At 42.7% G+C, this 66711-nt stretch overlaps 4 protein-coding genes across 6 annotated transcripts; 2 read left to right on the top strand and 2 right to left on the bottom strand.

Moving 5' to 3' along the window:
- Window positions 1-2901: 2901 nt before the first annotated feature.
- Window positions 2902-23610, bottom strand: fam120c (family with sequence similarity 120 member C). Its single transcript, XM_079183024.1, has 17 exons — window positions 22065-23610; window positions 20087-20333; window positions 19628-19710; window positions 18402-18530; window positions 17104-17206; window positions 16917-16981; window positions 16301-16575; window positions 14871-15033; window positions 14687-14770; window positions 14375-14546; window positions 13400-13649; window positions 12500-12614; window positions 12119-12328; window positions 10593-10827; window positions 10209-10344; window positions 9428-9491; window positions 2902-8879 (listed from the first exon to the last, which is right to left on the bottom strand). The coding sequence occupies exons 1-17, from the start codon at window positions 22581-22583 to the stop codon at window positions 8601-8603; spliced, it is 3129 nt and encodes a 1042-aa protein (XP_079039150.1). The 5' UTR covers window positions 22584-23610; the 3' UTR covers window positions 2902-8600.
- Window positions 23611-26619: 3009 nt separating this feature from the next.
- LOC306709451 (isocitrate dehydrogenase [NAD] subunit gamma, mitochondrial-like) lies at window positions 26620-28985 on the top strand (the record flags this gene model as incomplete). The annotated part of the gene is made up of 8 exons (XM_079177607.1): window positions 26620-26701; window positions 26913-26973; window positions 27113-27245; window positions 27328-27461; window positions 27559-27661; window positions 27921-28067; window positions 28632-28787; window positions 28884-28985. The coding sequence occupies exons 1-8, from the start codon at window positions 26635-26637 to the stop codon at window positions 28983-28985; spliced, it is 903 nt and encodes a 300-aa protein (XP_079033733.1). The 5' UTR covers window positions 26620-26634.
- Window positions 28986-34998: 6013 nt separating this feature from the next.
- LOC306708198 (vasopressin V2 receptor-like) lies at window positions 34999-38747 on the top strand (the record flags this gene model as incomplete). The annotated part of the gene is made up of 7 exons (XM_079175968.1): window positions 34999-35022; window positions 35731-36027; window positions 36239-36484; window positions 36976-37122; window positions 37222-37519; window positions 37648-37866; window positions 38566-38747. 7 exons carry the CDS (start codon window positions 34999-35001, stop codon window positions 38745-38747), a joined length of 1413 nt encoding a protein of 470 aa, XP_079032094.1.
- A 782-nt stretch (window positions 38748-39529) lies between these two features.
- LOC306705152 (monocarboxylate transporter 1-like) lies at window positions 39530-59557 on the bottom strand. 3 transcript variants are annotated; one of them, XM_079171852.1, is made up of 5 exons: window positions 59419-59557; window positions 51475-51774; window positions 44511-44654; window positions 43187-44005; window positions 39530-42975 (listed from the first exon to the last, which is right to left on the bottom strand). In XM_079171852.1, exons 2-5 carry the CDS (start codon window positions 51689-51691, stop codon window positions 42683-42685), a joined length of 1473 nt encoding a protein of 490 aa, XP_079027978.1. In that variant the 5' UTR covers window positions 51692-51774; window positions 59419-59557; the 3' UTR covers window positions 39530-42682. The 3 variants fall into 3 exon arrangements, with proteins under 3 accessions (XP_079027978.1, XP_079027980.1, XP_079027979.1); XM_079171854.1 differs by having other exon boundaries at window positions 43187-43975; XM_079171853.1 differs by lacking the exon at window positions 59419-59557 and adding an exon at window positions 59303-59375.
- Between the last annotated feature and the right edge of the window lie 7154 nt (window positions 59558-66711).

Raw genomic sequence — 66711 nt, 5'->3', positions numbered from 1 at the left:
AATGGAAATACTTAAGTAAAGTACATGTATCTCAGAATTGTACAGTATTGTACTAGAGTACAGTAGTTTTATTATTATACCTACCTATTACTCTACCTACCTTCCCAGGGAATACAGGTGGAGAATAAGTATACATATACACTATGTATATATTATATATGTATATATTGTCCAACCTGTTTCATCATTCAGTTAATACTCCTTCAATTAAGTCACTCAGGCTGAAAATAAATGTCCCAGAATGACGTTTAGTAAAGCACATAAACACATTTAGAGGTACAACTGATATCTCCTTTATTTTAAAGTGAATACAAAATTACAGCATTTAAAATACCTCAATCTTTCTACCATTAAATTAAGAATCTATGATGATGACAATGAAATAGATCAAAATTTCAGGCAAATCTTCACATACTCAGCAGGTGAATGAAGAAGGAAAATATATCATTTATATTCCTGATGAAGAGATTACTCTTTTGGTCGCACCAACAGTCAAAGCCCACAGATACTTAGTTTAAAGCTGCAATGATTAATCAAATGAGAGGAATGTTTCACCTATTTTGATGATTTCAGTCATTTTTAAACAAAGACACTTCTCTGGTTTCAGCATTTTATAGACTGAACTAATCAAGAAAATAATCTGCAGACTAATTGACACACACACGCAGCAGCTGGAACACAGTGCATTATGCTGCCACGCTGTGGAAGGCAGTAAGTTGTATAGTTGTATCTCCAAATTAGGGGTTGCAAATATCCCAACACCCCACAACAACACAACTTACTACCTCACCACAGCACAGCTACAGACCTGTCTGCCCTGGGACGTCGTAAAACTGGCCCATGGAGGTAATTAAATAGCAATAATGTCAAGAATTTTACAAATATCTTAATATCTCACGTTTCTCTGCCGTAGAAGGAGAATCCTAAGTAATAGAGATATTGAATTAATTATACAGGCATTGTCTTCTGATCAAACAAGGACACTATGCAGAATATAACGCACTAAATTAATCCTATGCTCATGATGTAATTTAGGAGCACTGTTGGTCACCAATGGCAACAGAGGCTTAAGTCACCGTGGCAACTGAACAAGGATATGCTGGAGATCTCCAGCGTGAGGGTTTTAGGATGCCGTGAGAAAGACAGTAGGCTGTATAGTTATCTCCAAGATCTGGTGTGATCCTAAAACTATACAAACTACTACCTCATCCCACAGCTCCCCTTTCATCCGTTGAGTCCAAACCATTGAAGATCTTTCATCCGAGTCCCCTTCCATCTGTTTAAACATGTCTGACCAGGACACGACTGAAGGAATAGGATGTGAGAGGACAGGAGAGGTGACCAATCCTCAAATGATGTAGCCTATTTCTCAAAAGGCTTCCTGTCCTTGAGGAGTGTCTCCAGGGCCAGACGACTACCTAGGGAACAAGAAAAAGACACGTTATAAAGGGGGCCAGGACGTGACGAACTGGCCTCGACACCAACGAATATTAAAACAGCAATCATAGAGCGACCGCTAACATTTTCTTAGCTTGTTTCCTACATCAGGTGAGGCTAACAGGCTAACCCGGACACCAAGTCAGCCATTTAAGCTAGTTGCCATTAGCTGCTCAGCAAATAAGCGCTTGTTGACATTACGATGATATCTACTAAATTAGTAAGAACTAAAACTTGTCGCGAGGTATTTAATGTTGGCTTTTAACTGCAGCACCAGCCTTTGAAGTGAGCTAGCCAGCCAGCTAGCCCAATAGTGTTCGACAGCTAGCTGGAATTGGCGGTTCTCGACCTCTCAGTCCTGCTGTCACATCCGTCTGTCACGCGCGTCCTCACGGGCGCGCGGATCCGAAGTGGTTCCTCTGTAGCAGTAACGGCTGGTGATGTTCCACTCGAGGCAGCGGTTACTCGTACACTAAGTGTCGACCTTTCCTAGCAGAAGTATAACAGCGAGATGTTTCGATGCCTCGCTTCACCACGCCAAAAATAATCACGTGACCACCCCCCAACCGAGGCCTCGCTACGTCACGCTCGTGTCAGTGGCGAACCTAGACTGTAGGGGGGCCGTGTGCAACTAACTAGCAACCTGAGGACTAAAGCTGGTATATTGAGAAGTGGGTGTTAGCGATGGGAGGATGAGTAGGAAGCTGGATGGTGACCTTTTAAAGAATGCACTTCTGACTAAGTGTTTCATCATGGACGCTGATTTAATTGAACTATACAAATATACTACCAACGGTTTGGCCAAACTTCAGTGATTCCGGCCGACATTTTCTCTTCATCATGGTCACATGGTACTTTTCCCCAACTCTTGCTCGTCGTCTGTTTGGGAGCAGGTTACCCATGGCTTCACCTCAAGCCTTCATGTGAGCCCAGGGAATTCTGCGTATCACCCACCAGCCATCTTTCCAAGTGGAGCGAGATCTTTCAGTGGTTCTTGCCGGCATGCCTAAATATCGCGAGATTTACGGTATTTAAAGGCGCAGGGGAGCGCACAGAACGAGACTTCAAGTGCAAACTGCCCCAAAGACCCACAACGAGCCACACAGACCATACCTCAAGTATACTTGGTGATATTTTTAATGCAGGACTGGACTTAAATTAGGTAATAGCTGAAACATGAAAAGATAAACATGGTCACAGAATATACATTGCTGTAAATTAACGATTGCTGATAACATACTTACATACTTTTACTTGTATTTTCAGTGTGGTACCTTTACTTATGTAAAGGATCTGAATATATCTGCCTCCGCTTGTATTAAAATCACAATTTGGTATTCAGCTCTTAATTTAAAGTAATTGTGGCATGTCTTATTTTATAATCTTAGTGATCATACTGGTGTCTAATCTTTCTAAATCAAAGCCAAAGTATATAAAGAAAATCAAGACACCGGACACAAGAAATACTTTTTTTACTAAAAGAATAAATTTTATTTCAGCACTGTAAGTCATTTCCCAACCAGTACAAACATGACTGCCATCTTTGTCTCTTTCTGAACCATTCCTCCCCTCCCTCTGTGAGATCAGACCACCAACAGCCAGACAAATTAAAAAAAGCTTTCTTTTCTTCCTCTTGTCTTTCCACAAACTGTCCGGTGCTTCCATAATGCTAACAATGATGACAAATTATACCAACCATAATTATAAATGCAATAATGATGATGATAATATTTCTATAACAATAGTATTATGGATCAATTTGAACCCTTTTTGCTGCACAGGTAGTTTCGGGTGGCCCTGGGTACTGAAGTACATGCATCGGTACACTCGTGGCTGAGGGCACAGTTGACCAACATGACAATCGCCCATACTGATCAACTTGAGCCCCTTACTGGGACTCAGCCAATGGAGGGTTGGGAGGGGGTGGGATTATACTGGAGTTTGGGGGGCTGTTGAGGGGGTGGGTGGCAGTGTAGAGAGAGACTTGACAGAACAGGGACTTTTACTCTAACTGGACAAAATGCTGTGAGAATCCTGCAAATATATCAGAACAGGTACAACACAACGGATGACTCCTTTCCACATTCTGTATGACAGACAATAATACTGTTTGACTTCCACAATACAACATAGTACATTTCTATTCTGGGACTTTTGGTTCTCTTTAACATTGTCGAGCTCTTCAGAGGCGCTCCCATTTGATAGGAAGTGAGGCAGGATGCGTCCATCATAACTCGCATCATTTAATCATCAGTCACAGAGAAGGTGAATCTTCCTCAAGACACTTCAGCTGAGATTCAGACAAGAAACTGGAAATACATTTTTTTTTTATGGATCATAAAAGAAAGCTCAAAGCGATGGGTTGTAATCTGTTGAGTGTTTTAAGGCAGCAACGATTATTTTCCCAATTAAACTCCTAGTATGGTCTAGAAAATGTCACATTTCCATAAGCCATGTTTTTGATTTCGTCGGTTTGCTTTTGGTCAATCGACTAATTGGTTAATTGATGAATCGTTTCAGATCTTAAAGAAAAGCTGGAAATTAAGTTAAGTTCTAATCTATTTGTAGACTAGTCGTTTCATCCTCATACAGGTGAATTATTTCTTGCTTGCACTATGACATCCATCAGGACACCAAGTAATCTCAGATTTGTGTTTTGAGGAGAATTCATCCACTTTCAGCAGCCTCCATGCCCACATATGAAGAAGCTTAGTACAGCAATGAGGTGCTCTGTCGATTCTGAGTCTGGAGCGTTGGAAGGCAAGTTTGAGAGAGCACAACAATTACATGTAAACGAAACAAAAACGCAAAAGAGGGCGCCAAAACTCCAGCGGGACAGAAAGCATATTTGTCGAGTGTTGTTCCTTCCTGTGTATTAGTGTCGATCTGAGCGTGTGCAGTACTTCACACAGCATGAATTCAGTCAATGAAAGAAGATGCGACGGAGTGTGAGCAGGAGCTGGGGAATTTACCAACAATGCCTTAACACTTGGTCACATGTCCAAATCGGCCTACTCGCTCACTCGCAGTCAACACAAACACACTTCCTTCCTTCTTTCCCTGTCTGTCTGTCTCCCCACTTAAAAACACAGCTACCTCACTTTGACTTTGTCAGATAAATCACACGTGCTGCAATGTCATTTTTTATATATATATGTGTGTGTATATATATATATATATATATATATATATATATAAAATCATACTCATCAGAAAACTTGTTACTTTGGGGGCAAACCGTCGATGTCGGAGTGGGGGAGGGGGTTTTATCGGGGGGGTAGACGGGGGATTCTAGGTGTACTTTGGTTCTCAGGTGTTTACAAGAGACATTTTGCTGCTTTGTGCAAGGGCGCAGAGTTCAGCTTCGATTGATAATGAGTCGACCATGAAATTGTTATCAGGGATATTATGAAAATCATAACAGTGCAGACGACAATTTTCATTTCGAAAAAATGGGCAATATTTACTTACGTACATAATAAACGGTGGTCTAAAGATGCCATATAAAATACAGGTAAGGAAAATCGCAATCATTACAGTTCAAATCTCTAGGTTGGCTAAGCGTATTTCAGTACTAACTGAAGCAATGGTAGAAGGATTAGATTAGAAGATGTAATAACATTAAAAATAGTAAGAAAAACACATTTGCACAATTGAATAAAACCGTTTTGATTTTTTTTTCTGATTTTTTTTTCCAGACTCTGGCTAGATACATACAGAAACTGATTATCAACGTTAATATAACCTTTACTGTTAGTTGGGTTGATTAAGGGGCGGGGCAGCCCAAAGAGAAAAAGAGAAAAACGGCCAATAGAAACGTTCCTAAAAGGGCTAAAAGGAGAGGCAGAGAGGGAGGCGATAAGAGTGAAAGAGGAGAACTGAAATACAGGAAGTGACGGGGGGGGGGGGGGGGGTTTAACCTGTGTGTAAAATATACGTGTATGTGACTGATTTTAATGGGAATCAGTGGGCGTGGTGTGAGTGTGTGTGTATGTACTCTATGAGGAAGATTAGAGGGCTGAGAGAAGAAGTGAATGAACATTTGGGGGGAGGAAGGGCAGAGAAAAAGTGTCATAGCAGGGGGGTAGGATAACAAGCATAAAAATCACTGATCAAATATCTATCAAACTAAAACAGACAAGGACGAGAGAGGGACACTACATCATGTATTGTGTTGACTTTTTTTTTTTTCCATACTAGCTACTGTGTAACTCAGGGTTTAACATCTATGTATCCATGTGTGTTAATGTCTTGTGCGAGTGCTGTGTGTAGATGGTTGTTGCTGTGCCTACCTGGCAACATGTATTTTAAATCCATGCAAACTTGAAAATGTGGGATTTGTCTTGTTTTTTGGGGGGGGATCAGTAGAATGTGTTACCAAAAATGATCTCTGATGAACCGACGACCACTCCACTGGGAACTGAAACTGCACAAAATCACTTCAGCACAAAAGCAGAGAGAATGCTGGTGGTAACAAATGCAACTGAATACCTGTTTGTGTGTGTGTGTGTGTGTGTGTGCGTGTGTTTGTTTGTCGTGTGCGTTTGTAAATGTTATCTGGCGAGCAAATCGAGAGAGGGCATCGTATACCAGATCACACTCTGGCTCGCCACAGAAAAGACATCTTCTAACAATGTACTGTTGCGATACACATATTTGTACTAATGTCAAAAGTTGAAAGCAGTTAAGTATATGACTCCTAGTAATTCTAGACTTAGTATTTCGGCCAGTGGAGCTATATTCTCTAGCCTAGTCTTCGTGTCTGTGTATTACGGTCCTGTGTTAAGCCCGGCACTGTTACCTAGTCTTAACCTACAAACACCTACAGCATTGTATGCTTAATCCCTACCAAGAACGGCTATAAAGTCAGTCCAGACCTCTGGTTTCATTTGGTGTAAGAGACGGCGGCGCGGCCCTGTGATGATGAGCGTAGGCCTACGCTCAAGGCTGGGTCAACTGTCATGGTTGAGTTCAGAATTGAGGGGATGTCTGACGCGACTACACCAACACTTACATATATATACATATATATGTATAGATATATAAAGTCAGGGTTTCTTCCTTCAAAACGGCATTTCATAAGAGCGGTTCTTTTTGCCATGTCAATTTTTTGTTGCACACGATCGAGCACAAGTCATCAACATAGTAAGAAAATAAGGTGCTTCTTTGTTGACTTGCCTTTGTTTCTGTTTAACACGGTGAGCTCATTTCAACTTCTCTCAGTAAGTTTATAGAGATTACAATGTTCGTGGCCAGCATCTCTCGGGCAGTATCTGTCGGTCTACTGCTTTTACATCTGCAGTTGTGCTACCGGCTATTGGTAAAGTTGTATTTCCGTAGTCAGGTGAAACCTACTATTGGGGGACACGTCTCATTCTCTACAAACATAAGTGCTCTAATAAAACAATTCATTATCTTAGAAGTCTCAGATTGTGTGCGGCACACTTAAGTCCGCCGTGAGGCCTCCCTCTCTCCCGTCATGTGACATGTGATCCGACCTGTAAAGCCTCCGCCCTCGTTCGGCGGAGGTACTTCAGGGCAGGGAAGTGCTTCCTGCTGGTCTAAAGTGACACACCAGAGCTCTGCGGGGCAACAGCTCGTGGTGTTGGGCTATCATCATGACAACCGTTACTCAACCACCACCAGAGGGTGGGGTGGAGGGGATCTTTGAGGCGTAGTCGCCAAATCCCCTTTTATATCACCGGCTGCCTCAATCGGCTAGCCTTTTTTTAAAATACACTTTGGAAATAACTTTAGAAATCTGAAAGGATTCCCAGGAATCCTTGATCAGGGGTCCTTTCAGCTTCATTGCAAAAGGTCATGAATGAACGCGTGAGGCCAGTCTGAGGGAAACTCTGCCTGGCAGCAGTTACCCAAACCCTCACGCATTCATTTCCATCTTTTTCTGGGAAGTATCACTATTTTCTTTTTTTGGCCTTAACTCCAGAAGGTGCTTAAAGAGTTTTTTCGTTTTCATTTATTTATCACCTGGTAGAAGACTGTCCAGTGTGGTTTATCATCATTTAAAACAAAGTGCTTCTTTGTCCGAAACCACTCCGTTCACATTCTGACGTCTCTCAAATAGATCTCTACCTTTTAAATGTAGTTCTACATGTCATAATGATTTACGTAGGCTCTGACTGTCAATTCATCTGTATATAGGGGCTTGTTCAAATTCATTATATTTAAATACAACATTAAGTGCTTCTGTTGGGGTAATACAATCAAAGCGTTGGGAGAAAGGGACAAAGGGGGGGGATGGGAAGATAATATAAGAATGCACTTTCTTTTGGAGGAGCGGGGTTATATCTTATATAGGGTTTAAGGTGCATAAAGTCATGGGGTCTCTTAGCAGAGCTAAGCACTAGGCTATGCTACATGGGTCAAAATAAGATAGCACGCTAATACCATGTCGGTGCAGAAGTGCTCCTGTGATAAATAACCAATCAATCAATCAATAAAGGGGTATGTTGCTAGTAAATATACTAACATTGTGTGTTTAGCAGTGAGGGGGGGGGGGGGGGGGGGGGGGGGGTCACTGCACAGAAGAATGGTACATCACTTTGTTAAAATCTTACTCACATTATCCAGAGTCAAACTCCGAACATCTCTCTGTATCCATGTAAGACAAACCTCACACGCGACGGCAAAAAACCGCATTAACACACATCTACCAACCATGGCAACCAGGCCGACAATGGAAACCACGTCTGTCACCGTAGCCGCACGCTTAACATCTGTGTGCAGAGATTCAAACAATGGGACCATTAAAAACACAAAATAAGACATTTTACCTTGACAGATACCCATACTTAAGATGGGGGGGCGGGGGGCTCGTTTAAGTGGCGGGTCGTAATGTGTGTGGGGGGGGTGGGGAGCTTATTTTACTCTGAGTGCGGGAGGGAGGCTTTTAGGATTTTCGAGGATTGGGGAGCTTACAGACTCATGGAGAAAACCTGTCTTCATAAAACAATGTAAAACCACATGAGAAAACTAAGAAGGAAGTAACGGCTAACTGCTTCTTCACAGGGAGCAGGGGGCGGAGCTTCACCTCCTGCTCCCTGTGATCACGTGCACAGCTAGCAGGCAGGGCTACAAAAACAGGGAAAGGCAGTCAAACACAGAGGACTCTCTCAGAGCAGTGCATCCCGTGAAGGATCCCGTTACTCCTCCTTCTGTAGCGCTCCGTCTGACGGGCAGTCGTCAAGGCAACAGGGGGCCTCCACCTTCACCCCCTCTGATTGGTTGTCTCTGCTGGCTAAGGCACACGGGATTGGCTGGACCAGGGGGGCCAGATCATCCAAGGGCTGGCCGATGGCGGAGGCCGCTGAGCTGCCGTTCAGCTGCTGGGTGGCAACCTCTGGCGTGGAGGCCGCCTCCTCCTCCTCCTCCTCCTCCTCCGAGGGCTTTGGGGGACTGCTGGATGGGGGGGGTGGCGACGTCTGGAGGACGACAGTCAGACAGAATTTTAACAGAACAGCAGGAGGCAAGAATTTACAACAATACCAGTTTATGCCTTTCCTTATTTCTATCTGCGTAACATGATAAGTGTTGAATTATGGGAAGTACACGTCAAGATATATGTGTCGGGGTCTGCTGCTCCTCCCCTCCGAGTTTGAATTGAGGCCAACGTGAACCTGAAGCACATGGACGGGCATGACCTCGACCCCTTGTGCATCTGTTTTAGCCTTTCCCTGGACATCTGTGTGGACTGACTCTTACCTCCTCATCACTATTGACACATGGACATGTTCACAAACAGATTTGTTGCTGTATTAGTAGAGCACCCCTTGATGCTTTGCAATCTTATAACCAATGTATACGAGACGATAAACCCTTAGACCTAAGTAATAAAACAAGACACAAAAAAATAACACCTGAAGGCAAGATGGCAAGTGGGAACGTGATAGACAAAGGAAATTATAGCTGTGATCACTATTCATGTAGGAACATTTTCAAGATTTAAGAGCTTTGTATAACGGTTGGCTACCTGTGTTCTGTTGGTAGGTGGCTTTTTCACCGTCCTTAGTTTAGCTGGAATCTCTTTACCCCTCCTGTGAAGAAGAAACAGAAAGACGTTCAGATCAGATATCAGTACTCTGCTCCAGGGCTCGATCCCACCGGCGGTTCAGACAGACTTCACACAGAATTGGTAGCAAAGTAAGTCCATGCGGTCAGTTCACTTCTATTCAACTCTGGAGAACTTTGTAAAAAGCAAATTCACGCTCTGAAACAAACTGCTTCCAGTAATTGTAAACACAGTAATAAACTAATTTAGGCAGCAAAACTAACTGTAGTTTATAAACTTGACAGAGGAGTAAATGTGCACAGTGTCTCTGGACTGAAGCTCTGCTCGGCTCACATTTTAGTGAATGTAATTAATATTGTATTTATTTTATATTTATGTAATATTTCAATCATCCACAACCCATCCGCTGTTCATCATGATAATTTGTATGACCCTAAACACCCGATGCTGCAGATATAACTGCAATCCGCATCTCATGCGCACTCACTATCTTGGGTTTTATCTTTACAAAAGGACGGAGTTTGGCCGCATTATGGAGTTAATAACTTGATTATTAGCTTTGCAAGAGGAAGGTGAAGTATTTTGGCTGACCAACACAAACTTCAAGCAACTCTGAACGGTTAAAGGAAATAACTTGGTCCAGAGACCAAGACCAGAGCCTGTACACAGTTGTGGATAACAATGGCTTTCCAGGGTACCAACTTAGCACCACGCTCAAGCATGAATACACACTCTTACTCACCCTCTCCCTGCTCCCACTGACACCACCTGCATGTTGAACCCTCCTCTTCCACGGATTGGTTTGTTCCCAGCCCACTGACCAACCACCATGCCAGCTATCTCCAGTTTCCCTCCCTGAGGGGGGATGGACTGCAGGCCTAAACAACAAAAAAAACAAAGTGACTATACTGAGCCTCCATTTCCTTTATGCATTGTACATCAACAGCATACGTTTTGTTGAGAGTTCATACTGATTCATTTGAGTAAACTTGGTTTTCCAGCTTTTCCAGTGTGAACACAATACATATTCAAAAGCTGTAGGAACTGGAGTGTAGTATGAAATTAGGACAAAGTAAGAATGTCTACATTGATTAAAAGTATGTAGAGAAACAAACCATCTCTGTACCTGGGAAGGCTCTGGGTCTGTGCTGGACCGAGTGATGCGGATGATGCAGGTGATGATGATGAGGCATGCCCATGGGGCGAGGTGGGTAGAGGGGAGGCATGGGGTAGAAAGGGGGCACCATAGTAGGGGGAAGGAAGGCAGGAGGTGGGAGAGGAGGGGGAGGAGGAGGGCGGGACAGGTTGATACCCTCGAGGATTGCCTGACGCATCTTCTCCACCTTGGACACCAGCTCTTCCTGCAGAGCAGAGAGACAACTGTGACCGAGCCTTTGAGCTACAGAGTGATTGGTGTGAATCCATCTCACAGCCTGGGAACATCTGAGCGGGGGTACTGAATGGCAGAATTGTCCTGAGCCACATCATGGCCGATCAAACGCCACTCCTTTCTTTACTCGACTCTCCTGCGATTTATCCACCTCAGCATATTTGCAGAGTTGTTAATTTTAATTCATTTCAACTTTATAGTTTGAATCATTTGGAAAAAGTTGGGCTGAATTTATAAGGCTATAGATGTTTCAGTGTGTGATATTGTGTCTTATCTGAATGCAAGCGTCTGACTATCGGACATCGGACGCTCTCGGTCCACACTGAATCTGTTAAATATTCACTTCTATTACGTCATGTAAACAAACCACATACCTATCAGCTGTGTGCTCAAGATCAGACTGGAGATAAAACCACTTAAAAGTGGGTGATACTTCCTATCTTCCTACGTTCGTACTTTTTTAGAAAACACAAGTTTTATACTGTGATATTTACTAGAAATTACGTACAATATAGCCAATAGCAAGTAGGTTGTTATTAGTGATGGACATTTACCTTAATAAGGCTACTCCAACCAGCTGCCTCCTTATTTAGGCTTTTGTAGTAAAATGGAGGTTGGGACCCCTCAAATAAATCTGAGGGGCTTGCCATAAATCTGCATATTTTCTCAAAGTTTTGCTTCGATGCGAGTTTTGGGATTATTTTGAGTATCAAACATTCATTCAAATCAGACAATCTGGGAAGTTTAGAGATCAAAACGGAAAAAAACGTTTGTCTCCTTCAACAAAGGGACGCAAAGGAATTTGATGGAGTCACATGGCAAAAAAGTTGAGAACAACTGATATTTTCGATTTCACGAATCAGCCGTTCCTCGTCCACTGCGGCACTTTCAAAGCGAGAGATAGGAATGAACACAAACTAACAAAAGTTCAGCTCAAAGCAGCGTGCAGCCAGTTAAGACATTCCAATACAAAATAGTGCCATCAATCACAATATGTCGCTGACACTTGCTTGCATTGCATTCAGTTAGGACACGGTTTAAGTTACATAATTAGACAGGTAAGTATAGGTTTTGAATTGAATTGGGAACTGGCAGATACCCAAAATAAAAGGACCCAGATCGGGGCCAAATTAACTTGATTTGGACATTACTGCCCTCAAAACAGGGAAGGCACAGAGATATTTTATTAACTAAATTTCATTAACTTCTAACTTCGTTAAAAAGACACACATCCATCACACAGGATAACATACTGTACACACCTGACCCTCGCACATGTCTAGCAGGGCGGACCGGTCGCGAGCGGCCCGGGACAGTTTGCTCTGAAACAGTTTGCCGTCGAAGAAGCCCCAGGGGCAGCAGTGTTCCCACGGCAGCGGCTGACCGCACACATCGTTGACGAACAGCGCCGTGTCCACGCCGGCCATGAAAAGAGACGCCAGCTGCACGCCACGGGAATCCACCTTCTCCACCTAACGGCAAATATACAAAATGAAATAGTCTTTAGGGGTGCAGGAAGATTCGTATCTTTCAGCAGCTGTGCTCGCACCGGGTTTGAGGATGCATTAGTCTGTGCAATAATTGTGTGCAGAAACCCAAACACTGATTGTCCAACAATGAGGAAGTGAGGAGTGGGGTCTCACCTTGAGCTCCTGTAGCTGGTCGGGTTCATAGAGTTGGCTGGAAACAGCCTGAGCCAGAAAGGCATCTAGCTCATGTCTCTGGAGGATCCTTCCTCCAGGCCACTGCATCATATACCTGAAAGAGAAGGAACGCAACACTAACTTTAGAGCAGGAGCACAGAGCTACAGTGTACCCGTCTACAGTTGTATTGATAGGATTAACACTCTGTATGCACCTGTATAACCTTACATGGCTTTCATTTAGAATTGTGCCCGATGACATAACATAACAGTCCATATTCCAATGATAAGACTGATCAGCGCAATATTAAATATGTCCACATCACTCATGACAAGCAAGCAGAACAGTTTAGTTTACGATCTCTGCAGTGAAGATGCACAATGTACTCTTAGAAGCGTAGTATGTATGAAGTATTGCTTAGTTTGCATCTAAATCACACAGAGGTCGCGTTGAGTTCTGTGACTACCGGTCACTTTTATTTAACTGATATCACACTCATATTGTCATTTACTGTCAATCCACTAATGGGGAACGTTCACATGTTGCGTCAAAAAACGTGTGGAAAACGCCAGCCGTGTAACTTTAGGTTTCTTTTCCACCAAGTGGAAGATCATAAATTCCCAATATATACAACTTTTAATTAAAAATGGGCCGTTAGTCAATAGTTAGTTATAGATAGTTCAAATTGCTGCCGACAGATTAATCGACTAATAACTTCAGCTGTAGTGCACAATGAAAAAAAACTGAGCACAAATGTTCAAATAGAAGTATAAAAAGCCAGTGTTTTATTCTTACGAATGTGTTCCTGCAAAGCTCATACTGTATTAAGGACAACACACACACACACATGCAGTTTAGGTAACTGAACTAAACAGCAGCGGCGTAGAGCACCATCCTACCTGAGCACACAGCACATGAGCAGCAGATGCTGTGGGACCTGTGCTGGGTTGAGGAGGGCTGGGCAGTCAGAGCGTAGGCAGGCCAGGAAAGCCCTGGTTCTCCTGGAGCGGTCCTCACTGGCGCGACCCAACCACAGCCGCCGCAGGTTGGGGCAGGTCCACTCCCGGAAACACAGGGCCGGGACCAGCTCCGGAGTCAGGGCCGACTTGGCTTTACCGCTGCTCCATTCTTTGACTATTACTGGAGGAACTGTAACGTCGAGGCGAGAGAAGCGTGTTAAAAATGTACCGGGTTTAGTTTAAAAGAACTGATGCAACCACTGTAATGATGCAATCAATTACATACAGTGATACAGGTGTTTCAGTGCCAGGCTGTGGAGCAGACTGATATATTAGCGTTGTGGTATTATTCTAATCACGTCGCTTAAAACTCCTCCAAAGCTGCTAACGGGGAGAGAGCAGGAAAGGGTTCAGTGTGTCTCTCTGATATTGGCCATCGATGTCCTGAAGTCAGGATTTAATTCCCATGGAAAAGAACTGACCTTTCTGTCAGCAGATATTTTCGACTGCTTTGGTTTTTTGGTCAGACATTGTACGATTCTTGGAAGTGCGCCTTACCACAACGTTGCATGCAACAACTGCAGCGAATAATGAGCTGCCTTTAAAAGATAAACAACCATAAACAATCTAACCTCTTTTTATCCCCCATTTTATGAAGCCAAAAATTGGAGTTTCTCAAATGGCCCCTTGAGGCTGGTTAACGTCTTCGCTAAACTGCATCAAGAATAGTGCTTTTCCTGACTGGCCACAGAAAGTGAAAAAGTATCGTTTAGTGTCGCTTTGTAGCCTAACTTAAGAGAGAACTTACGTATAGCGACCAGCTGCAGACTGCTCAACTCAACAATATACAGAAAAAAAACCCAACCACAATCTGTCCTCCTTGTTACTCTCCTCTATCTACTCTTAAGGGCCTACCTTCCAGGGGAGCCCTCTTGCGGAGAGCGAGCCTCTCCAGGCGGCGGTGAGTTTCAGCCAGACTGAAGAGGACGCCGTAGGCATACTGTCTGCCAGCACGGAACAGCAGAGAGGCAGGAGGCAGCTCAGCGTTACACTCATCCTCTATACACACTGGCATCTTCATCTCTCCCTGCGGGGTGCAGCGGATGAAGGGAGGAGGAAGGACAGAGCGATTACAGGGTGGCTCTGACGACATTGGTACATTAACTCTATCTCTATTTGATGATGACGTAGGGACCTTGTAAAAGATAAGTGAGGAAAGCAGTTTACCTTGGTCAAAATGTGGTAAATCTGGGGGTACATTAGTCCTCTTCGGTGTCTGTGCTCAGCTACTCGAAGAACCTCAGCACTGACCTGATATCAGGGGGAAAAAACAGGAAACATGGTGACTTTTTAACACAAACATTTGGTTTGCAAATGTGTTTTTTTTTTTCAATCTCTCATGGACACCCACCTGAGGCAGAGGGGGTGTGGTTATGTCCATGTGACTGCGTGTCGCCATAGACAGCAGTGACGGAATGTGTGATCCGCTCCCGTTGCCTTGTAAACCGTCTCCAGAGGCCGAGCCCACCCTTCCAGCAGGATCCTCCCACCGAGAGGGCTTGTCCGTCAAATGGCTGACAGAAAGGGTTTATGAGTGTTTCATCAAAGTGGCCTGGCATTCAATCGTGTGTGTGTGTTTATACAATATCACCGTTTCTGCTGAGGAAGCATTTCCTCAAAAACATTTTGAGGTGATTAAACACGTTTGTGTTCGATGTTCACTTTGTTTCAATATTTGCTATTGCAGCAAAAGGAAATTGGCAGCAGCATAAGGCTCTCTGAAATGGAACACGCTAGTCCAAGTCGTCCATTTTCAGACTTTTAAACCTTATTTCTGGAAGACTGAAAACATGTGAAAACTTAAAAATCATGAGACGCCCTGCTCCTTTCAGTAGCTGTAATAAGAGTGCTTTCACAGCTGTAGTTTGGTTCATTTCATTTAATCCAAGGGGGGACATTTTTTATATTGTTGCACTTCAAGAGGAGTTAACATTAAGTTATACAGACTGAGTGTAACTCGTTGATTTGACAGTTTTGCCGATCGTCATTCTGCATCCTCAGGACCCACGAGAGGAAATCAAATTCCAGTGAGTGGCGGAAGTTTATGAAGCACTTTAATGCTTCCGATGTGTATATTTATGTTCTTTGGAGACACACGAATGACGAAGGGATGGTTTTTTTAACGTCAACTGAAGAAATTACTCTTAATTAGGCAACACTAAGGCTGCAACTAAAGATTATTTTCTATTCTGATTTATGTGATTATTTTTTTCAATTAATCCATGAATGGAGAAAAGAAAAATGGTCTGAAAATGGTGAAAAATGTCTGTCCTGAAGTCAAGGGTGACTTGTTTGGTCCAAAACCCCAAAATATTCAGTTTACAAAAGGACAAAATAAACCAGAATTAGTAAAATAGTTCTTTTCCGATAATTGATTAATCGACTAAATAAATTGTTCACACGAGTCGTAAACAATCCTATGCAGCATCTTATTCTATAGACGGTAGAATACTTATATGTGTGCAGCCTAATCTTTATCTGCAGCTGTGCAGAAATACAGGGTTTAAAAATGGTGAAAAAAAGGTAAAGGCCTTCTGGACTTAAATAAATAACTTGACTAATGAGCCACAAATCTTTAATTATGAGCCCGTCAGTGAGCACTTTCTCTACTTTTTTCCACACAACATGAAAGCTAAGCTCTCCTTGTGATTAGTCAAAACATGTGTTCTGTAAAATGCTTTGCTCCACCTAAAATGCCACAATCCCCCTTTTCACTTGAACACAGTTAGGGAGATAAAACCCAAACGGTGTAAACATGACTTTGCTGTCTCTGTATCTTACTTCGCGTTGCTGTCGTTGGGCTCATCTCCATCCGATGACGATGAAGGAGACGGAGAGGGAACAGACTGAGAGGTGGTGTGATGATTGGGTAATCGATTTCCCCCCTGAGTGGAATCATATGGAGCCGACCAATCGGAGAAGCCCATCTTGCCCGTCATTGAATCGTTGCAGTCTTGGGATGGTGGCGGCGGGTTCTGGAACAGAGGGGCGGAGCCAGGTCCATATGGAGCATTTTGATAGGGCGGCTTTAACCCCGGCATCTGGGGAGGAGGGAACTGTGATTGGACGGAGAGGAACAGAAAAAAGGAAAATGGATTTTAAAAAAAGAGAGAAAAGACGGAGCAAAGGGGGGGGAGATGTCGTTTACTGTCCTATTTTATTTCAGATCTAACCCGAAGCATCTAATCGAGGCTGCTGGGAGGATTTGGGACGGGAAGGGCTGCACCCTCCGTCTCTCTCTGACACTTTTTTCCCCTTAATGAGCACATGCCACAAAGGGATTTCAAAGAGGGGAAAAAAAACGTAATCCATTCTGCTACATGTAGATTCATGTAGAGACCAGACAACAAATGACACATCAAAGAGGAACAAAGGATTACCAGGCTGAGGAATCTACCTGATTCTTTCCAGGCTGCATAGGTCCCATGTGGCCAGGTGGTCCCCCAAATCCAAACCCAGGTACTAAGCGGAAAAAACATTGGACGCAAATGAGCATTTTCTTCTCATAAATACATCTTTAGAGAGCCAAAAATGATTACATAATGATTATTAGTTCTGTTCTCTGGACCTTTTTTACTACTCACAGATGAAAGAGGAAGGCCCCATGTTGGGCGAGCGAGGTTTGGAGGCAGCTGAGAAATACTCCACAGCTTTCTTGAATCGCTCCACTTTGTCCTCCATACGAGACTAGAAAGGAAGGAAAGAAAGCTTTATGTGGACTGCATAGTTCTTGTTAAAGGATAAGGACGGCAATATTTCCTTCTTATAGTCAACAGATCCTATGAAAACAATCTCTAAATTAACTAAATGTTAGTCCTAGCCACTGGGGACTATTTTCAGCAGCGGATGAATACACATTCAGGAGTATTTCTAGAAGGACAGTATATGTGGGATTGGGTGAAAATGAACAGCAGTGCCACTCAACATGTCACTCAATGCAACAGTGTGGCTCATTAATGTGTTTTTGAATGGATTTCAATGGAGCTCTATGGCGCAGAGGAAGAAGATACATCAGGCTTCGGATGCTCAGATAACACTTGTTAGTAGTTCGTAGAGTAACGCCAGACTTATCCCTTTTTGGTCCAAGTCCAACAAATCGGTCAACAGATGGCTTCTGAGACTGATAATGTTATGGAAGGACATACTGCTGTAACTCAGAGAATCAGCTGTTTACTGAACTCACTGCACATCCTGGCAGTGCGCTTCAAATGCGCACACTCCACTTCACAAAATTTTGCTTAAACATTTAACTACAGAATATCAAGTCGCTGTAGATTTGTAGTTTTGATCACATGGCTTTCTGGGGCCGAAAATAACAGGATCGAGGAGGATAAAAATAAATGTGACGACATTTGAAAGAAAAATAGTTTCTTTAAATCAATCAACCAATAAAATTACTTTTTAAAATAAAAATAGAAAACATTGTTTTGAATAAATCATAAATTCATTAACATGCATTAGCATTTTTTGATTTGACTACTCTATCAAAAGTGTTGTTTATTCATTTGCTGTTGATAGATTAATCAACTAATTGTTTCATCAAGGAGGATTTGAACCCTACTTGCTCAATCATAAACATACAGGAGACCAAAAGCGCAGCTCTGATGAACTGAAACTACATAATCCTGTAAAGCACATGGATGTATATGAAGTATAGCGCAACGCTATGGTTAACACTGATGTATGAGGAAGTGCAGATGCTGACTCAGGGACTTGTGTCAACAGTGATGACCTATTTAACCATCAGCAGCAGTCCGGAATGTACGCTCAGAACTGAAAGATGTAAATCTATTTCAATCAATTCAAATTAAGCCCAATAAAGAGGTTAGCAGAAACTAATCAGTAATGATCACACACACACACAAAGGGGCACACCGCCCACCTGTGACTGTTTGAAGACATCTCTGGCGATGGCGTCCAGGTTTCCCAGGTCTTTGATGGAGGAGACGTACTCTGAGACGGCCTTGATCACCACCTCGCAGGGCGGCAGCACCAACTGGTGAGCTCGCACCTAAGACAGGAACAGTGCAAAGGTTTTAATCCACATATACCTGGTTGGCATATGATGGTCTGTTACAGTAACGGTACAGATCGCACGTGTGCTAAATAATATGTTTTAAATTAGAAATTGAAGACAAACTCATTCAAATGTTTTGAATTTTGTTCAGTTCTGGATAGTGAGACGGATTTAGTTATTAAAATGTTCTCTAGCAGAATGTTCTCTACACATTTTAAAAATAGGAGAGATAACATTCAGAAGTCTCTTGTCTGGCTCATAGCCGAGTTAAACATTGAATTCGTCTGGTAGGTTTTGATGGAAAAGACAAATTTGCCTCAGTGGATGCAGGTCTTCTCATAATCTGTGAATTATAAACGAATAGACCAAAGCCTGAAATTGAAACACTTCTAGGAGATCAGTGCTGACAATGGTATTTGGCTTTTTAAAATGACAAGTTCTATTAAATTGCTGAATGTATGCAATACTGGTGTCAGTAGTAAGCAATAACACACAAGGATTTATGTAAATTAACTGGAGGCGAAAAATGCAACGGTAAGCAGTGTGTTGTTCAAAAATATACACCACACGCAAGTCTCTTATCACACTTGTTCCAATACCACAAAGTCATACTTTGCTCAATTTTAGTACCCGGTGACCATAACATTTTCCCTGAACCACGTATTAAATAGTCTAAATAACATTACAAAATAGTGCAAAGTTTAGACTTATGTTTGCAGACGAAGTTTAATAAAATAATATGATGTTCTGAGGACAAAAATATCAATATCTTTTTTATTCTGGTGTGAAATTGTTGGGACATTATTTCTCCTGATAAATGAACTACATTGTATTCCAATAACTTAATCATTCATTCAAAACATTTCTGTCAATTTCATGATTTTAGGATGCACATTTCACACTAAAAGCCTTCTATTGATGTAAAAGCATTATGTCCCTAAATCACTGAAAAGATTTCACATGTTGAGGTAAATCAGAGCTCATGTCACTATTTTACTAAATATACAGTACCGCATGATTCTTGGAGCCAATATTCTCACAGCTTAAGCTGAGGTTTGCAGAGGTCTTTGGACTTGATAATAATACGATACCTTGAGAGAAGCTAGTGGGTGTTCTGGTCCCAGCAGACTCCAGTGGAAGGCAGCCAGGTCCTCATCAGGCAGAATATGATTTCCTGGGAGACAGAAACTCTTTCAAATGTTTGCTGCGTAAATGAACATGGATAACAGCCAAAGATGGGCACCAAAAAAACAGCTTACAAGTAGGTGTGTGTATTTTAGCAAGAGAAATGTGGGATACGCGGTTGATTTGGTGTATTTGTGTGTGTGTGTGTGTGTGTGTGTGTGTGTGTGTGTGTGTGTGTGTGTGTGTGTGTGTGTGTGTGTGTGTGTGTGTGTGTGTGTGTGTGTGTGTGTGTGTGTGTGTGTGTGTGTGTGTGTGTGTGTGTGTGTGTGTGTGTGTGTGTGTGTGTGTGTGTGTGTGTGTGTGTGTGTGTGTGTGTGTGTGTGTGTGTGTGTGTGTGTGTGTGTGTGTGTGTGTACGCTCCTTACCCAGCAGAGCAGCGAAGCAGGGCAGGTGCTGTGTCTTCAGCCCGAGCTGCCTGGCGGCCTCAGACAGCAGGTACTGGTGTGTGGTCAGGTTCTTGCCGTTCCAGCTCAGTTTGAGCGCATGCGATGAGAAGTAGGCGGGTACATTGCACAGGGCAAACTCAGAATCCTGAGCAATCAGGCCGGCGAAGCCAAAGTCCCTGTAGAGAGACAGCACTTCCTGGTGGTGGTCCTCCAAAGTCTGTACAACCTGTGGGTGCAGAGGGGACAAACTCAGTCTGCTTGGTCATAGGAAAACTAACTCTAAATGGAGTTGGGCACAGTTTATACCTTTCCAGGAGTAACCTGGTTTGACACTGCGATATACTCAGTTTATGATGAGGATAGAGGTCACAGACTGTTGAGCTGACACTGTCTACAATCACAATACTAAAGCTCCACAGCCCTCGCAAAAACACATCTGTGGAAAGTCTGTGCTGCACCAATCGGTACCAAATCTCTGGTGATGATGCAGATACCTGGACCTCAGGCGACATCATGGCTTAAGAGCACACTCATGCAGAACCGAATGGGTGGGTGAGGTGCATGGTTACGCCAGACAGAGTAAGCAGGAGAACGTCATGCCAGAATCAGTATGTTAATCTTGTTAATCAGTGTGAAAACAAAATAGTTACTCAAGTTACTCCGTCAAAAATCTATTTAATGAGCTGATAATCTAATATCTGTCTTCAAAGGAATGCAATATGGGGCAGTGATGGCACGGTTGATTATGAGGAAACTGTTTCACGACTTGTTCAAATGTATTCATATTTCTTGTGTCACTCACCAATAACACAACTAACCACCAGTGTTAACAACCAGATGTGCAATCATTCCAAATAGACAGACTAGACATTCATGCAGTACATGTAAAGCTGAGGACAAGAAAGCTGCATAGAGAGGAACAGCAGTGACTAGAGTAAACGTTTAATTCAGGCAGAGGTGAGATACTCAAAGCTGCAGAAATAGGACTGTTTCGCAGGATACAGGCAGGAAAAACAATTAAGTACACATGGGAACTGTGAGTAATGATGCTGTACTCACACAAGGTTCATCAGAATGTATTCTACTGTAATGTGGGTGGGATTTTCTACTCGATCTTCTCTTGATACACTAGGGCAGTGTTTCTTAATGCGACTATATAAGCAGATGGGAAGGTAGATCACAAGCAAGGAGACAGCTAGGTAAAGATAAAAGTAAGGAACCATGAAAGGCAATCAGGGGTTTTGCTGCGTTTATGGCAGGCCTTGAACACAACGTTATCAGTCACTTACTTTTTTTAAAACATGTTAAGCTATGCTTTGCCCTATATTAGTTGAGTAAGGAGAATATAGCACACCCACTTACTATAATTTTACACCTAAGCAAATACTATTGTGCCAATTAGGTTTAATGCGTAAAAATTATTTCCGTAATATTCTCAATCACCATCTATCTGAAATGCACAAAATAAATCATGACAAATGTACCACTGACAGGCAATGGGGACCTACAGTGTATCGCCACTCAGCAGTTCTCCAATGTATGGAAGGTTCAATGAGTTCATGTTATGTAACATACAGGCTAGCGAGACTAGGTCATGTGGCACCAATGCACAGACTGGTTCAGCCAATAGCTGCTGCTTCATATATGCACTGGACACTTTGCTCCACCCAGTAGACCAAGACATATACACCCATGAGAGCAAAGCAGGCCAACTACAGGCACAGCACTCCGTTTGATATGTATGCATAATATTAAATAACACAATTACAGATCGACTCATTTCAGTGGTGAGGGCCAGTAGTTGCACTTGCTCCCCAACTGGAAGGAGTTAAAAAAGGGCGCTGGATGATGTAAGCTGCTAAATGGGCGTGCAACAAGAAAAGGGCAAGTGTTAAATGAACAGAACGCCATACGACCAAAATACTAAAAACAGCCATAAATCACACATATTGCTCACCCGCACTCGGAAGCGAAACATCGCGAGGCGGACGCAGTGGCTGAGGCAGGCCGGGGGCAGGAACCATGCCCGGGGAGGCGGGGTGGCCTTGCTGCCGACGTGGTTCACTATCAGCTGCGCCGTCTGTCGCTGGCCCTGAGCTCGCCGCGCCCACTCGGGCCAGCGCTCCTTTCCCAGTGTGCCGTTGAAAACCACGACCAGCTCCAGGCCACCCTGGTACAGGCAGGCCTGCGACAGGGCGGCCAGGTAGCCCAGCATGGCGTTCCACTCGCCCCCGCACACCCAGTCCGTCTGGTAGCCGCCGTAGAGGCGTTGCAGGCCGGAGTCAGCGTCGATTAGGATCCTGGCAGGCGGGGGCGGGGGAGGCATGGGCCCGGGGTGATGTGGGTGGTGGTGGTGTGGATGGTGGTGGTGAGGGGGTTGGCGAGCCGCGGTACGGGCAAGCTTCAGGAGGTCCACCGGGACCGCGGCCCCAGGACACCGCTTCTCTAAATACTCTTGAAAACCCTGCACTCCCATGACGGTGTTGTTTAGCCTGTGCGTCTGGCCGGGAGCGGGCTCTGAATACGTTCTGTACGCCGTGTTTGTAATGTGATGTGGGGCGAGACCGGAGCTAGCTCTGCACTTTAGGCGAGCTAACTGGTCTCCGATGTAATGACTAACTGTACTTTAGTTAACCCTGCAAAACTATCTGTCACCCAGACTAGTGAAATGAGCCACCGTGCACGTGTGTACACGTGTGACAGCAATCGTTGTTCTACTTATCCCGTGATATATATAAATGACAATTTCTCAGTTTTGTGCGTGGGTGCTCCGTTTAGTGTCCATCCCTGTGGATTTTTGGTGAGATGCCAGCAAGGCCAGTGTAGCTACCTACAGCCAGAAAAAGTTCAACACATTTCCTGCTCCCATAATTTGGCTTTAGCATTACCAGCTTCAAACAGGTAGTTGGCAGCAAATAACGGAAATGCAGCAAGGTGGTTGGATTCTAATGAAAAATGCCAATAAAATAATTATCTTGCTGATTTGTGCACATGAAACAGATGCAGTACTGCGCATTAGTTAACGTTAGCAACCCACAGGCTGGATGGCCAGTTCGCGGACATGATGTTGAACCGAGCTTGCAAAATCGTTATTTTTTAGTGTGACAGCTACAATATTTGACATTTATTCTGCACTATCTCAGGCAAATTTCCGCATATTTGTACTGGTAGCTCGTTGGCTCGCGGGTTTTCCGAATATCAATTAAAACAAACTAACAAGCTACGTCCCTGGCTGACTGGCTAGCTATACTAACATTTGCTAACTGTGTGGTTAGCCGTTAGCTGCTGGCAGGGTCCCCGGCGTGATTTGACGCGTCAACTCCCGAAGACAAGTCCGGGGCGGACACGACGCGGAATGAGATGGATGTTTGACGAAATAAAAGAAAAGTAACTAAAATAAAATAAAAATAAAAGCCCGATGGTGCCTCCCTCGCTTTCTTCCACACTCACGGCTTCATGTTGCAGGGGGGAACATTACTTCCAAGCGACATCAGCCATCTTGCGACTTCCTCGCGGCCCAGTGGAGTGGGAGGGAAGGCGGAGAGAGTGGAGGGAGGAGGCGCGACCGCAGGGTATGCTGGGAAATATAGTCTAACAAGTTTATCACGTCCAACTAGAACAGATGTGATGGGAAACCGAAAAAAACTACAACTACCAGGATGAGGATACCGACGGTTGGACGAAGATGAAAAAGCCGGAGAGTAGAATTTTTCCAAGTGGCCCACAACTGATTCAAGTACTAACGGCGTCATTTAATCCGTTACCCGTCTGATTCTGATCATATCGCTTATTGCATATCAACATGTAACGCGATATAATCCTAATATAACGATATCGAACTGCTGTTACGGTATGCCAACAGTGATGCTACCGAATACTGAATACAGCGGTGGAAATATAAGAAATGAAGACCAGCAAATGTAATAATCAAACATTAAAAAGCTATTAGAAGAGACATTACAGAGTGGTGTAACAGGTAGAATGGCGACAGTTCATGTTAAATCTTGTGTGTTTTTGTCGCCTCCCGGTGGTTCAATACAGTGCTCTCGGACGGAAAAAGTGCCACGAAAAAATATGGGGGAACAAAACCTGAAACTAAGTAGGCCATCGTGCCCTCGAGGCTATCTATTTGATCTACCATGGCGACACAGAGCTAGCTAGAATGACTTCAACTTCTCGAGCATCCTCTCGGAAAAATAGAGTTTCTTCTCTGTGTGTGTGTGTGTGCGTGTGTGCGTGTGTGTGTGTGTGTGTGAGTGAGTGAGTGAGTGAGTTAGAGAGAGAGATTAACGGTGAGCGCGCAGCACGCCCCCGTGTCCTTCATCCATCCCCGGGGGAAGAGTACCATGATGGCCCGGTCAGTGTGCTCCCTTTCCGGAACATTGAAGCTCGTGTTCAGCAACCGGTTAACCAGGGTAGGAGCAGTCTCTGAGTTCACCAGCATGTAGTTAACTGTTGAACAGACTATTTTATTTATTTATTTAAAACATTCGCAGTGGGTTAACGCTACTAGTTAGTTTGGTGAGCGACGCTAAGCTGATTAACGATTGGTTGGCTAACTGAACCAGCTCGGTTAATGTCGCTGTCCTTTCAGCACCACTCTGTCAACTTAATATCAACGGAAACTCCCTGCAGACTGAGAGAAAATGTACTTTTTGCAGCATTCCTCTTTTTCCTGCCAAGCGAGTTAAAACCGTGAATGCATACTTAATCTGCTCCCTGCAGGGTCATATATTATTCAAACACTATTACAACAAGTACGCCTTCGACCAGTGGTGGATGAAGTATTCAGGGCTTTTACCTAAGTAAAATTAGCAATACCAAAGTGTAAAATAATTTGTTACAAGTCAAAACCCTGCATTCATAATCTTATATAGTAAAAGTATTAGCATCATGATAGACGTTAAGTACAAAAAGGAAAATAGCCTATTCAATATGCAGAACGGTCTATTTCAGGACACACTGGATTATAATGAAGGATGGATTCATGTGTTCATCACTCATTTTTACAGATAGTACAGAAGGAGAAAATACTTTATATACTGCTGGATGGCTTAATTTGTGATAATAATACATAATAATTCATCAGTTGATGATACCTTGTAATAATAATCTGAATATGCAAAGTCACTTTTTTTGTCAAATAAATGTAGTGGAGTACAAAGCACAATAGCGGCTTTCAAAATGCAGTAGAGTAGAAGTATAAAGTAGCATTAAACAGCATTACTCATGTAAAGTACAAGAGCCTCAACATTGTACTGAAGTGCAGTATTTGAGTACATGTACTAACTTCACTAATAGTTACCAGTTAACAACTTCTATGAAAAGGACTGAAGAGAAAACTGACTCAAATGATATAACGACACTTTAAGATACATAGTAGGTAAAATGTTTAATTTAGACTATTACAGGAACAGATAAACAGCATATTTACAGATATACCAGCATTAACAACAACCTAAGTAAATTTGCAATGATTGCTGCCTATAAATTCCTATAATTAGATTAAACTGTATTAGATTACATTTAACTTTATTGTCATTGCACAGAGTACACGTACATCCAACCAGAAGTGCAAAAAGCAGTAAAGCGCAGAGTAATCTACGTATGTATGGTGAATAAATAAAATAAAAAAATATATATTTAGAATAAACAGTAAAGGGTAGATAAGATAGATAAGACCACAGATCTGTCATCTTCTCTGCAAATAACCACCTTTTCTCTGTATTCTCAGGTTTATGGTGCAGCTAATCAGAGACACAAGTCCACTTACACTGTGAGTTCTTCAGGATTCATTCAAAAAGGAGCTCAAGCAACACACACCTTGTTTACCTTATGACCTTCCCAACCTGATGGCCCCACCGCCTCAAGGGACTCAACATGTCTTTACTGCATGTCCACAGGAGTACCAACATTGTGCTTGTAATGCCACCAGGAAGCTGCTGGTCAGCATATGTCTTCCCCCCCTCTTTGTCCTACTAACCTTCCTGTTTTCTCTCCTCCGTTCTGAATCCCTCCTTCCTCAATCCACCCACAGCAGACCATAGTGAGTACGGCTGCTTACGACACACACACAAACACAGACGAGTAGCATATGTCTCATTAGAAGATATCAGAATTGCTAAAGGATTACATTAGTGTGTCTTTGTAGTAGCGTAGAGTCTTCTCAGTAGTTTTGTAGGGGATGCATCTACTGGGTTGTATAAGGAGGAGTTAGTATTTCTGTGTTTTGTGTTTGTGCGTGCGTTACAGCCTCCACCAGCGCGGTATGGAGGCAGGCACACTGTGACTCTGATTCCCGGTGATGGCATCGGACCAGAGCTCGCCAACCACGTGTGTGAACTATTTCGGTGAGAATTCACACGCAGGCAGGCATACAGTGTTTGAATTAAGTCAGTAACAAGACTCGTACTGTTCGGTCACCACATGACTCAGCGCCGTCATATTGAAGTGATCTCCATCTGTTCTCTGTTCTCAGGTTCTGCTGCGTGCCAGTGGACTTTGAGGTTGTCAATGTGGACTCGTCCATGGACTCGGAAGATGACATCGATAACGCCATAATGGCTATCAGACGCAATGGAGTGGCACTAAAAGGTTAGTGTTTTATATGAAACATGTCCGTACAAGGGCCTCGGAAATCTGTCAATGTTCATGTAAGTCAGAAAAAGATCATTATGACAATTTCACCATTTGTAAAGTGAAGAGTGTATTTCAAAAGAAAGTCCAGACATTCTGCTATATGGAGTTCGTTTATGTCTCTATTTAAGTTCTCATTCTTTAAATGTAACTTTGTTTGTTTATCCAGGTAACATTGAGACCAACCACAACTTGCCACCGTCCTACAAGTCCAGGAACAACCTGCTCCGGTAAGATTTTCATTAGTTTTTCATTACTTTCACCACACTTTGGCTCTTTGTGCTTGTTCTCATATTACATCTATCTGCCTCTCCATCCATCTAATCTATCCTTCTCTTTTGTTCTCCTCGCCTCATCCTCTCTCTGCAGCACCACTCTGGATCTGTATGCCAACGTGATGCACTGCCAGTCTCTACCAGGAGTGAGGACACGCCACAGAAACATCGACATCATGATCATCAGGGAGAACACAGAGGGAGAGTACAGCAGCCTGGAGCACGAGGTGTGTGTGTGTGTTCAGAATCGCTTCACAAATCATCACAAATCCGGCCTCCATGCATCTCGTTCTCTCTGTCTCTCTGCAGAGTGTACCAGGCGTTGTTGAATGTCTGAAGATCATCACCAAGACCAAATCTTTGCGCATCGCAGATTACGCGTTCAGAACTGCTCGGGCCAAAGGACGCCGACTAGTCACTGCTGTGCACAAAGCTAATATCATGTCAGTTTCTCATGGCTCTGCCTGTTTTCATTCATCTTTCTCTGGTAAACACATGATACATCTTAATGTGTGTGTGTGTGTGTGTTTGTTGGAGCAGGAAGTTGGGTGACGGCCTCTTCCTGGAGTGCTGCAAAGAGGTTGCGAGCGGTTACCCTGAAATCACCTTCGACAGCATGATTGTGGACAACACCACCATGCAGGTAGCTACGCCATGTCTACCCACAGCGCATCACATTATGCACTGATTATATCCTCACCATCATCATGTTCAGTCCCTCACATGTCTGTTGCTATATTAAAAATACAAAGAGTTTCTGCTGTCGCATGATACATTAATTGCACTTGAATCATACTTTTGAGCGCAGTCTCATGCTGGCCACCTTATTCATGGTTGAAGAACTGCTTTAGGCAAAAATGTAACAATATTCTGAGATTATGTTTGATTTCTGTGTGTGTTAGCTGGTTTCCAGGCCCCAGCAGTTCGATGTGATGGTCATGCCCAATCTGTATGGCAACATCGTGAGCAATGTGTGTGCTGGGCTCGTTGGTGGACCCGGCCTGGTGCCTGGAGCCAACTATGGAGAGGACTACGCCGTGTTTGAGACGGTGAGAGGATTCACATCAAACTCGAAATCGAAAGGCCAAGAAATAAATCACAGAGACGATACAATATTCACTCTCCTTTAAGTTCTGATCTCCACCAAACAACTCCTGAGGGAAATATCTGGCTCTTAAGCTGCGAAATGCTCCACTATGTCCACCAGCTAGTCTCTTACTGTGTCTGTCTGTGGGTGCTGGGCCGGTAGTGCACAATGGGTTTATCAGTTTTGCTGGTACTGGAAACGACTCGACAAACAGCGAGAGAGAACCAAAACAGGCATGTCGTTGCCCAGGTAAAGAAAAACTATGAGCTTAAAGACACTAAAATGAAGATGAGGGTTCTTTCACATTCTACATTTGATCCATTGTTTAACTAAAAAAATACAAATGATAAGAAAATCTATTACTCTTACTTCTACAAACCGTCTACAAACTTAAATGAGTGCAAAGTATTTTCAAAAGATGAGTATTTCAGCACTGCAGTGACATTGTAAATAATCGGATGTTAAAGCTGCCACATCCTTACTTGTTCTTCCATCTATATATGCAACATGTGCTTCCTATGTGCAGGGCACCAGGAACACCGGGAAGAGCATTGCTCAACGCAACACAGCCAACCCCACGGCCATGCTGCTGGCCTCCTGCCTGCTGCTGGACCACCTGAAGCTCCATGCCTACGCCAGCATGATCCGCAGAGCCATCATCTCCACCGTCACTGAGACTCGGGTACAATCACATCACACGCTTCAACATCTGTTACCCAAAAAAAGAATAATATTCTACTCACATTGTTGTTTTTTCGTCGTCTCCTTTGTCCTCCAGCTGCACACTGCTGACCTGGGAGGCCAGGGCTCCACCTCAGAAGTGGTCCAGTCCGTCATGAATGCTGTTCAGAGCACCGGGCCCCTGACTCTGAGCATCTAGAACAAACACACATTAATGTGTAAAGTCTCTCACACTTCAGAGTGTGTTTAATAGTGTGCCTCTCTTTAGTCTTCTATGCAATTTCATATTAACAAAAGCAAGTGTTTGGACAGTAATACTGACACGGAATGTAATGGTTTATATTAGGGCTGTGAAATGATTAAAAATTTTAATCAAATTAATCACAGGTTTCTGTGGATTAATCATGATTAATCACATATTACCGATTTTTGTCATTATTGTGGGTCTTTGCGGTGCTTTGATGCTCGAGTCCCCCGTTGCCACTCGCAAAACTTCCCCTCGTCCTCAACAATATTAATCGGTCTACAGCTTTTTGCAATCCATTTGGCAACTGTGCTAGTCAACTTGTCACAGACAGACTTAGTGAGGGAACTACGTTGTTCAGTGAGGGTGGTTTGGCGCATTCCACTTAAACTCCCCTCACCGACCAACGCATGCGTCGCGTGGAGATGGTACTTTAGGCTGGTAGTGCTACGGTGAAACGATAACGTCTTCCCGTTTACGTTTACGCCCCTTTTCCTAGAGGCGGGAATTGCCCCCTCTGTACGGCAACGCTGATGGGACATATCTTCAACACCAGAAAGGACAAACATGAGTCTGTTGTATAGTTTGTTTGGATAGCAGCTAACGTCTGACTGCATTAGAGATGTTTTGATTGAGACCTGTATGCTTTTGTTTCGATTATTGTTGTGTCACCTTCGTGATCTTAATGTTTTGGATATATCCTTCCACTGCATATTGCAGTCCCTTTTGCCTTGATCCGGAGAATATCGCGGAGATATTACTCCAAAAACTTATTTTCCAACCAAATACTGTCTACTGAAACACAGACGTCTTACTACTGAATGTATTGGGCATTCATAAAGTTACTCGAGCTAATAAAACCCACGTCCCCGTAGTTTGTTTTCTGAATTGTCTGTGCTGATACAAACATATATTAATGCGTGCAGCATTGGCTTGTCTCGACCACAGGGAGGCCACATTGTCTTGTGTAATCCCTACATTCAGTTTGTTGTGACTGAGTGAAATGTTTTAGGAGTAGTAGTTGTACTAGTTGTGCTCCAAACAAGTTCCAGAATGTGACGGCTGAATTATTGTTGAAATATTGTTAAAATATGTATCCGCCTTTAGAGTGTATTAGCTGAAAAAACACTTGAACATTACCTGTTAAGGTTAGGTTGTTTCAAGTATGATAGTAACCTGAACAGACTTCTAAGAACAAAAGTCTCCACGTAGACAACAATTTGGTCGCAGCCAAGCTATCGACTTTTTCTCTGTGATAAGTGCTTCACATGGATTCACATTCACAACAGACAGAAGCTGTTGTGTTGAGCTACACAAAGAGGACTAACCCAACACTTCCACCAGAACCAAGTTCACATTACACAACTTTCAAAGTCATCAGATTGCTGTACTGTTTACATCATATTTGTATTTAACCTCAAAAGACCATTGAGGAGGCATCCACATTTACATTGGCGTCGTGATATAAGACAATGCTAAAAATAAAAACAACAATGTATGATAGCTAAAAGTTTAAAAAAACAGGATAATAAACATGCTTTGGAGTAGATCATAAAGTAAAAGAAATAATACAATGAAGTGTAGAAATAGAATAAAAAGGATATACCCGTCATAGAGATTTGAAACCCTTTGAGACGGTAGAGAGTGAAAGTTTAAGGTCTTTTGCAGATTATTGCATAATAAGGTGAACTGTAAGAGAATTAAATTTTTTCTAGTTTAGTTCTAATTAATGGAATGTGACGCAAAAACCTATCCCGTGAAGGAGTAATGTACTTATTCAAGTTAAAAAATATATATATTAAAGTTAAAGTTATGCAATAAAAATAAAATAAAAAGGTTTTATTGCAATTATTCAAGTTGAGCAATTCAAATATAAACAGCTCACATGCAGCTTCTAGTGACACATATTTCTGCCCATACTCCCAGGTTAATGTTTAAGGTTCATTGTCCTAATTCAGGGATTTTTAACTCCACTAAAACCTTACTATGTCTTAAAATAGATGAGAATCCACATGGATTAACGCTGGCTTTGCTCAAACACTCGCTTCGAAGTCATGCCACTCTTATGTTTCTGTCTTCTCTCTCAATGTGTCAGGAATTATCTCCCTCTCTTCTGCTGTGCAACATCCACTCCCTCACCGGTGTCAGCTATCTGCTGTGCTGTAAAGGAGCAGTCTGCTCTTTCATTGGCTGGCTGCTCCAACTTTTACCCGAGTCTGGATTTTGAGTGCAAACTGTTTGGCTCGCTCCTGTTTCTACCAGCTGAGGAACATTGCTAAATTCATGTGACTCTCATTTAGTTTTCTTTACACTGACTTCCCGTTAAATTTAGAATTCAGTTCTTGATACTTGTGATCCCGTTTAGAGCCATGCGTGGTCAGATACATTAAAGAGCTACTGCAGCTCTACATCAGCAGCAGGTCTCTCAGGTCCTCGGATCAGGGTTTGTTGGATGTTCTTAGCGCCAAGATCAAGAAGAAAGGAGACTGTGCTTTTGAGGTGGTAGCTCCTAAACTGTCTCTCATTAGAATTAAGATCTGTGGACACTGTACACTTTTAAAAAGCATTTTAAGACCCATTTATTTAGAATTGTTTAGTTTCTTCCATGCTTTTAGCTTGATATCTATGAAGCACTTTGTGACATCTGCTCTTCAAAGGTTCTATATAAATAAACCTATTGTTATTATTATTATTATTATTATTATTAGTAGTTGTAGTAGTAGTAGTAGTAATAGTAATAGTATTATAATTCAAGCAAAAGTTATGAAAACTTCTTCTGGCACTGAATAAATCCAACAGGAAGAATGAAATGAATAGCAAAAAACAAAATGTAAGAGTTGAAAAAGTGGGATTACCCCACACAGAAGGCAGATAAAAAAGATAAATCATAGGAGTTTACTGTAATACAACCCAAATGAAGGTATTCTGCAATTTATATTAATCCGCTGCTGAAAAAAACAACAAATGCATTATTTACTAGATTCACTTCTTCAGGAGGAGCCAACGTGCCATCGATTCAGAGACGCACTGACACTTTGTCGGTTTTAGACTTTTCATGAGATTCATTAGACAAATAAACATTTATCCAGGACTTTTTTTTTATGTAATCTTTTTCGTGATGCTGTTCTGTGTTTCAAAATGTTCAGCAACAATGCTGGGGAAACACATCTCTACTGGAGTTAAAGCCCACCTACGGAGCTTTCTACAAACATAAGAATTCAGTTTCATAATAATATCAAAATATGAAAAGAAACAGCTTGAGCAGCCTCATGTGTGAGTGTGTGTTCGTGTTTCTGTGTGTAGGTTTAAGGTCGCTCGGCGGGCCCCTCGATAATTAGAGGCTTCTCCCAATGAGGGAGCAATTGGGGTAGGCAAACAGATTACTGTAGAAAGAGAGGTGGAATGCAGGAGACAGAGGGGGGGAGGGAAAAACCAAGGAGCAGGGGTGAGAAAAGGGCAACTCTCGTGTTGCTTCCTCCTCATTTCTCTCCATGAACCCAACATCCCATCTGTCACAACATCTGACGCCGTCTCTCCTCCCTCTCTATCTGAAAAATCACACGTATCAGTTGAATGTTTGTATGAAAGGTCTTTGATCATTCTGGGAGGCTAATAACAGAAATCTCATTTGATCTGATGGTACACGGACCTTGTGTGCACTTCTGTCCGGCACTGAATGTGGATCAAAGCAGGGCCAACAGCAACGTGGTTTATATCTAAACAATCAGCAGGAAATTACATTAATTCACCGCTGCAGCCTGGGCATCGTGTGCTTTGATCAACCCACCGCTTTCTACTCGAGGACCCCCTCCTCATTTGACTCCTGCTTTATATCCAAGAGAGGCGAGGAGCGGGAGAGATGTGTTAAAAAGAGGAGGGAGGAAGAAGGGAGGAGATGGGGAGACAGGAGTCAGCAGCGTGAGTTGGCTTGAGGTCACCCTCGGAGTAATAAGCAAGAGGGAAACACAGCATGGATGCGCTTAGTGTGTGCAACAGCAGATCAGGTTGTCCTGGATCCTACAGATGCTTCGCGGGACGCTGAGGGCGAGGACGAGATGAGTGAGTCGTCTATGTTTGCTTGTGCTTCCTCCTCTCTCTCTCTCTCTCTCTCTGTTTTCTGCTGAAATGGGAAATTAAAATTGGCACAAAAAAAGTGGCTGTTACTTTTAATGAGGCTGTAGAGGTGGCAGATGGATGTTTATTTTTGTGTTTAGAGTGAGAATGAATCTGTTAAAGTTGACAGAAGTTCATTTCTGAGAGGAATAATCTAGACAAGACCGGTGAAAATAAATACTCAGAGAGGATTGATTTGAGCTTTTTGTTTTGTGAAAAGAAAAATAAGTATTAAACAGCAGGTGTCCAGCGCTCTAATTGGATTAACATTGGCAAAAAGATGTCAACAGACTGAGGTGAAATGAGGATCAGCTTTATGGGCTGAAGTAGATTCGTTATAAGCACCTGCGTACCGTTTTGAAGTGTTAGCCCCGGCTGCATGGACAGCAAGTTTCACACCTTCTAACTGAAATATCTACACTCTAAAGGTGCCACTAAAAGATTTTATTCAAATATTTTAAAGGAAATAACTTTTTTTTACAAGATGTTTTACTACTGTATGTGTGTATAATGTGTACTAACAGTTTCCAGTCTTGTATTTTGTGGCAGAATTCACACTTGAAAGCCTGTTTTGTGTAAATAAGGAAGGATGATACTGTCAGAAGCTTTTCTTTTTGTATTCAGATCTTTTTACTGAAGTAGAAATACAAAATATATATATAAAAAAAAGAAAAGTCCTGCGTTTAAAAAGTGCATAGTAATTATCAGCACAATGAACATAGTAAAAGTACTCGCCCTGCAGTAAAATGTAAAAGAAATGTATTCAAATTTATATTCATATTTTGGACTTTTCTCCAATCTTTACCTTTCTTCTGGGACATATTGGATGATTGAACCTTTAAGCATCACACATGTTTGAAATGAATCCATGTGAAAAGTTTGGAGAGAAATGTCTCTTTGCTAACAACTCATAATCTTATTCCCTTGTCTCTCACCACATTACGTTTACATACAACTAAACTGCACTCTCAGTTACGTTTCAAGGGAAGCATATTTTCTCCTGGATTACGTCACAGTTTGAGACGGTTTGAAACACATGGTTAACGTTGTAAATTGAAACAAAACAAAAGAAATGTATTAGGTTTAGTAAAAACATAATGGTTTGGCTTAAAATGACTACTAAAAGTGAAACAAAACAAAAAACAAAGTACTCGATTCACACGGGACACAAACAACGTTGTTCTGTGTGAAAGTCCTGTGTTCTTTGATCCATTCATCATCCAACCCTCTCCCTATACGAAGACTTCCGCAGACTCATTTGAAACATATTTGTGATAAGTAAACGTAATCCACGACAAAATACATTTCCATCAAAATGTAATTCTCAATGCAGTTTCATCGTGTAGTAACGTCATTTTTAGGAGACCCGGCTGTCTTATCATGTGCAACTGCTACAGCTGTAAGATAAATCGAAAGGATTCAAAATTGCACTATTTCCCTTGTTGCATTAAATGGAAATATTAAAGTAAAAGCACCAACACATTTTACTGAAGAAAAGCGCTCGTCCCTGAGAGTTTATTTGTCTTTGCACTTGCTCTTTTTTCAGGTTTTGTAGAACGTGCAGTTTTTTTAGAAACCCCTTACTGTCAGTTAGTGTGTAACGTTGATCACTGGAGATTAGTGGAACAGCTGTGGTCTTATTAGAGCCTGCACCTCAGTCAATAGTCCTAGATGAGGGGCCCTCTCTGCATGCCTCTGTGTTATTGTGTGTGTGTTGAACTGTAACAGCGTATGAAAGCGCTACTGTAAACATGTTTCACCTCTCATTGTTTCACAATTAATGTGCTCACGCATTCTTGATCCTGCACATACATCCCTGTTAACTTCAGCTGTGTGTGTGTCGTATACAGGCAGCATGAGGTCATATAAAGTGGACGAGGTACCAGATCTGACCACAAACAAGCAGCTATACACATACAGAGCGGACTGGTTACTATAAACAAACTGTGAACCGAATAACGATCATGTCTGTTTCATAATCACCGACATCACAATACATCCTGTGATAATTTCTGGCAATATATGAAGTTTTAATTGCCATTCACTAATTGGGTGAACTACCACACAATAAATAAATAGGCAATGGTGGAAAGTAACACAGTACATTTACTCAAGTATGTACTTTAGTGCAATTTAGAAGTAATTTAAGTGTTTACATTTATTGTATATTTATACTTCTACTTCACTGCAATTCGGAGGTACATATTGCACTTTTTACTCGACTTCATTCATCCGACAGATAATAATCACTGGTTACATTGAAGATAAAGATTATATAGAAAAAAACAACAACATATGATATGCTTATAAAATGTAATACTACACCAATGTTTCCCAAACGTTTGGGCTCCTGGCCGGTTGGGGCTCCTTGTCATGTTTCTGAAGAGGTCAAATTAGAGACAAGCCTAGAAAATTAATCTAAATTTGTGTAGCAGAAATGTGTCTTTTCTTCTTCTTGTAATGAAGTATTTTCACATTGTTGCATTCGTACTTCCTCTTGGATGCATGCTTACCATCATGGCACCTGCACACTACAATCCCATTTCCTTGAGGAACAGTCCTATTACTCTCCTTTTCTGACGTGTAGCCTATCTCTCCTCCTCTCCCAGCCAACACGTCAGTCTCAACGGTAACGGACTCACACGCGTCCACCGGCCGGTCAGCGGTCTCTGTGACCCCCGCGGTTACGAATGGCACAGACTGGGAGCGCGATGCTCCTCTGGCTGTGGCCGAGGTCGTGGTGCTGACGGTCATCTTGGTGATGGCGCTGCTCGGTAACGGGCTGGTGCTGGTAGTGTTGCTGAGGCGGAGACGACACCACAACCCGCTGCACCAGTTCATGCTCAACCTCTGTGTGGCCGACCTGGTGGTGGCTCTGTTCCAGGTAGGAGAGTCGCAATATACCGGCAGTGATGTTTAAAAATGAAATACTGATATCATGTTAATAATAAACATGTGAAAATATGTTTAAAAATATCCAGCGCCTCTGAAATACTTTTTTATACACACACACACACACACACACGCACGCACACACACACACTGGGTGCATCCCCTCCCTGCATCTCACTCCCCCCCTCTTCTCCCTCTCTGAGGTGTTGCCCCAGCTGGTGTGGGACGCTAAAGGCCACTTTCCTGGCCCGGACATCCTGTGTCGCCTGGTGAAATACCTGCAGGTCCTCGGGATGTTCGGCTCCTCCTACATGATTGTAGCCATGACGGTGGACCGACATTACGCCATCTGCTGCCCCCTGCTGGCGCACCGCAGCGGGGCCACCCATCGCTGGAACCGCTTCATACTGCTGGCCTGGGGTCTGTCGCTGCTGCTTAGCCTGCCACAGGTAGGGAGACACAGGTAGGGAGACACAGGTAGGGAGACGCAGGAAGGGAGACACAGGCAGGGAGATAGACGATCTGTTAAGGCTTCACATACCGAGGGTTCGATTGTTGCTAAAGTTTAACATTGTGATTGTCCTTGAATATTAATCCAAATATAAAGCTAGGAATCTCTGTCTGTACCTGTGTGTGTGTGTGTGTGTGTGTGTGTGTGTGTGTGTGTGTGTGTGTGTGTGTGTGTGTGTGTGTGTGTGTGTGTGTGTGTGTGTGTGTGTGTGTGTGTGTGTGTGTGTGTCTGAAGACCGTTCATACGATGCTGGGGGCCTTAAGTACAAAAAAATCGTATACAAATTTTGTTTAAAATAAAATAAATAATTCTGTACCGTAGTTTCCTCATTGGTATCACATTTTCTTCTCAGTATACTTTTGTAAAAACACTTTAGATTTAGTTCCCTCAAAGTAAGATGGCGGCCCACACACCTCTTTACCCCTCCAGGTTTTCATCTTCTCCAAATCAAAAATGTCTAACGGTGTCTACGAGTGTTGGGCCAACTTTGCCGAGCCCTGGGGCCTCAAAGCATACGTGACTTGGATGACCCTGGCTGTCTTCATCCTCCCGGTCCTCATCATCACCGTCTGCCAGGTAGAGGTGGACGAACCGGACCAGGACAGAATTTATTTATACACACTGATGATGATTTTAATACAGCTCAACATCACTAAATGTCTCATTTTCCCTCAGGTGCGAATCTTCATGGAGATCCACAACAATCTGTACCTGAAGTCAGAGCGCCGCCTGTCCCCCGCCTCCCTCCCTCCATCCAGACGGGACAGCCAGAGAGGAGGAGGAGGAGGAGGAGGAGGAGGAGGAGGCAGCAGAGGGAGGTCCAGTCTCTCCCTGTATGTTTCACCACTCATGTTCAACAACCCCGGGAGTGACACCAGCTTTGACCCCGGATCCATCTATCAGCACCCGCCCATTGGTCCACACAGCATGGTGTCACATTGTGATATTCACACCTGCACTGCTGTTCCCCCAGGTGAGATCCACACAGACTGCCAACTCTTGAGTTATTCTGTTCTATTGTGGCAGATGTTTTAACCCTTTTCGGTTCACGCATCCGCATAACGCATCTTGTGTTATGCCCGTCTCCTGTTTTCCTGTCAGCTGAGCTGCAGCCCGATGTGCTGCCGGGCCCTGTAGCGCCCTCTGCTGTCTGCTGCCCCCCGCCCAAAGCCCCCCCGGCCCGTGGTGGAGAGGTATCAGCGGCCATGTCCAAGACAGTGAGGATGACGCTGGTCATAGTGCTCGTGTACTCGCTCTGCTGGGCCCCTTTCTTCAGCGTCCAGCTGTGGGCCGCCTGGGACCCCAACCCACCTCAGAATGGTAGCACTTGTCCCACCAAACATGTTACTGTATTTATGATTGCGTTGGCTAAGGTTTCATGATAGTTTGGCACTTTTCCTTTTAACACAAATGTCTGTCCTCACATACAAAGTGTCTATTGTATGCAGGGGTGGAACTGAAACATGAAAAGTAATGCAGTTTTTGTATTAGTTAGTACTTTGAAACTCGTTATGCGATGATTGATTAAACGTTCCTCTTGAATAGAAAATGTGCCGGTATTTTAAAAAGAACGATTTCATATTGAGTCGGGTTTGACGTATTTTGATAGTTAGTGTATGTATAGAAAGAGTTCAGAAAAAGTATCTCAAGTATACCTGTAGGTAAACGCTTGTTAGCAATCGTAAAAAAGTTACTAAGTCAGATTCTAAACTACGTTATTTTCATTTGCAGAGCATCTTCATACAAGACTTTCTCTTCATAATTTCAAACACTGACTTCTGCATACATTTTATACTCACAGGGGCCACCTCTCTGAATTGAGTACTTTAACTTTTGCACTTTATTTCAATTTTCCTGCTAATAATTTTGTACTTTTAAGTAGTAATCTAGTATTTTGCAGTGTGGAAATGGTACTTTTCAAAGCGTCGGACTACTTCTTCTATCACTGAATTTGATCAGGCATGTCCAAACTTCTTCATGTGTGTGTGTGTGTGTGTGTGTGTGTGTGTGTGCGTGCAGGTGTGGCGTTCACCTTGCTGATGCTACTGGCCAGTCTGAACTCCTGCACCAACCCCTGGATCTACTCCACCTTCTCCAGCAGCATCTCTCTGGAGCTCCGCTTGCTGCTGCTCTGTCGCACTCACTCACAGCGCCGGGGCTCGTTACCCAACGACTCCACCACCACACACACCTCCTACTGAACAATACACACCATCAACACAATAGGCCCGGAAGGAACTATAGTCAATGAACAGCAGCTCTCTTTCTTGTCCAGGCGAGATAGCGTGGTGTGGAGGATACAATCCACCTCCCAGCACCTCTAAAGTTCACTCATTCACAAGTTGTATCTCATGTATTACGTTATATTAATCCGCAATAAAACCTAAGTGCAGAAAGACATTTCTCCATTTGGAAGGTTGTGTACCTGACAAGCAACCAGCAGAGACTCTAGTCTAGTCTAAAAAAAATATTTGCACACGAACCCACATAAAATCACAACTTACTTGTCATTTTTAAACGCAGTTTTTTTTTATAGAAATAAAATAAACAAGCTATAATGTGTCCATTAGCGTGCTTTAGAGGTGCTACACCAGCTCCTTTTGGACAGGGCCAGCTGTTTCCAGTATACTAAACTAAGCTAACCTGCTGCTCACTGGGCAAGAAGGCAAATATGTCAAACACGGCTAATCATATTTTATTCCCCACAGTGTTGAACTATATTCCTGTAAGAACAACCAGTAGCTTAGATGCAAACCACGGCCATGTATTTTATAAAGTGTAATTATTGTAAAAGCAAGTGTTTGGGTGATTTTTACACACTTGACTGAAAGAAATAAAATCAATTTTCTTCTCGTTTTTTCGACAGAAAATAAATAAAAGAAAATGTTTAAAAAAAAAATGTTTATTCACTCTCTCAACAGTCATTAAAACAATTCATACATACACATAAAAGAAAACTGCCACAACCCCCCCCCCCCCCCGTGGAAAACATTAGCATTCACAGATTTCAATGAAATGATTTAGTTTCAGTCTTTCAAAGTGTCACCTTCATTTTCAAATACTTGGATCTGAGGCAAAATAACTAAAGGTTTACATGAATTTTGAACCAGTGTAAATCCAATTTGCCTGATGAATAACAGTATACTTTACACCCATAATGTGATGAGTCCGCTGTTACTGAAGGGAAATCAGGGTTTAGAGCAGGAAACTGAACGAACTGAGACAGCAGATCATGTCTCTACTTCTTCCCCTCAAAGACGAACCTGTCCACTAACGAGAGGAATTAGTCTCCATTGGTACCGACAGACTTCTGTCAAATGACTTTTTATAATTTACTATCAGACAACAGCTTAGAATTTGTAATTAATTGGTTTGAAAACGAATACTCACATTTGGTCAGTGAAATGACCAAACCTTTGTTCACACAGGCTAAACAGGAAGCACACAGTGTAAACGTTCATCCTTTAACACATTTATATTCCCACTTAAATGTAAAAGTTAATACAAAATAAAGTAGTGTTCCATTACAGAAACATAACAGTTGTATCTTTCATTTGAAGAAGTTACATTTCTTTCAGATTATAAAAGATAAAGCTGGTTATATTCTATATTTTTGCTATTGTCAACAGATCCTATGTTAATCCATCTCTCTTTCTGGTTTCCTCTTCCTGTCTGTGGTTCTGTAAATCCATTAAAACAGGTTACAAATAAACATATTTCCCTAAACAGCTGGGCAGTTTTAAGTAATATAGTGCATTTGTTTGGGACTATTTTCTTCAGCAAATGAATACACAGTGAGAACAAAGCAGTGAATGTGGGACTGAGTCAAAATAAACAATATTAAATACACCAGGCATTGATACACAGACAATAGTTGTGGGTAGAATCAATTAATTATTGGTTTTAGTCTATTTGTGGGATTTGTTGACAAAAAAATTCATCCCCATCCTAACCGTCTAAATCTTTAAATGAAAAGTCTGTAGTGAAACAACAACAACATCAAAGTTATAAACATCCTTCAAAATTATTACTTATTTTCAAAGTTGTAAACAAAATGTTTAGTAATAATTACAGTTCAGTGGTTAAAGTGGGGTTGTATAAGCTACTCAGCAGTCAGTGTATCATAGACACCTACAAATATCAGTATCAGTTTAAGTGTAAACTATATTGATCGATTTTATATACCGTGCTGTCAGACAGCCCTATCTGATGGGGGACTGAAGGCGTGATACCAGATAAAGATATTAGTTTGTTTGTGTTATTGTGTGAACCCAAACTGAACCTTCAACACTGAAGTCACACTAGAACACAAACTAAATGACAGATGAAGGCAGCGCTAGACCAGCAACTACTGAGGGCTGCCTGGTAAAATGACGCAAAGATGGATTCCACAGCTTCCGTTCCCGGTCAGACAGGCCTGTCTGACAGCAAGGAAATATTCTAAATATAGCGTACACTTTGCTCCCGTGCTGCTACTCCTGACATCTACACACTGCGTCCCTCATACAGCCCCACTGCAAAACAGCCAAACTATCCATTGAAACATTCTCCACCAAGCAATATTTAGAGGAATGTATAAAGAATTAAAACTCTTATACCAAATTGTGAATTATTCAAAACGTGTATTTATTTTCCCAAAAATGAAACGACGCCTATTCAGGCTTAAGAGGTCTCGTGTCTTCTGTTCCCTTCAGTCTGAACTCAACAACTTCTCTGACAAATGTTTGCAGTAAAGTCACTCGCTGATCAATGCAGCACTATTCACCGAGTGTCTGTGATTGAGCTAAAAGCATTATAGATCTGATATGACACATTCTGTTCAGTTCAGAGACAAACTGGGAGACCAGTTTGATCATTTAAAAACAGTAGAAACTGTCTGCTCTCTCTCTCTCCCTCTTTTCATTCAAACACTTCAAAATCCAATACTTGTCAAGATTGTCATTAAAAAAGTAGCTTTTTTAAGATATAACTGTAAACTACAATGTGTTATTTGCAATAATAATAATAAAAAAACACTATCAGCTACGCAACTCCTATAATCAAATATTATGAAAATTTAGGATTGCGAGTGATTTAGTCCCCCCCCCCCCGAATTTGGCACCACAGCCGGGCAGTTCAGAGCACCACATACACACCTCGTCAGCCCATCCACCTGGTTCAATAACAGCCTTTTACCCGTCCCCTCCGAACAACAGCGCGTGGTGTAATTTAATATCGTGACTGCTGGTTACACAGCAGGTAGGTCTGTGGGGCGTCACCGTGTGACCACTGTTCCTTCCAACGTGTCTTTATCAACACGACGATGCACGAGCTGCTGTGGTCGGAGGGCGTAGAACACAGAATTACACACAAAGTGCACAAATATTTATGTACAAGCAAAAGGTTAACAGTGACTCTGCACTGTGACCCGCTAGACTTTTCAAAAGATTCCTACATTAGTTCTCAACTTCCTTACTTTCCTATATCTTTGCATTGTTAAGCAGTTTTTGCTCTTTATGTATACGACTCAGCGTGAAAATGTTACGACTCCCTCCGGTGATGAACTTCCTCCCAAATTGTTCTTCATTTTTTAGCAGAAATCTACATAAAAACCCGGGAATTTTGCCCTCTGATCCAACGTGTGAACAGATTTACTGTATCTACATTAATATGAATGTGTCCTTTTAATTCATGTCCAGCCCTTGAGAAGTGAAGCAATGTAAGTATGTAGTATGTGAGGGTAAAAGTACAGCATTTTTGTACCGTTTGAGCCTCAGCTTGACTCGTCGTCGAGTGTTTCTGAGTGTGAGGGGTTCTGAACCCTTACGGCTGGCTGACCCTGAGACTAAAGTCCTTATTAGTTTACTGGATTATTATCTTACAGTCATTCTGTCTGTTGTGCGTCTATCTGGTGTTTATATATATATATATATATAAATGGTGTACTCCTGGAGGACTTGAGTTCACAAAAGGCACGTCAAAGAGGTGTCGACGAGGTGAAAAGCAAGTCTCAGTTTTTATAAAAAATAAAAGTAAGTTTCTATGGCTTCAGGGTTGTGTACACGGATCTCATCTCTCTATTAAGACGGCGTGTGGCTGCTGCAACTCTCGTGTGTGTTTCTGTGAAGTGTGTGCGTCCTTCTTGAGTCTGTTTTTTTTAGTTTTCATGCACCGGGTCCTCGTCCATCTTGGCAACTTCCTCCAGCATGACATCAGCTGGCCCCGCGTTCTCCTCCTCGTCCGATTTTGACGGAGAGGGAGGCGCCAACATGGCGATTCCCTCCTCCTTGGCCTCCTCCCTCTCTTTTTTCGCCTCGTTTTTCTTCTCCCGCGCCAGCAGGCGGTAGTTGATGCCCATCCCCACAAAGAGGATCAGACTTGCGACAATGAGGATGATGCCGGAGGAGATGTAGGTGTAGTCATAGTGCTGGTAGTAGTCATAGAAACTACCTGAAGGGGGACAGAAGAGAGAAGAGTCAGATTTAACATTCATTTTGACCATGTTTTTATCACTGACCATCACTGGCCTTTATATCCTGCATATGTGTGTAATGTATTCTTAGAAAAACTATTTTTGAGAGGAGAGAGGAGTTTACGCCGTCTAAATAAATACAACCTTCCACCCGTCCCCTTTTCCTGTCATACATGTTGGATGTTTTACCTGTTAGCGGTGGGCCCAGCAGCACCGGTCCACACTCCACTATGGTGACCAGACCCACGGCTGAGGAGAACCTCTGAGCTCCCACCAGGTCCATCAGTGTCTCAAACAACACCGAGCTCAGCCAGCCGAAGGCAAAACCGAAGAAGATGGCGTACACGACAAATCCCGTGTAGTCCACCGACAGCGGCGCCAGCACGTGGCACACTCCGTTGTAGAGGACGGCAGCGGCGAAGAAGTACTGTATCCTGGGCCGGACCCACTTGGTGTTGGCCAGCATGCCCATGGAGGGCCGGGCGAACATGTCGACGAATGCCAACACCGACAGCAGGAAGGCCGCTTTCTCTTTGCTGATGTCCTTGCTCTTGGCGTAGTTAGAGAGGAAGACGAGCGGAGCGAAGAGGCCGAAGAACATGATGACGTTGCCGAACAGGTAGAGCAGGAAGCCGCGGTGTTTGAACAGCGTCAGGTCGATGAAGGAGTTGATGGTCTGCAGGACCGTCTTCTTTGGCTGCGGCTGTACCGACTCCACCACCGCCTTCACCTTGTCCGCCTCCGTGTCGGGTGAGGGCGGCTGCACTGTGGGGGCGAGGGGGCGCATCAGTGCGCCGGCCACGCAGCAGTTGAGCAGAAGTCCTCCCAGGATGAGGAAGCTGCCTCTCCAGCCAAACGCATCGTACAGCCACGAGTTGAGAGGAGCCAGGGTGGACAGGAACACGGGGCTGCCTGCCATCGCGATGCCGTTAGCGATGGGACGCCGCTTGTAGAAGTATTTACCGATCATGGTGAGGGCTGGATTCAAGTTGAACGCCAGTCCCAAGCCTTCAGAGAGAGAGAGAGAGAGAGAGAGAGCGAGAGAGAGAGAGAAGGGTGGGAGGGGAAACAGAGGAGGCATAAGCAGAAGATGACGGCAAACAAAACAGCCGTCCACATACAGGTAAAGTGAGAAGTTGGATGTCATTTATATTCAACATGTGGTTAAGGAAATGTGGGGAATAGAATTAAGAGAACTGAAGCAAAGAATAGCAGAAGAACACATAAAAGTACAACATATGGTTGTTGCGTCACATTTCACGAAAATGACCCTGTCTCTAAATATATGAGAATTGAGAAGTCACAATACTGATCAATGGACTATAAAGCTGGAAGACATCACCATGAAAACACTTGAATAAAGAGTTGTGTGCAGATATGTTTCAGTTTAAATGGACAAACTTAAAACAAACACCAGAGCCTCTGGTAAGTAAAGAGTGATTTGAACAACTACCCTCGACTCTGGTTCAACTTCAGAGGGTCCATTGATGTTGGAAGTGAGTGAAACACTGACCTCCCACTACTCCTATGAAGAAGTAGAGCTGCTGCACAGTGTTGCAGAAGGAGGCCGAGATGAGTCCCGTCGAGGCCAGAATACCTCCGACTAAGATGATTGGTCGACTGCCAAATTTGTTCACAAGGATGCTGCTGATTGGACCTGGAGAGACGTGTGAGAAGGAGAAGTGATATCATACAAAGCATTGATACATTATAGTGAATGAGACAAAAACAGGAGGATTTTCTACGTGTCCTGAACAAATGTAACGTCTTCTGAACTTGACAAAAAGACTTTTGAAGATGGCCTAAGCAGAGTGTAACAATTCATCTGCAGATTAATCAATAAATAAAATAAGTGTTTCTTGCAGCCCTATGCACATGAACATGATCTATGCAGGTAGTGACAAAGACGTACTGGAGCAGTTACAATGTGATTACATCAGCTCACCATTTAAACCTTTCACCAACAGGTGGTGCTATGGTGGTAAAAATAAAAGAGGGACAATGACTTGATTGTGTAACAGCAGCGGGTTGCATGGATGTTACATGGAGGAAGAGGGGAGAGAAGGAGGGAAGGGTGAAAGGGTGAGGAGGAGGGAGCCAGGCAGTGCAAGGTATGGAACATGTCAGAGTGGGAGGTTTCGTAGGAGAGGAGATAAAAAAAAGAAGTAGAGAAGGAAGAAAGGAGGAGAAGAAGAGTGAACAGAAGGGGAAAGGAAAGACAAGAAAGTGAGAGAAGACGACAAAGTAGAAGCAGAAGAAGAGAACAGGAGAGAAGAAGAAAAGATGAAGAAGAGAGACAGAGAAGAAGCAGAAGAAGAGAAGAAAAATCAATCCATCGTTATCTATAAAGCACCCTCTGAACAAATTAAATGCACTTCAAAGTGCTTTATAAGCAATTGATAAAACTCCGGTCACGTTAAAAGTAGTAAAATGTTTATACGACCAAAGATGATAAAATAATATTGATCGCCAATAAAAATGTGATCAACCAAAACAAGTCAGAAAGTTATAAAATGACAATAGAATAAGCACAAATAATGATTATAAAACACTACATGAAACCCAAACTAAATAGATGAGTCTCTGTATGTTCCAGCGACTTCAAGCATAATGACTTCACAAGCTTCACAAAAAGACTTTTGTTCTGCAACATCTAAAAGAGAAGAACTGGAGGATCCAAGGAGCCTTCCTGGTTCATAGATAGTCCCGCGGCCATGCAGTGCCTTAAAGACTTATAAACTAAGAGGGAACCAGTGTAAGGACTTAAGGATAAGAGCAGAAGAGAAGAGGAGGAAAGGAGAGAAGAGAAGAGAAGAAGAGGAAAGGGACAAAAGGAAATAACAGAAGAAAAGAGAAGAGGATAAGGGGGGGGGAGAAGGAAAGAAGAGAAGAGGAAGAGGAGAAGGGGAGAGTGGAGGCAGTCCACGTGCTCAGCTTGCGTGCCAGCCTCACTATGAATGGTCCTCACATGGACTCAGACTGAATCTATTCAGCAGCTCTATGTGCAACTGTACTGTTTCGCATTCCTCCGGCATCACTACTGAACATCATGTGCAGAGCTGAGACCACTATTGATTGACTATTTTGATTATCAACTGTTTTATTATAAAGAAAAGCCAAAACATTTTATTTTTTCCAGCCACTCAAATGAGAGAATGTGCTGCTTTTGTCTGGATAATCAGGAAGATTACATCAAAACAAATCTTACTGGAGCTTAAGAAATACAACCGTAGTGAAAATGAACGAGCGCTTATAGACCTCAGCTTGCTTTACGACAAAACATGAATTGCATTGTTGGTTTAGAAGTTGTTTTCCAATCCAGACAAGCTAACCGACTCTCGATCATTATTGAACCACAACGGTGCGATTAGGCTCTAAATATTGGGCCTTCTGCGGTCTACTCCGTGGCCCGATTTATCAGGTTTAAACTGTGATTTGTCATTCCACAGTATGTTCAGCTGATCATCTCACAATGACAACAATCGTTAGCTGCAGTCCTAATTATGTGTGGAAGAAGATGGGAAAACTAAGATAGCGGACACTGAGACGAATACCAAAAGAAAATATGAATGATCTGAATCAAACATCGCTACCGTTCTGCTCTCGGCTGGCATCCATTACCTGCCAACCAGCACGGGGGGGCCCTTCACACAAACCACGGTGGCTTCGCCCTTGAAACTTGGCAGCTGGCCACGGTGGACGGTGGACGGGGGGCGGGGGGGACGGGGGGGGGGGGCACTCTGGAAGCACGAGCGCTCACTCACGCACTCACTAAATACCGCTCTAGTTTCTGGTGCCGTGTCCGTCAACGAGGGTCTGACGAGCTGGCACAGAGCCCATCTTGGTGGGCTGCCTTGTTCGGGGCTGGTGGGTTTCCATGTTGCAGTCATGCAGGAGATAAAAGAGGCTCCACCAGAACACACATCGGACACGAACACAAGTGAACCTGTACAAGGACAGGAATGACTCTGCGTCCACTCCAACACTCACACACACATAGACAAATGAGCAGTGACAATCTTTGTTGCTGTATGGCGTCACACAAAGAGGGCAGTGAGTAGTGTCCTCCGTGACATTATATAAACGATCCCCCTCCCTCCATCTCTCTGGGAGAGAACAGAACACAGAGGAGGAAAAGAAAAGGTCCTCATCTTCACTCTGACACAGCGCCCACACATGATTAAAAGAAAAAACCCAACTGTGACGAGCTATTCCTCCGTCTAATTTTAGCTTTTGCTTCCTCCGACTGGGCAAAGTGTGTAGATTTGATTTTATATGACAATCTGGTCTTCGTTCATTCCATTCAGCCAGTCGTTACGGAGCAGATGCTCAGATTTAGTGGCCAAACGAAGAGGAAGAGGCAGAGCATCAGCTGGTGCTGAGTCAGTTCTACCAACAACAACAACAACACAACAGGAGAGGGACAGGAGAAACAGCCACACCAGTTAAATGCAACACATTACTTGCAGCACACAACATCCACCGATCTGAATTAAACCTTAAATAGTTTGACATTTTGAGGCAGCTTGAGGCTGCGTTGCACCAACAAGGATTATGTTTTAAACACTATTAAATCAGTGCTTAACTTTGAATCATGTTGCACAGAACATTTAAACTAGCTTCATATTGAGGTGACATTTAAACCTCTCTTTAACATCTGTTTAGTTTTTACTCTAAACCTAGATTAAATGTGATCCAGAGTTAACTTTAAACTCACACTTGAGGAGTTTTAAAATGACTGGCTGCCTCTTTGAGATGGATTGAGCAAAATAACATAGTTCCTCTGAGAAAGTTAGGAGTTAGAAGACTTAACTCAACACAGTTTGTACGATGCTGCTGCTGAATTGCTCTCAAGATGTTCCTGTTCAGCAAAGAAACTGCTGTGGAGCTTTATTATTTATTATAACACCTCTATGGCATCATGAAGTAGACTTTAAGGCTGCACAGTTGTACTAGAAAGCAGTAGATTGTAAAGCTGTACCTTGAAGTGGCTACTGAGTAGTTTATATGTGTTTATTAATTATTACCGTTGACAATAATTTCACTTCATAGTGTTTTTTCATTCTTTTGCTAAATCTGCTTAAATCTCAACTCTCATTCTCATGCTGAATCATATCAATATCCTGTAATCCCGAGCACCACTTATTGCATTAAAACAAGCTGATGTGCGCGCTCGCTCTCTCTCTCTCTCTCTCTCTCTCTCTCTCTCTCTCTCTCTCTCTCTCTCTCTCTCTCTCTCTCCCCTCTCTCTCTCTCTCTCTCTCTCTCTCTCTCTCTCTCTCTCTCTCTCTCTCTCCTCTCTCTCTCTCTCTCTCTCTCTCTTTCTCTCTCTCTCTCTCTCTCTCTCTCTCTCTCTCTCCATACAAGAAGAGAGAAATCCCACAGATCATAAGAGAAGTCACACACACTGTGAGGCTGTGACCAGTAAACGTAAAGTGACAATAATCTAAAACAAAATCCTGAGGAATTAAGAAAATTAAAACGATGTTTTTGTTTGTAATTCCAACACACCCGTAAAGCCATGAGGCCTGTATTTGTTGCCGCGTGTTTCATGCCTTGAAACTAATAAACAAAAGAGGTGAAAGGATCACACTCTTCCTTCATGCCGAGCATGCTGTGCATTTTCAAATGGTTCACACTATTAGTCAGCGTTCACTGACGCCATCCAGACACAATAGTGTGTGCGTGTGTTTGTGTGTGTACGTGCCTCATGTGTAACTAGTGAGTAATGTGGTTATGCTAAATCACGCCCTACGACTTCACTCCTACAGTACAAGCCAGCATCATGACGTCAGTAACTGGTGAGCCGGCTGATTTTTTGAAACAGGGGAGAAGAAAATTGAAGAAATGGGCCGAAAAGAAACTACTTCAACATCTGGCTCCTGTTACGCAATCTCACTCCTCCCCTCGGTTTCCCCCTCAGCAGTTTCCTCTCCTAAACCTACTGTGAGCTGGCACGCAGCTCTGAAGAGGATGAAGGAGTAAGTGGAGGGAACAGAGACCATTTTTAGATACAAACGGAGACGGAGAGAGCAAACGAGATGACGGCCTCTTGCTTTAAGGGTGTGCTGGTTATCAGATACACTGGGGGAGAAGGAGTGAGTTTGAATAAGGACGGAACTCGCTTTGTGTCAAGAGACAGAAAGAGAGAAACCTGATCTGAAACTAGAGCAGAGTTTTGCTTTCCTAAATCCTCCCTCAACATGTGAATGAAAGGCTGTTGTTCCAGCAGTGCAAATAAAAGAGCCAGTAAAGAGGTACTGCACACTTAAACATCTTTTTTGAGCTGTAACGCATTTCTATATATTGGTATATACCCGCCATCTACTGTTTAAATCAGCCCCAAACCTTAAGGCCAATGCGATGATCAAGTCGACCGGTTGGGACTGATCTATGTCATAAAATGTATATGAAAGAAGAACGTTAACCTCTAATCAGAGGCCACACAGATGTAACTGAACAACTGCTGCCTCAGTCCCTCCCCGCCTATCGGATGGGTCTGGTACAGCGAATATTTGTAAGCACTGGCAAATGTAAAAAACTATACAGAAAATGAAAATGAATGCAACAACACAGCCTTCCATAACTTTCTTGAGGGACTTGTCTGAAGGAATTGAGCCATCTACCTCTTCCAGTTTATCTTTAATGACTTCATGAACGTCAACATTTTTGTGGACCTTATTAAACTTGTTCCGTCTGTTCTCTTCAGCCCACATGTCAAGCAAACATTCAGATTTCTGCAGAAGTCCGTCCTCTCCCACTCATGTCAACCGGTGTCCATTTCAACAAGTGCAACCTGCGCATGCAGCCTGTAATCTACTGTGTTTTGGTTTGGGTCGGATTATGTTCTCACTGCAAGCGAAACAATAAGAGGGTTCGTTTGGAAACCGAGGTCACGCACCAGAGTACGATGACTGCAGTCACAACGGGTTGAACCGCACCGGAGTGTGATTAAAACAGCCCGAGTGTTGGCTTGTTAAAGAAAACACAATCGCTAGTGCCACCATGAAGTTCACATTTGGGTTTTTCAATTAAATATCTTGACAACTCTTTTGATTGCAATCCCTATTTTTGTATTTTGTAGATGTTGCTATAGTTGTTATGCCTTCTCCTACAGCATACTGTAAACCTTGTGACAGAAAGGAATGTGGTCATTAATTCAATGTCTTGTTTATCTCCAGCAGCTTTAGTCGGACTGCAGTAGGAAAACTATGTGCGCCTTGTTTTCATATCTTGTTTGCAATCACTCCAGAGTATCCATTTCTCACATTGTCCCCTGCTCTCCCTTCAGCAGTAAGTGTTATTCAAGCTGTGACTGAATGAGAGAGAAAGCGTACGCAGATGGAAAGTCGAGACGCAACCTCTGGGCTTGTTTGTTTTTATGTTGCTTCAGTGAAGGGTGAGAGATAAAGCGTCACGCTCAAGTCCCGAGAAGAGCAACAGGCTTAAGAAACACGACCAGAAAGGAGACGCCACAAGCAGCGAGGAGACGCCACAACCGGCGAGGAGACAACAAAACTGCAAGGAGACGCCACAACCAGCGAGGAGACAACACAACCGGCGAGGAGAAGCGGCGAGGAGACGCCACAACCGGCGAGGAGACGCCACAACCGGCGAGGAGACTACACAACCGGCGAGGAGACAACACAACTGGCGAGGAGACACCACAACCAGCGAGGAGACACCACAACCAGACACTATTTGAGAGCAGAGGTAAACACTTAATATTTTAAACTATAGCATCAATTATTAATGCTACAAGCTGTACAGCCCCAGAGTCTTGGTGTTGTAAAGACAGCATTGACTCGTGAGTGCAGAAATATCATGATGGCCATAATTGTTGGACGATATATTGTCCCATAGATAATTGTGTTAAATGGTCATCTAAGACCAATTTTACACAACTGACGTAATGATAATATAATAGCGTAATTATGCAAGGACACCCTTTCAATGGTCAATGTTGGTAATGTGAAAAAAAAATGGACTCTCGAGTTTTGTTAACAAAAGAATGCACTTAAAGATCAAACATTTGGCACAGGGGTGTAGAGTTATTCATTCCTGAAGAGGCAACATACTGCCAATCCACCATCTCAATAATCAGGACCTCTGATAACACAAAGGGCAAAGCAACAACATGTCAGCTATGAATTAGATTGTCACTTTTTGTTGCCACTGTTTTCAAACAAAGTCAACTTAAAGTTTGTCTCAAACGTATAATGGTGGGGTGAACCCAGCCGTTCAGTCTGGCAGAACATTTTTGTGTGAACAAACACGCATGTAAACACAACGGGCAACATCGAGGTCATGTCCATATATCGTAAGATAAGAAGTCGATAACATAATTATTGTAACATTATAATATGTCCATCTGGAAACTATAATATGTCCATCTGGAAACAAACTGGAAAAATAGAATAATAGGAATAAAGAAAAGTAAAATCCTTTTAAAACACACACACACACACATCACTCACCTCCAGCATACATGACAGCCAGCATGATGGAGGAGATCCAGGACACCTGACTGGGTGTGGCATCAAAGATGACCTCGATCTCTTTGAAGAACACAGTGATGGACTTGGGGAAGGCGTAGGAGAAGCCGATGGAGATGAAGGCCCCCAGCACCACCGCCCAGCCCCAGCCACCTTCAGGAGGGGTGTACACCACAGGCCCAGCCGGCGCTGGAGGCATGTCTGCTCACGAGGAAGACGAAGAAGAAGAAGAAGAGGGGACGAAAAGGCCGGACCAGGTGCACAGAGATCAGGACTCACAACCTGTTGGAGGAACAGAGCAGAGAGCTGGTAAATATCGACATAGATGGTGTAAGAAGTCGAGCACATATTTCATCCTTTGGTTCTTAGCATTTTTATCTAATTTGCTGCGAGATGAAATATGTAGGGGTGAGGAGAGGACGGGAGTGAAGAGTTGCACATGGAAAAATAAGGAGGAGGGAAACAAAATAGTTTGTGATGATATTTTCAAGTGCTGTCATGGTGAGGAAGAGCATCTCTGCCGGGCCACATGCCAACGTACCAGCAGAGGATAAGCAGATGGCAGATTTATCTTATTAAGCAGCACAGAAAGATTTGCCCATGACAACTTAGGTGTAAAATGATGATTTTCCCCGATGTAGTTTGGAGCTGGTGAAGCATACTAAACATCCGGTGATCGGTGTCTTTTTGCCATTTTAACCAGTGCAAGCACACCGAACCACAGAAGGGATGGGGCAAATACATCAATTTACATAGAGAGTGTCTGCAAGAATGGACGCTCCTGGTCAAAGCATGCGTTCCCCTGGTGGACAAGCTGCAGCTAAAAAAACCAAAATGTGTCCTGTTTACTTTTACTTTTCAAGACAAAAGCATGATCTACGTGTTTAGACTCCTTTAGTAGAAGTACATTAAAATAGACTTTCTAAATGTTTCTCCATTGCCTCCATAAAAGTAATTTCTGCACCACTGCTGTTTCGGTTACATAACGTTATTATAAAATACAAAAATACATTTGACAGTGATGACATCAAATTAAATGAATCTATGTGTCCCGAAATCAAGAGTGCAGAGAGAATGAATTTAATATAAAACACTTGAGCAGCAGCCAGATAGAAAACTATTTATAATGTCAGTGCAAAAAAGTGTTTACTTTAAAGAGGCATCAATCAAACCAGCATGGTCTGTAATCAGGACTGAAACTCAAGTATGGAATAGGCCGTTATTCACAGCAAACACTTTGAATATGCCAAAAGAAGAAAAAGTCCAGATGTTACTGTTCTATAAGTGTCCCAGTCAGCCATGACAGTGTGACAGTGAGCCAGCATGCGTAACACAAACTACCTGACCCTCAAAAGTGGAATATACCCATCACAACATCCTAAAGCCCAAAGTGACATCTTCAAAGGTCTAGAGATATTCAGTTTACGACCACGCAAGACAAAGAAAAGCAGCAAATGCTCCAGATTCATAAGCTGGAACCAGAGAAGTTAGACTAATTATTTTTCTGCCGCGTCACGGAAAAACTAGTGTGTCGACTGTCATTCAGAGGAACCTGATGAACCAGTACTTTCAATACAACAATGAAATAATTTAGCAAACCTGATTGTCCGGTGACTGACAGCTCAACCTCGTCTCACGGTCTTCTAAGCAGCTGGAAACCAAACTATCTTAAGTATGTCAAAAACAGAACTCAATGCAGCATTTGAATAATCATTTTAGAAACATTTACAGTACGACACACCCACAGTTACCAGAACAGCTGGAGATCCATAAGCTTCCTCAATGAAAGCGTCCATCTATAGATGTCCTCGTTTCCCCATTTAGGCCGCACAGAACCCAGCTATTTGTGGTCCGCTCTCAAATCAACTCTGCTACTGTTTGGGCCATTTACCTTATATGGTCTCCGGATCACAAATCTGCAATCCACACAGGGACTTGACACTAAATCAGAGAAATGCTGAGTAATGCCGCCATAAGTGGAGATATAGAGAAAAACAACATTGGTCACATAAGCATATGTACTAAAATACTGCGAGAGGACCGACTAACCGTGTTCTAACTAATGAACAGCCAGGCGGCCTGTTTTCCTACATGGCGTTTAGCCTGGATCGTGCAGTAAACAAGCATTACACCGTCAGCCTGTAGCAGTACATCAACTGGTTAACTCAGCTCTGTGGTTCACAGTGCAGACAGATGATGCTCATCACGTGAAGCTAAACCTTGTGGCTTTCACTTCTCCCTGCTTCCTTTTTTCATGTTCATGTCTCCTCACCACAAAGAACACAACGCTTAGAAACCAATCACAAGGACTGACACATATGCTAACGCTACATAAACAAACACATGCATGAAGAAACATTTATAACAACTTAAACTAGTTATGCTGAACTGTTAAAGGGAGGACAAATGCATATTTGTCTCCAGTTAGAGAAAAGCTGGTCAAACACAGTGAGACAAATCAGATGTCTTTTTTAAAGCCACACATGTTTTGCACATTTTATTTTTATTCCCTGTTAATGCTGAGCTTTCAGTTATTTCCTTCCTTCCAGGCAGTTTCGGTTGATGAATGTGGGGGAACACGGCGTCTCAGAACTGTGCCTCTATAATTGAATGCAGCCAAACTTTTGCTCGAGGCAGGAAATCCATCTGTGAAGAGCGCGTCCGCTTTATCTTTGTCACAGTTACTTATGATTCTGTGAAGCAGCAACGCAGCAGCAAGCTGTGGGCTGTGAAGACACCTCTTCATGATTCAGGTTGGGGATTGAGAACTGGAATAGACTGGAACGGGTACAAATGTATTTTGGGGAATTCATTGACTGACAAGCTTTTTGATTCCGCTCACACACACAAACATACCATTCGACCTGTGTGATTCCTGAGGATGGAGCCATCGTATTCAAACCAACACCGTCCATTATTTACTTGCATAAAAATAATTTGACTTTAATATTTGATTTATTACAGTAAATAGCGATCACAATACCCTGCCTTTCAAACGGTACAGTACCCCTTTTCATTAGTGCCGATACTTGAAGAATGAGAGACGTATTTATTTACTTATGTGAACGCGTGAACACACTACACAATAATTCACTTCTGTTGTTTTATGACTTCTTTTCACATCCTCTATCTTTAATTGACATTGTCAAAACATGTTCTGTTTTTTTAACTAATAAAAAAACGACACATTTCAAAGTTCCATGTTGTAATTTATTCTTCCTTTACTTTTACTGATGTTTTCATCATGGACAACTTATTATTATTACAGGATCAGTATCGAGATACTTTAAGCAGGTCATGTATCGACATCTTGATTTTTGTATCGCAAGAGGTGAACTGTTCCGCACACAAACAAATCCACAGACTCAAAACGATCATCTTAAACTCACGACGAAATACAGAGTCGTGGTGAACTGTGAAAAATGCATCGGGTCGTATTTCCACGGATCTCGCCAATACTTTATCGATACATCTGTGAAACAAGAACGAACTATACAGTCTGAGCCAAAGCAGCCGAGGACACCTGAAGGCCACCGTAGTTCTCTAACACGATTAGGAAGGGGAGGGGTGAGCTGGGGGGGTTGGTTTTAGTTGGTTACAATCTGCAACACACCACTAGATGCCAGTACATCTTACACACTGGGCCTTTAAGTAAGGAGCCGGAAGTATTAAAAGGGTCCAAACTAATACAAGAGACACCCGCACACTTAGAACTATGCAGGTGACTATTCCTGTATTTTTACATATGGCAGAAAAAACAATATTGCAGTTAATATTATTATTCTTTTTTTCCCCAATATCGTGCAGCCCTACTTAGGACCAACAAACTGTCAAACGGATGATGTCAAAAAATCCAAACTGTCCGCAGATCCGATGATGTGCTCAAGCGGTTTCACTTCCTCGTTACTCGTCTCTTCTGTCAGTGGCTGTTGACACACAGACCTCAACAGTAACAGTCATGAAACAACTTCTACTTTCAGTCGAGTGTTGAGTGTGTGTCAGTACGTGAGAGCTCAGACTCCTCAAACCAAACTACAGTGCCACCATGGAAGTCAAAGCAGCCCGTCCGTGTGAGTGTGAGCAGGATTTTGTGCATTCATTCAACAGTAAACGTCACAAAATATATATAATTCATCTCGGCAGTCATCACTGCAGAGATTTGTTCCACTGGAGCTACAATTTAAGAGCGGAAAAGCAAGTATTATAGTGCTACTGAAAACTGTTCAGAATATTTTATCGAAGCTGCTGCTCTCCTTTTGTTCCCAAATAATCATTCTCAACACAACCTGCAACTGAGCCACAGAGGAACAGGAAACGTGTCTATGGACTAACATAAAATAAAATTTGACTAAATATATGGACTAAAGCTGGTCTATGCATTTTCCATGCTGTTATGTAGGCGACATTGCGCTTTACTGAATGGAGAAACAAACACAGGACGCTAAAAGATGCAGAAATATTCAAGTTCCTCTCTTCCTTGCGGCGCAAAAGCAATGTGCTCACTGTGCCTAAAAATGCAACGTCACTGCTGGTCTCAGCTGTCTGATCACGCACATTCATGTGACCTCGTTTTAGGTCACGCAAGGCAACAGGCCCAAAACACACAAACACACCGGCATTTATTTCACTTTCATATCTACGTGCCCGTGTTGCACATGTGGCAGAATGTGTGCCAGGACATCAACTGCCATGTCATCAAATTGGTGTCATTACAAATATTTGTCATGAAACCACTTCCACTGTCAACACTTCCGTGCAACAAATAACCCATGATACGAGGACACATCTACAATGACTTAAAAAGCAACTTAAAACCTTACTACCCACCACTCTTCCAGCTCAGATGGTGGATCCAGAGTCCCTCTATGAAGTGCATGTTTAGGATCCCTTTTACAGGGTTCTTGTTTTATAACAAATTAACTGGAAACTTTAAAAAGTAAGCCAAAGACGAGAGATTTCAACTAACCTATGAGGCCAATGTTTGCTTAATTAGCTAACCAGCTAACGGCTGATACAATCAACAAAGCGGCCGCCCCCGAGAAATAAGAAGTCTGCTTCTGTTGACCTCTCAATTTAAGGACACGTTATAAGTCTGCCACTGTCACCGTTAGTAAACTAAATACATTCAGTGTGAGGAAAGAAAGCGCGACAGGGCAAGCAACGGCAAGAAGCTTCGTAGGAGTTTTGTATGTCAGACACAGACGGCACCCAAATCAGTTGAACCAGTTGTTCCAGTGTAAGAGAGACAGATAATCAGTTCAGGGCCTGGCCTTCGCCAATGGGACTCTCCATCTCCCCCGAGGTCCCAGTGCTCTGTGCTGGAGCTTAGTTTGGGTGTGTGTGTGTGTGTGTGTCAGCAAAGCAGGACAACTCTTGAAGAGTTCTCAAAGAGGCCTTTCATTCTGCAACAACAAATGCTCCCTTTACCAAAGTGCGTTGAGGGGCTGGAGTTACCTGAAATGTCTTCAACGACAAATCAGATTTTCAGTAGAGGAAATGTTAGAACTAATATGTGCAAAATCCATATTCTGTAGGTTTTTCTTTCTTTCTTTTTTTTAACCGTTTGTGGGATATCTGACCCAATAATTACAGGGTTCAACTCCAGGACAAATATTGACACTACAATGATTAACATGTTGTCTGGCCAGCTGGGTTTCCCAAATTCTCTACGTAGTACACAAAAGACAGGATACTAGAAAACCTGTGATGACTGGGAAGGGAAGGAAGGAAGGAACTAAGGGGGCTTAGCATTATTCCTTTCCTTGAATGTGGGAAACTAAACAGTCATCATGACTCTGTGATTATTTGTACACAGTCAGCATGAAATATCTCTAAACTCTAATCACACAAATAACAAATACGACTTCAGTCCTATTACCGAGCACTATACATTTACTCTCTACAGCTAAATGGTTGTTAAATACTGGTCAGCTTAGCATTGACCACTCTAACCTCCCAGGCATGAACTAACTTCACTGTGGCCCCAGCCTTCTCTCAAACACTTCCGTAACCCTGAGTGCACTCCCAATGCGTGCACAGACAGTCACACACCCTTTGCTTGCTCAAATGTGCAGTTTGCCCGGCCTCAAGTTGTGCCTGGCCCGTACATGCATACCCACACATGAAGAAACCCGCTCGAGGACACTGTGTTGCACAGATTTTAATATTAGTTTTTCCTTGTGCAGAGCTTGTACTATATGAATTACACTTCATTTTCCAGATTTTGGGAGGCATGTGAACCGGGCCCTCCCAACAACAGATGTTTTAGCTCTATTACGCAACCACTCTGTCAAGTACAAACTATGATCGGAGGGTTTTTCCTTTTCCCAAAACAAAAAATGGTGAAATGTGGCCGGTTAACTTTGGTGATTTAAAGGCCAACAAATGAATAATTGAGGCCCGGCAGAGACAAACAACTTCAGGCCAAAGCTCGCCACACATCTGGTTCTACTCGTAGCTTTTCTTATTAATCTTTACCACACTTCCTTTCTCTCTCACACACCCCCACCCACCCACCCACCCACCCACACACACACACACACACACACACACACACACACACACACACACACACACACACACACACACACACACACACACACACACACACACACACACACACACACACACACACACACACACACACACACACACACACACACACACACACACACACACACACCACTGGTGTGTCTCCACTCATTTGCTCTCCCTTTCTCTCAGCCTCATGCTCACCAACATGCCTCATCTGTTCGCTGGATTTTATGCAGAATCTCTTATATTTACTCAAACATCTACGAACCAACTCTCTACTCAGTAACTGATGCACCTCCAACGTTTAAATACTCCCCATGTAATCCACTACTTGCTGCATTTAGGAAGTAGATATATCTTCCAACAGTAGAAAGCTATGAACGCAGCAGATCAGCCTGGGTGAAGGCGTGCTTATGAGTCAAGAAGCCTTTGACATTTTCCTGGCAATTCATAGCAATAAACATTATGCATAACAATAAAAATTGCACAATGGAGGATTGCTTTCTGCAGAGTCACTCTCGGGCACAAGGACAATACAAAAACACAACTGTATAGGTTTGTTTTGGAGGAGCAGCAGGAACCCGATGAGACGATTCCTGAGAACAGAAACTATTAAGATCTGAGTAATATAAAACAGGTTTGCAAACACCAAGAGGTAAATATTCAACTGTAAGCCCTACCCTTCTGAAAGCAGGGTGGACGTTATGAATCCTGCTCCTGTGCCACCACACAAATGGAAAATGACATAGCAATCACCCACTTTTTTTGTAAATATCCACTGGTAACAAAATGACAATGACAAAAAAAAACAATGAGGACTGCACGAGAAGGAACGCGTGTGGCTCTCGTGTGATCTCTCCATTGAGCTCCGACCAGCATGTGAAACCCATTCAGCCCTGAGCAGAATATTGAACACGTTAGGCCGCAGTCAGACACACTTTAAGTAGAAGTCACAGCTTACGGTGATCTCTCCGGTGCTGGCTCGGTGCCGAGACCCCACTGACTGACCCGGAGCGACGGGCTGCCGCTCAGCAGCAGACGGGTCAGATGCCGGGACGGTCCAGCCTCACTTTCTTCACGTGTGCATGTACAAATAGAGCCAGGAGCACGCCACGGTGAATGAAACCACTGTCGGTTTAAAGCTGACCGATGAAGCTGGTTGTAAATGATGTAACGTAAAGATGAAATAATAACGACAGCGGAAGCAGAGAAAGATGATGAAACGGGTGAAGCTAACGGAGGAGCGGAGCTAATTTACAACTTGAGCTATACTCACACGGCTCAAGTTGAGCTCGAGATGTGAGCAGGAGCACACACAAAAAAAAGAGCCGTTTAATTCAGCAGCAGCCTCTTTGTCTCGACGGTTAGTCCACCGCACGCTCGTCCACTCACCGAGGGTGTGTGTTGAGGGGATTCGGCTTTCTCCGGTGGAGGCTCGGTTCAGCTGAGAGTCGGTGTCTCCCGGACACGGGGTGTCCTTGAGCCTGACAATGGCCACACGTTGATCCTCCAGCAGCAGCTCGGGGGTACCACCGCCACACACACACGCACACACACACACACACTGAACAACTTCTGGGATGGTGATGATGACACCGCCACCAGCACGCATGCGTACGAGAGCGTGAGCGGCAGCAGAGGAATCTGTTAAAAAACGCACGTGCAGTAGCGTGTGGAACTGTAGAGGCAGGCGCGGTTTAAATAGTGGTGGAGGAAGTACTCACATTGCAGAAATACTCTGTTGCGAGTAAAACATCCTGCAAAAGTACTCATTATGCAGAACGGACTTCTTTTAGAATATATTATATCACTGGATCGTGAATACATTAACGTGTACATTTCCTAAATGTTGCAGCTGATCATATAGAGCTTCATTTAAATACTTGATACACTGATGGGTAGCTGTAATGTCCCGTTGTAACTCATTCATACAAATACAACTGTGCTTTTTCTACTATGACATATCAAAATCTCATCATTTTCATGAGACACCAATTCAAAAGCACGAGTTACTATCACATAATTAAGTCACGAGATGTATTAGCATTATAAGAACAAGTATACTTAATAATAAGTGCTTCTCCCTTTTAGTCAATTAGTCAACTAATCGGTCTTTTCGGTCATAGTCAACTAAAATTTCTTCAGTCGATTAGTCGTTTTTTATGCTTTTTTTCATGCTGAATTACTTATTTCCAAAAACCTTGTGAACACATCACCGATAATCACAAGATTTAAAGTGGTGCTTTTATTTGATTCTTTGGGAAGAAACTCAGTTTTACATATCTGTCAATCAAATCAACTAATCTAGTCGACAGAATATCAGTGCTATAGTCGACTATAAGGACAGCCCTAGTTTTTTTTTTTTTTATTGGGCTTTATTATATGGGTTTATAACTGCAGCTTAGAGAGAGGAATGTCAGGATGACATTCGTAACGCAATCCAATACAACAGCCCTGCAATATCTTTGTGAAGCTGTTAAACTCTGCTGACAATGGGAGCACTGTTGAATCAACTCATTTTTGAGAACGTAATTTGGTCTTGCATTAAACTGCACATTGTTTTTCTGTTATATGGCGGTATTGATAATATTAATAGTTACCTATTCACGTGGCACTTTTTCAAAAAGTAGAAACAAAAGTTAGTTTACAAAACTAATAGGAAACAGATCCAAGCATAAGCTAAAAAAATAAAATGTGACCCAGATCTGTTTCTTCTTCTTCTTCTTCTTCTGAACCACGCTATTCCTGTTAACCTTTGTCATTACTTCCCCCACCCCTTCTTTGGTTTTCTTCTGAGGGACCAATATGCTAAAATTAACAAACGACGCATGCTGCCCTGATATCAAGTCATTCCAAAGTCTATGGACCCTAAGAGGCGCTATCACCACTGTATTTAAATTCTAGAACTGCAACAATAAGAAGAGAAGATCCCAGAGAGTGGGGAGGAACATAACTTGTCTTTGAAAAAAAGTGACTAGATTGAACATGCAGTTGAATCAACACCTCTCTTGCTCAGACAGTGTGTTGGGAAAGGTTATTAGCTTCAGGCGGCATGTCTATCGTTTATTGTGTCCACACCCTCATGCAAGGTCAACATTGTTCAAAATATGGTGTTGAAATCCTCCCTCCTCATCGGTGAGAGCAGGATGAGGAGATGAGGAGTTGCTTGTGCTGCAGAAAGAGACAGATTTGAATACATTAATTGCAACTTCATTACAATTGTAGTGAATGTAAGTGAGTGACGACCCCCTGACATCCTGCTCTCTGGCTTTTCTATCAAGTGAATATTTGTCTTAGATTTTTCTAATGTCGTTGCCGCTGCTCTACATTCCCACTGCATACAACAAGCCACTTTCATGCTTAAGCACAGTTCATTGAATTAACATTCTTCATCCTGAACTTAAAAAAGAAACCACATGCTCTTGAACCCGTAACAGTAAATATAATCTGATCTGCCCCTGCAAGACCTCGGATACTCTGAGAAAAAGATGAACTTTTTGCTCTGAACTTGGGAAGTCTGGAACGGCTCCACCTCTTTTGTTTGACTACTGCAACCATCACCAATCTTCTGTGAAATGTTTCCAGTTGACAGCATGCGAGGATGCTTTTGGCACAGTCCCTAATTGGAATATTCATTCTGTTTCTGCTAATGAGGAGAAAGATGAAAGAGGCTGACACCGGCGGAGTTCGGACAAATGACAGAGATAATTCACTTTTGTCTGTCTGTGAGGAGTTTGAAATGTCCTGACATCCCATATCAGGACCAAACCACTAAGATATCCATGATTCACCTCCAGTGGTGAAGGAATCTGTGTATTATTTTCTCCATTAATCAATTGATTGTTTGGTTTCTAAAAAGGGTGAAAATAGTGAGAAATGCTGTCACAATGACCCAGAGCCTTAAAGGACACCTTACCAATGTTTGTTTTGTCCAACCAAGAGTCAAAATGTCCAAAACCTCAACATTATTAAATAATTAAAAGGAAAAGCAGCAATTCTTCACATTTAAAAAGTTGGAACCATAACATTTGTTTCAGCTGTACTTGTATATTCTGTTGGGCAGTTTAATTTATAACAACGCATCATATTCTATAAGCTCTTCTTACATTGTGTTTGCTAAAATCTTGCATCAGATAAATGCAGAGCAGCAAAAAGTCCCTCAGAAATTCTCCTCTGAATTGATCTAAGACTGATCTAAAACTACGTGGTTACATCCCTCCACTGTTTAGCTCTGAGACGCTCCTGTTGGACTCTCTCTCTCTCACCGGGAGTCCGATTTCTGCCCAATATTTATCTGACCTCTTATCCTGCAACAAGCAGGACGTCCAACGCTGTTTGCCTAATGGTTGTCGCTGTCTTTTTACAGGGCTCACTACGACAATAAACAGTTCAAGGGGGATGGAGTCACACACTGCTGATTTGTTGTTTCATCCCAGAGGGTGAAGACAAAAACAGACCGCAGAGAGAGAGGCCTTAAAGAGAACAAAAAGTACGGATGAGGGGGATGTGAGAAGTTACAGGAAAAACTGATAATGAGAAACAGATTGTGTTTTGGGGAAGGTTCAGCTGGAGATTTTGGGGATGCGTGGTGTGAGCGAAAACAGCGTTTCGGTTCCTGCTTGTCTTCGGTAAAGGATCTCAGTAATTTTAGCACCGCGACAACAACTCCATAGTTTTTATCAAAGCCAGACCAACTTTGAGACCATAAAAAACGCACCGATGTGCGAAGTCCACTGTGTCACAGCACGCATGCTCCTGTCAAAGTAACAGGCGCATACAAATAAGATCCCTCTTCTTCTGATCATGCATGTCTTTTTGTTGATGTTTGTCTGATGTCTTTTCAGGATCCTGTCTGTCTGTGTGTGTGTGTGTGTGTGTGTGTGTGTGTGTGTGTGTGTGTGTGTGTGTGTGTGTGTGTGTGTGTGTGTGTGTGTGTGTGTGTGTCCTGAGCCATAACAAGTGCAGTTTATTTGGTAATTTACTGAAGTCTATCTGAGACTTCTCTTCTGACACATATTCACAAACACACACGTGCACTCATACTGAGCAATGTGTGCATTCAAACATAGCAATACAAAATGTAAATTCCCTTCCTTGTAATAAACCGCTGTAGCACCATGTTTATTTGTTGCACTGTGTCCCCCTGGAGATTACATGGACAAAAGAACAAGAGTTTGCACTCATGCTTACAGTTCTGTGAGTCTGCACACATATGCACAGCAGTGGTTAAAGCTCAATAATAATCGTAATTATTAAGAAGAATTTGATTTGTACTTTTCAAGCTTGCAGCACAAAGTGCTTTCAGCATAAGAAAATCTCAAGAACAGCAAAATACAAACACACAGAAGGTGGAACAAGTAAAACTATTAAAATAAACTTAAAATAAGGTGTTTGCACAACAGAGCTGTATTATTTAAGCTGTCAGGCAAAAAACGAAAGTCTGTAAAAAAAGACGAGATTTGAAAGCAGAAACAGTGTCAGCTGATTAAATACTAGCTGGAAGACAGCAAACGCTTAATCAGCCTTTGACTTTAACCTGGACTCTGGAACAGCGAGCAGGCCTAACCCAGCAGATCTGAGAGGCCGTTTTGGACGGTTAGGACTTAAAAGTCCACTGACGTAATCTGGCACGTCACGTTGGTAAATGTTAGCTTGATAACGTTTTGACCTGATGATGGCGGTAGATGAAAAAATGCTTCGAGCTGAATGCTGGTGTGCGGTTAGTATGCTCACATTCTCAATCAACCATCATGTTCACTATTCTACTTTAGTGTGTCAACATGCTCCCATTGGAGCTTAATGGGACTATATTCATTTAGTTGGCGTTGTATAGAATTGGACACATTTGATTGAACAATTGTTTTTTGCTAAAGTAAAAGATAGATAAAAAATACACAAATATCAACACAAAACTAGACGCACTGTTCGTTTGTGTCCGTACAAATTGAGTCGTGGCGTCCACAGTGTGACAGATTGAGTAACTCTGAGTTTTTTAGATCTGTGCTGGAAACTGGTTGAACTCCCAGTATTGATGTGTGTGTCACCCACTGTGCTGATGAACCCTTTGCCTTCCCTCACCTGTGTCCTATAGATAGTCTCTGTCCTTTGTCCCTGTTAAGTACTCAAGTGCTTTTCTTTTCACATGACAACTGTGGCTCGGTGGGAGAATCGTCCTTCAATCAGACGTCCCGGCTCCGCTAGTGTTGATGTGTCCTTGGGCAAGACACCCGCAGGCCTTCACGCACATTCAGGCCTGAATTGGCCTGCAGCGTATGATTGGGTGTGAATGGTGAATGATGACATGTTGTGTTAAAGTGATTTGACTGGTCGGAAGACTAGAAAAGTGCTCTAAAAGTAGAAGTCCATTTACCATTTAAATAGGATTATTGAAATGATTTCCACAGAATGAGGAAATATATGACCAACTGGACTTTCCAAGTTGCACAAAATGGAAATACTCAAGTTAAGTTTAGTACAGCACATGAGTACATTTACTTTTATATTCCACCACTGCTTAAAATAAACATGTTTTACATAGAGAAAGGGAAAAAAAGAGAGAAGGGGTCAGATAAATTTGGTCTAAAAAACTCTTCTCGACTCTGTTCATTCAGGCATAAAACCACACGGTCATCACTGCGCCAAACAAAGGAGTGTACTAAACAAAACCACACGATTTCTACTGTGTTCCTGTTTTGTTTTTTTTGGGGTTCATATGCTTTGTATCTGCCCGCTCATGAGAAAGAGTACAAAAAAAAAATCCACCGCTTGCTCGACACACAGTCAAAGAATCTGGCCTTTATTTAACCAGCAAAGACACGTCTGCAGAAAAAAAAAAAGGAAGAGTGAGAAAGAATGCTGAATGTTAAAAAAGGGTAGAGATGGGCGAGATAGAGAGAGTCTCTGCTGGGCCTCAACTCTGACAGACTTGGACGCGATGCTCAATGATTAATGTGGCAATAAAGTGTTGAGAAAAATGAACCCCTAACCCCACTTCTTCAAAAACTCTTCTAAAAAGGCCTTTTGGATTAGCTGTAAAACGCATTGTCACAAAGCTGAAAAACAGAGCTATGATTTTTTACTCAAGTACGGTTTTAAATCCAGGTCTTTCACTTGTAAGAGTATTTTCACAGCAAACATCTATCGAGCACAATGTGGATGTACAGTACACAGACACATGACAAGCACGGTATGTGGTCGTCTTAGCGAGCACAAACACTCGCTTCACATTGGGTGAAAAAACGTTTACAGGTTTACCCAAAGACATTGTGTGCACATCAGGTTACAACTATTCACACGGTCAGACTCAGACTGCTCTGGATCAAACCATGGGACATCCTGACTATCCTTTCCGTTTGGCTCTCGACTTAACCGATATTTGCTGAGATGTTTCCTGCACGCTGGAAAGAAAAATATCCCCAAACGCCAAATTCAAGCCATGTGCAAATTCCACCCATGTTTGTTCTTCCAATCACAGCAGAGGTGGAGTAGTAACGTCCTTCCCCTCCAAACTAGGTCGTTGGTGTGAAAAACAACCCTGCATTTTTCTTTTTCCACATGGGAGTATGTGTGCATGTGAGTTGGTTGGCGGTCCTCCATGTCTCTATGTGGACACAACCATTTGCTCTTTGATGTCAAGGTCCTTAACTGTACATGCACTGTGAAATGTGCGCAAGCACGTGCAAGCACATACGGTAACAGACTACTTATGTGTTTCCACATTTGAACAGAGACGTGCTGATGTATTGTCATGCACAGAATACATGTATCAATTTGTTCTGTTAGGGATTTATATTATCAATATAATTTAATACAACTACAGAACTTTTGAACAGAGCCCCTTTAATAATAGATTTTTCTGATAACAATGTATAGGTGGATATTTGCTTTTTTAACATAAACCCATTAACTCATCAACCACTCTTGATGAGCAGTGAGTGTGACGTATGACACAAATGTATCAGTGCTCTCTGGTGGACAAAATATGTAATAAAGTCTATTTCTAAATTACTGCAAACATATCTTTACTGCAACTTTTCGTTAGTTATGGACATATACAGATGTCTGTGCCAAGCTAATATTTAGCTGATAATATTGTCTGATTTGTCTGTCAGAGTCTAATTGTTCCTTTATGATATACCTCTGTAGAGTCTATATTAACGCTGGGCTAATGTAAAGACTGCGGTGTGTTCGCCTCCACACATGTATGAAATTCCTTTGCTGCAGAGAGACATCTGAGGATTGTCCCACAAAAATGTCTGACCTTCCTTTATGGTGTTTTTATCTCCAACTGCCCCCGGAGTCTTCTTTCCACTCGGCTCCTAAATTTCCTTCTCTGCGGTAAGACAAAGTAAATATGAAGACTTTAGTAGACTTTAGTGTCTCGATGTTCATAGCAAGAGATAATACAGTATTTACAGTTACATGTGAAACCACCTGTATTCTATATGTATATAGTACAGGTGGTACTGTATATATCTACTGTACATACATCTGCATATAATATTTTACAATTTCATGACTAAGGCTGGGAAATATATCGATAATATATCGATATTGTGATATGAGACTAGATTTTGTCTTAAGATTTTGGATATCGTAGTACAACAGAGTGTTGTCTCTTCCTGGTTTTAAATGTTATCAGACTGTTCTAGCTGTTCTATTATTGTCTTTACCCAGTTAGTCATT

The sequence above is a fragment of the Pholis gunnellus genome (assembly GCF_910591455.1).
Source record: "Pholis gunnellus genome assembly, chromosome: 2".
NCBI classification, from domain to species: Eukaryota; Metazoa; Chordata; class Actinopteri; order Perciformes; family Pholidae; genus Pholis; species Pholis gunnellus.
The sequence above is the reverse complement of the archived record's forward strand: the minus strand, read 5'-3'. Positions and strand labels throughout refer to the sequence as shown.

Coding starts and splice junctions, on each gene's coding strand:
- LOC306705152 (XM_079171852.1), bottom strand. CDS start 51,691: ATGCCTCCAGCGCCGGCTGGGCCTGTGGTGTACACCCCTCCTGAAGGT. Junction 44,006..44,510: donor CTTCATAGGAGTAGTGGGAG/GTCAGTGTTTCA, acceptor CTCTCTCTGAAG/GCTTGGGACTGGCGTTCAAC. Junction 42,976..43,186: donor GCTGGGCCCACCGCTAACAG/GTAAAACATCCA, acceptor GTCCCCCTTCAG/GTAGTTTCTATGACTACTAC.
- fam120c (XM_079183024.1), bottom strand. CDS start 22,583: ATGGGAGTGCAGGGTTTTCAAGAGTATTTAGAGAAGCGGTGTCCTGGG. Junction 14,771..14,870: donor CCACACCCCCTCTGCCTCAG/GTGGGTGTCCAT, acceptor CCCTGATATCAG/GTCAGTGCTGAGGTTCTTCG. Junction 9,492..10,208: donor TCAGTGGGAGCAGGGAGAGG/GTGAGTAAGAGT, acceptor TCTTCTTCACAG/GAGGGGTAAAGAGATTCCAG.